The following is a 52,468-nucleotide window of genomic DNA, read 5'->3' as shown; positions in this document are numbered from 1 at the left end:
TATCTCTAGTAGTAAGAATTTTATCATTAAAGAGTGTGATTATTATAGCCAATAACTTTTATTTTAGTTTTTCTTTCCCTGTCTTGCTACTATCAACAATGTCCAGTCACAGAGTGAGGAAATAGCAGCAGCTACTTAAATGTGTTTTTGTGTATAAATGTCATGCAAGGTTTATGCCTACTTCTGATTTCGGGAATGTTCTTGCAACATTGTGGTAGGAGACTACAATATCAAAGGGTTGTCATGTCCTCATAAAAATATAATAAATAATATACATTTTCGAACTGTATAGTTTATAGTTTTGTTTCATAGTTCTTGGCTCCTCCAAAGAAAATCTTCCTGAGGGGCTCCTGTTTAGGGTATGGTTACAAGACCAGATTCAAAGATCTTGATGTTCCTGTGACCGCTGTTGGCAATCTGATTAAGTTTAAGGCCCTTGGGACTGAAGCCAGGTTTTTGGATGTGGTTGCAAGAGGAAAAGTGGCATTGAACAGAAGTATTGCTTGAAGAGTCAGAAAGGAACCAAGAAAAACTGGAAAAGTGACCTTCAAGTTCAAGGTATAATCATTTCAAGTCACACCATTTGTCACCCTCTGAATGAAAATGGGCTCCATGGTAGAAGAGCCAGGAAGACCCCACTTGTAAAAAAGCCAGATGAGACTTTACCAAAATGCATGTCAATAAGCCACAGTCCTTCTGGGAGAATATGGTTTTAATAGATGAAACAAATTTTAGTTTTTTGGTAAATCAACTCTATGTTCACAGAACAAAACATGAAGCTTTCAAAGAAAAGAAAACTATGCTTGCCATGAAAGTGCTTGGAAGCTTGGAATGTTTTGGGGCTGCTTTGCTGCCTCAGGTGCTGGGTGCCTTGAATCTGTGAAGGGCACAGTGAAATTAGAAGACTATCAAGGCATTTTGGAGCAAAACACAGGGCCCAGTGTCAGAAAGCTGTGTCTTAGTCACAGGTTATGGGTTCTGAAGCACAATAATGACCCCAAACATCAAAAACACTGGACTGAAATGGCCTGCTATGAGTCCCAATGAACAATTGTGAAAAGAGCTGAAACCTGCAGTTAGAAACAAGTTCTCTCAATTAAACCTGAGAAAACTTGAGCAATTTGTTAAAGATGATTGGGCCAAACTACCAGCATAGTGTAGAAGCCCTATTCAGAGTTACAGAAAGTGCTGGATTGCAGTTATTGCCTCCAAAGGCTGTGCTTCAAAATGTTTGGACATGTCATTTTCATTATTATTTGAAATAATATGTTGAGTTGTAAATCAAAAGATATTTATTGATTCCACACCAGCAAAAATCAAGCCGTTATAGCCAGCAAGTATTAAAAAAGCAAAACAAACAAACAAACAAAGAAAAAAAAACTGCAAAAACAGTGGCACCGAAGGGTCAAGATAAATAGTATAAAGGATACAGAATAAAAAAACACTATGTATATATATACATTATGTACAGATTGTAAAAATGCTAATTTCCATAAAAAAAATACAACTGTCCATAGAAATACAATTGCCAATGTTCTTATGAGAAAAACTACCAATGCCATATGTTAAAACTGTACTTGAAAAAATACTGTTGCATAAAAAGAACAATATGTACAGTATCTAAAAAAATATTGTTGTCAATATGGGTACCACAGAGTAAAATGTTTTTAACAGTGTCCTACATACTCCAAAGGACCTCAGTCTTCTTAGCAGATGGTGATGACTTTCTCTAAAGCACTTCTGTGTTGTTTGTCTAGTCCAGTTTGCAGTTAAGGTGAACACCCAAGTATTTGTACACGTCCACAATCTCAATGTTCAAACCCTGGATGCTTATAATAATCTGACAGAACAGTCAATACAGAGCCAGTGTGTCTTAGAAAAAGAACATAACCTGTGAAAAGAAACGAATGAAAGTACAAGGAGGTTAATAGATAATTAGAACAGTAAAAATTATAAGCTCTCTTTCAAGTCAATCCTTTTAAGACATGAGTAGAAAGTACTGTTCTCAGCTGCATTTCGAAATTGTTTTTACTCCATCATAGCTTAACTAAGTCATGTGATATGCTACTACTGTATAACAAAATAACAAATATTACTGGGATCACTACAATTGCAGATAAACATTTGATATCCAGGAATTTACATTATACACACTACCGACGACAACACACTAGGTGTCAACCAAGTCTAGTATAAACATTTAAACAGAAAGTCTTGACTCGGTTGTCATATTCTGCTTCTCTGCTCAGTAATTAAAGGCCTACTGTTTCTGTGATCATTACAGCAATGCAAATATGCAACAACGCATATAAAACGTGGAAACAGCATACAGTTTAGCCTGGCAGCCATCTTATCATTGACTGCTCTATTTTTGTCATATTGTCACCATCTGTTGGACTGGACCAGTGGGCCTGACATTGGCTAACATCGTGGTAATGACATAGGCATGTCCTATGAGGCCACCATACTGTGGTTAGATGTAAACAGGAAGAGGTTAAATAAAGTCAGATCTCAAAGTAACGCAGTGCGTCCCCTTTGATAACACACTTCTTGGTAATGGGCAGCCTCTACTGTGTGACTGCCACTGATACATTTCACTGAATACGTACTAGCATTATACTATTTAATAATGTCAGTGTTTTCTAGTTCCCTCTGATAAACAGCAAGAGTGTATTTTAAGACATGAGATTCTGAAGCAGCTTCATGTCAAGACAAACTGAAGATAGGGAGTGTGTTGTTGCTGTTGTTGTTGCCTTTGTTGTGCCCTCTTTGTAGCCCACCCTCAAACTCACTGTTGCCTATTTTATCTGATAGGAAACGGTTGAGGAAAGGAAGAGTTTGCACCATGTGATGTGATTTCATGCTAAATGTTACTGGTAGCTTGAAAACACACACACACATGCATGCACGCACACACACACACACACACGCACACACACACACACACACACACACACAGATCTGATGTTCCGGGTTGAATAAACAAACCAAAGTGCTTTCAGGAATTCCAGCACTTGCAGTCCTCAGATGAACCCTTTAAGTCACATAGTCACATAAACAGAGACAGTAACCTTCCTGGACCTTTATTGGAAGAGGGAATAAAAATAACTGTGATTTATGATTTGTTAAATAATTCTCCTGCAGGTTTCTCATCTCTAAATGCTAAACACTGAATGCATCATTTTGTTCCTCAATATAGTGGAAGAGCAACATTAGCGCTAGCACTATTTTGGCCACATGTTGCAAATTCACCTCATGTAATGGGAGCTAATGCTGCACAGTCCATCATCACAAGCTTAAACTGCTTTCCCACACTACACGCCTACGCTGAAAACGGAGCTTCTGAATCTTTACCCTTGGAGGAGGTTTCAAAAAAGGGAAGACAACCTTGCTTTGAACTGCGTAAATGGGGCAAAATTCTACTGCTGGTTATGAAACTTGACTTGACTTAAAGCCAAGATCTGATGCTCCATTATGAAAAATTGTCTTGTCTTGATCTCAATGAGATTACCCGATTAAAGTAAGGTTACACTGTATTTTGAAATCACTAACATCTCCCATTAATCATCTCAGGACAACTCATGCAGGAGTAAAAAGCTGCTTCCACATTGATGCATCAGTACTGACAATCTAATACTGTCATACATTAAGAAATCAGTTGCAGGGGATATTTTACTTCGTAACCACTACTTTACTCACTACCTTAGTTTGATAATACCTCTGCACTTTTTCGTAAGTAGGATTTTAATGCAGGACATATTTTACATTGTTGTATTTGTAGTTTTAGTAAGTGCTATTAAGTTTTTATTTCACCATGGTCTATGGGGTGTGACATTTTAAGGGAAATGGAATCGAGGTAGGTTTCATATGTGACAATCAACACCAGTCCTGTCTCGGCATGGTCTAATTTGTTCTTCAAGTGCAAGTTTTTGCTGGATTGTTTATAGAAGCTCTGCTCCCATTGTTTCTCACATCATTCCATGGCCTTCCTCCAACAAGTTCAAGTCACAATGGAAAACAAACGCTTCAGCAGAAACGTTTCACTCAACATCTGAGGTAAATAACCACTTGCCATGTTTGACTTCTCCAGAGACACAGAGACACACTGAGACACACACAGACACACACACACACAGGAACAGTGAACTTTACAGGCAATCATATCCTGTTCTCTGAATCTGTTCCCATTAAGTATTTAGAGTGGGTGTAGGAGGTGAGTGGGTAAGAGTTACACTGTGTGTGTGTGTGTGTGTGTGTGTGTGTGTGTGTGTGTTTGTGTGTGTGTCTGGTGTTTTTTTTTTTTTTTTTTTTTTTTTATCAAACCCCTATTTTGTTGGTCAGATTTTAATTTCCTCCTGTGAGGAAGAGTGGGACCTACACATCCATGCATCCATGCATGTATGTGTAATAAGTGAAAATCAACAGTTTGACTATTTTCTTAAAACGTGTGTGTGTGTGTGTGTGTGTGTGTGTGTGTTTGCAAAGACCAAATGTAGCAGATCTGTGGACCCTTTCTTCAACAAATAATTTCTTCTTTTATTTTGAGAGGATACAAAAACCACAACAACAGTAGGTCAAAACCTACAGTATAAGTGCTCCTGAGGACATAATTGATTGGTTCATCAGCAAGAAAGAAAGAGAGCAAAAAAAAAAGAATTGTGTCTTTCCAATTGCAAACATTACTGAAATGATAGATGACAGCCTCTTTGCTTGCAAAATAAAAAGAGTATGTCGTCATATGGTTTTGATAAAAAATAGTGATGGCAACAATGACTGCTGACAAAGTATCAGCTTAGCAAGGACATTCTTGGAAGTAAATGTAAAGTAATTCATTTCCTGTAAAATATAACTCGTGTTGGCACAAACCTTATTCCTGTGAACCTAATTTTACCTACAACTTCACCTTTGTTTAATAATGACAAATTCATATTATTAGTTTTAGAAATGCAATTACTAAATAAAAATGAATAAAATCAAAAATCAAATCTCTATGGATTGCTAGCTTTGTTGATACCACCAAAAAAGGCAAAAAATAAATAAATAAATAATAATAATAATCATAATAATAAAAAAAAAATGCCATACAGCCATGCTAGCACCTCCATGAGGCTGTGCTCATGCAAAGTGGAGCTAGATGCTAACATCAGCATGCTAACATGTGCACAATGCCAATGCTAGCATGATGTTACGCAGGTTTAACCATTTCTGCATTGGCTGTCTTAGTTTAGTATGTTAACATAGTAACATTATGTAATCGGACTGAACACAGCTGAATCTGGTGTTTAGTTTTGCAGATATTTTGTCATAAATGCTCTGGGAACCTTGAATGTTCATGAATCAATCCATTCAATAATTATTCAGATATTTCAGTCTGGACTAAAGAGACAGATTGACTGAGCGACTGACCTCAGTCATGTACTGTGTTAACAGAGAAACATGTTCATTTGTATCATTTCTATTTAAACAGTTGCTGTACTTTATTACTTTAATTCTTTATGGCACGCAGAGGAGGTTCTTGAACATTTTGTTAGTCTGGTGATATTTCTATTTTTCTTATTGGCAACAAATCCCATACATCTTATTCCTTGATCTTGGAACCCATCAACTATCATCTGACAACAGTTTAGCCTTTGGGGGCAATGGCCAATGGTTGAAGCCAGCAGATCAGCACAGTCAAAAATATTAATTTAGGTGGTCCTGTGAGATATAATGTGTGCAAGAACCAATGCAAAAAATGATGTGGAGATCAAAACTTTAGTACTAGCCTACTATCAGATTCATAGATTGTAGTGATAGCTACAAGGTCCTAGTTTTGTTTACTGTTGCTTAGCAACATGTGATAGTTTAGGAAATAAGGTGGCAGAGGCCAGTTGTAACATTATTTCTTCATTTAACACTGCAATGATTTATCCAATACCATCGTAGTACAACTGTTGCAGAAAAGCAATGTCAGACCTGGATTTGTGGCAACCGCAGTGGTAATTTCTGAATAATGACTGAGCAAATCCACAGATTACGTTTTGACCAATGCAATCCACCTCTTTTGCTTTCCATGTAACCAAAGCCGACTCAATTGTGATTGGTACAATTGGTAATACTCATATTACCAAAATCCCATCCCTTGCTTACAGATTCTGCATTCATATGCCAATACTGTATCTGTTTATACAGGTTTTTATTAAAAAAAAATGCACATGGGATTCCACATACACAGTCCTGCTTTCCCAAATACTCACTAGAGCCCAAATGTGGATTACTCTGCTGCAGAAAATAGTGTCCAACAAATTATTTCCTCCCTTTTGAGTAAGCAGTAGGCAGTCAATTTAGGAAGTCACTGGGCTGATTTCCTAAATCGGCTTCAAAAAATGCAACTATATATTTGTGAGACTTTATTTTTGAAGATTTATGTCTTGAGTAGGAATGGATTGTCCTGGGAGTAAGGGTAAGGAGAACATATTGAGAGAATATTTCATGGGATTTGCTGATAATATGAAAACAAAGCATAATAGGAGCCTTATGAATGATGATTTCTCACTGATCCAAGTTGAACAGCAGTAGTAAATTAATTGCAGATAGCAAAGTTGAGGGTTATTTGTAAAGAAAATGAAATGTCATCAGGCAAGGCAGTGTGGCTCTCGTCTCTATGTGCTTAGACTGCTGATAGTAAGGGTTCTTTCACTGTACTTTTCATACAGTGAGAGAACAAAAGGCCAAATTTTACCTTATTAATTATAACTTTGACATTATCAGATGTTTTGTTTTTATGTGGATTTCCAGATTAGAATTATATCACTATAATTATCAAACTTTTTGATTGATTCCCCACAGGTTGCTCTACATATCTAACTGTGAACTTTGCCAAGGCTGGACTAACAACCAACAACAAAAACTAGCCCAGGAGCCCAAAGGGACCCGGGTTTATTTATCATGCTGTGATGATTTTCATAAACTTGTAATATATACCACTAATACAGACTATAACGAAAAGCAATAAAGAAATAAGTCCCATGAGTTGCTTCCTGCATTGTTACTTAGTCTTGCAGTGATATTATATTTACATGGTACATATTCTCAAATAAATTTGCATTTAATGGAATTATAGAGCTGAGCGGGGAGTCTACGGGGGCCCATAGCTTGGTTTTGCCCAGGACCCCATTGCAGGTTAATCCAGCCATGGTTTCCATTCTCTTTAGTACAGTATAAAAGTAATCATGCAGAGGTTTAAAACATGCAGAGATAACTAATTCATGTCAGTAAACAGTTTATTTTTGTTAAAAGTAAGTAACTGTTCTATTGGAATGAAGATGCAGGACTGTTTACTTTCAGACACCAAATATAAAAATATGCTGTCAGTAAACCAAACCCAGAAGATAGACAGGAGGCAAACACAAGCAGCAAGGAAATATTTGGCCTTGCATTGAAATATTTCTATTTGCCAGCACAGTCTCACATTTCAGAGCATAATTTAAAACAAGCACAGTGATAATTCTGAAACCCTTATAACTGCACTGTCAAATGATGACAATGTAACTGACACAACATAAGGCCACATGACATTCTGGGGCCTGAATTATTTATGTCAAACATGTTTCAAGTCTGTGCTAAGTTGATTTTTCAGCTTAGTAGTGAAATTATTGAAAACCAACGGCGACCTGGACAATAGAAAATCACTATAAAAGCGCTTTGAAAAATGGTCAGCAGTTATGCATGATTTGTGGTTAATGAGCTAAACCACGCAAGCCAAAAGAATGGACCTCTAAAGCTGCACATGCCTACCTCAGTGGCAGTGAGAAGATTCCCCACCAGCGTCCATACCAACATGATTAGAATACAGACAGATAAGCTGCTTCCCCACTACTTCCAGTCCTTATCCTAAGCTAGGCTAACCACGTCCTGACTCCAGGACAATCTTTTCATCTCTTGCTCTCTCAAAGAAAGTGAATGAGCATATGTTCCAAAATGGTGGAACAGCCCTTGACTCAATTTATTGCCTGGTGCAACTTTAAAACACGTAATTATGGCACAAAAAATGTTGTCCCACGCTGCCTCCACACACATGCTAAAATTGACAGTTTCTTGATAGATCGGTAAATGACCCCAAGCTTACCTCTGTGTTCACCAGGGCTTTTAAACTAAGTAGCGCTCTATCAATCCTCAAACCTCAAGGCTCCATCCAAGCCTTGGAAAGTGAAGGTTTCCAGCGCGGGGCTGCAGGACTCTTGAGCAAGGCAGGCCATCCTGTTGTTGTCACAGCTGTGCTCATTGCCCACCTTTATGTACACCCCATCAGCAGAGTGGATGGACGGGTCCTCATCAAAGTAATTGTGGGGCCGCAGCAGGACCCCGCCCCCATTGCCCACTGTTACTGTGTTGGGGATGTCCTCAGCGTGAGGGATGTGGAGGAACCCGGTGGTCACCCAGGCAACCAGGTCCTGCAGACACATTTTCATACACATCAGGGAAATTCTTTCAGCCAAGTTATCCACTTTCAGATTCATATGTGATTGCATTATCTTTTTTTTTAAATCTTTTTTACATGCAGATTCTATCTCAACACACCTCATCTTCGATGCTTTCGTTGTCTTCAATGTACTTGCTGAAGTCAACAGCTGGAGTCCAGATGTTGTTTTGACTGTACAGACTGCTGCTGGTCTGCTCTAAGTCCTTATGCTTGGTGATAGCAACCTTATACCTGCAGCCAGACAGAAGAGAGAGAGATGGCATTGGATTGGATGAGACATTAATGCTCGTCTCCTGCATGAAAGTCTGATGTACTCCACAGACTTCTGTTGCATGGACTGCCTTTATATAGCGCTTTCCTAGTCATACCAATCACTAAAAGCACTTAACAACTCAAGTCAGCACTTAACTATTCACACACACGCATACACTGATGGCAGAGGCTACCATGCAAGGTGCAATCTGCTCATCAGGAATTCGTTCACACACTGATGACACAGCATCAGGAGAAATTTAAGATTCAGTATCTTGCCCAAGGACACTTTGACATATACACTGCAGACTGTACTGAACTTCTGATCAGTGGAAGACCACTCTACCTCCTGAGCCACAGCCACCCCTGATGATAAACTAAATGATTAATGAACTGATTGTTGCAGCTCTGATTAGTAGCACATGTAGAAAAGAGTCATAACATCAGAAAACTGACTCAGTGATGCCAGTTACACAGCCATGCCTGTCAAAAATTTGCTAACATTAGCTTTATGTTACCCACCATAAACTACTTTCCTTACCAGACAAAGTAAGGCCATAGCAACAAACCACTGAATGTACTGAAGTAAGGGTGTGCTTTATTGAATATAAAGTCAACTTTGCAACTTCTTTGTAAAAGCAATATTTTGTTATTTTTTCAAACCAAAGGTTACTGCTTATCAGCATGATCTTAAAATCAATTCTGACATTGACAGGGAGTTGGTGAGGAGAGGCAACAATGACTGTGCCACCCTCATCACTTTTCAAATGATAAGTATCATGTAACATGCAAGATATATTTGGTGTCACCTGGTCATAAGGTGACATATAGCAGTGTGTCATCTGCATATTGGTGAAATATGATGTCATTATTTACATCATATGTGGCACAGTGACAGCTATAAATAATAAATAGAGACAGAGATTGGTCAGAAAATTAATCATTAGGAAATTTGGGAAATGCATTCTGGGAACGCATGTGTCTTCCTGCCTGCACAGCACATTAACTGCAGAATAAAACATCTTGTCTGAGTGTTCACAATCATCATCATCATCATCATCATCATCATCAAACTTTTGGGTAACGTTGACTTTTTAACTGCCAGGTCTCACCTTGCCCAGGACATGGCCCTCTCTTCTACCTGGCTCTCTGGGAGGTGATCTCCAGCGAAGGTGAACACCTGCAGCCTGTAGGAGCGCTGGTGACCCCAGCGGTTGGTTTTTTGGCTAGCAATGTGGAGGTAGCGAGGATTCTTGGTGTCATAACGCAGAGCAGCCTCCTGCAGAGGTGTCACAGTAGAAATTAGTGCCACAAGATTCAAGTGATACTCTGTTGACTGTTGTAATGGGAATTCTTATCATTTATCTTCTCTTTCACTCAATCACAAGCATTCACAATCTTAAAGCCAAATAGATAACCATGTCATATGATTAGGTGTGTGCATGTGTCATTATCTGCTGACCATGACACTACGTATGTTATTATCTACTGATTACATGAACATTTTGTCCTGACTATACAACACATTATAACGTGCCTATTGTGCTGACATTGGTCTGATGATAGAACAGTCATCCTGTCTACACGATAATGTATTGTATACAATCTAACAACTTCTCCTGCTTCAAGCTCTTTTTTGCCACCTCACACTTGAGACAGCAAGGAGGGAGTCTGTCTGCAGATGTCAGAATAAACTCTCAGAAAGACAACAAAAGACTTTATGCTTTTTAAACAAAACTGCCAGAACAAACTTGTTGTTGTTGTTAGGGACGCAGCGCTGCAGGTTTAAATTCTTATCAGCTGGAGTCTGGGACTCCAAAACCTCTAACCTCACTATCAAAGTCAGTAAAGAAGTGGGGGACCTGACACGTGGGGACCTATGCCCACTAACTGGTGTGATCCAGAGAACTTTTCTGGCACACAACCGTGTCTTTCTGGTGAGTGAATTCAGAAACAGTAAAAGATCCTCACCACCTGGGGTGTGTTGTAATCGACATATTAACAGGGCAGACTTTGGAAACCACTGTAGGATCAAGGGAGCTTCGGGTCTGTGACTCATAGAGGGCATCCCTTGTGCACATTGATAAAGCTTTGAATGTTACCATCAACAACATCAACAATTGTTTAGTTTTAGGTTTGCAGTTCTAACAACACAGGGGGACAGAATATTTTTACATTACACTCTCACTAGCAAAAAAAAAGTGGGCAGTTTAGTAAAAATAACGAAATTAAGGTTAAAAGAAAAAAAAAACTTTTAACAGTAAATAAAAACTAACAGTAAATATCTACACTTGATTAGTTGAGGTGGTAATAAATAAAAATAAAATCCAAGGTCCTTACAAATCCACCTAAAGAGAAGAAGAAACTAAAAATCTAAAACAATTTTTTCTCTCTCTTCTTCTTCTTCTTCTTCTTCTCCTTTTTCTTTTCAACAATGGGTTCCAACAGCAGTAAAGATAAAGCACCTGAAAATGCACCTCTGATGTGTTCTCCCAATATTCGTGTTATGATCACAAAATATGGCGAACAAAGTACTGACCAAATTAGAATCTGGGTTCAGGAGTGTGGGTTCCCATGTACTGCCAGTTTTAGCCTAAAACAATTAGAAAACTTGAAAATCCAACTAACAGGAAAGGAAAAAATCAGTCAGACAAAGCAAAAGAAAAAAGGAAAACTGTTTCAAGCAAATTGGGAAGCTTATGCTTGTTGGCTTGCTGATGCCAACATCAGGGACACAAAGCAAAAGGCAGGGAAAGCTACACTAACCTCTGCATCTCAGTGCCTCAAACTAGATCCTGATCTGGACTTGCTCCATAAACAACTATAGCCACAGCCCAAGCCACATCATCACGGCCTGAGAAACCAATACCTCACCCGAGAGTGGAAAGAGAGAGACCTCCACCTTATGCTACCAAGTACTGCACACCACGCACCATACACCCCTCCATGACAAGGCACCATTTTCAAGTTAACAGACTCCATTGCGCACTCAGACCCTGTGTTAATTGCACTGATGGTTGAAGTAGCTGGAGGAGACGGAAACTCTCAGCTAACCTTCAGCCCATGGACATACAACGACATGCAAGAAGCCGCTACTCACCTCCCCTCAGTCCAAAATTGGGGAGATGAGTTTGCAACACAACACATCTTCTGCCAACAATTCAGACCCTCTACCAGTGAACTGAAGCGACTGCTCATGATCTAAATGGGGAACAAATAGACAAAATTAGCTGGAATTTTCCCTATAGAAGATCAAAGATTGGCTCACCTGACATGGACAAATGAAGCAAACATTCAATATAGACAAACAGTGACTGAGCTCTGTGATAGAATCAGAATAGCTTTCCCTCTAAGACTGGACATGGGGAAAATATCAGCGATAAAAGCATACATTGAGACCTCCGAGTGGGAAAAAACATCAGATCCTGATGTGGATTTCCACCTGCACCGAAAAAGATTTTCTACTGTAGTCACTGCACTAAGGACTGTTGAGATCATTCCAGAAACAGATTTCCAAATGCAGTAAAAGCCTTTGTGGACTTGAAATTGGCATTGCAATCTCCTCCGTCATTAGGCCTTCCAGATTGCACCAAACCATTTACACAGACTGTTGATGAACGGGGTCGGTATATGACTTCAATACTTCAAACTTCAAACTTCAAACTTTATTTATTTATATGGCACTTTTCATACTTAAAAAGCAACACAAAGTGCCTCACAGAGGCTAAAAATGACAGAGAAGAAGACCCAGCCCTCCCGCCCCCATAACCACATACAGAAACACACACACAGACACACACGCACCCATACGGATAAGATAAGTAGTAAGCCACCTGTGGGGGCCATCCACACTGAGAGGGCCCCCGGCTCATGACCGGGGGGCGCCGCCCGAGACCACCCCGACCCAGGCAGACAGAAGGCCCCACACCAAGGTGCGGAGGTCTCCAGCCATCCAGGCCAGAGCCGTCCCCTCAGCAGCGCCCCCATCAGTGGGCCAGAAGCATTTCCCAGTGAGGGGGGCCCCCATGAGGAAACGCTTGACCTAAAAACCAAGGACCCCCATGAGGAAACACTGGAGCTAAAAACCAAGGGACTAAGACATAAACATAAAATTAAATAAAATGAGTAAATGAAATAAATAGCAAATTAAACATGTTGTTAAAACATGCAACTAAAATAACAAAGATAGACATGCTAAGAAACGTGATTAAAGGAATAAGATAAATCAAACAAATCAATTGAAAGCCTGATTAAAAAGGTGGGTCTTGAGCCTCTTTTTAAAAACATCAACAGTCTCTGCGACACTGAGGCTCTCCGGCAGGCTGTTCCACAATCGGGGTCCATAATAACTAAAGGCCGCCTCCCCGTGTGTTTTAGTTCTTACTTTTGGTATGGTTAAGAGGCCAGTACCGGAGGACCTCAGGGTCCGCGAGGGTTGGTAGGGTAACAGTAGGTCAGATAAATAAGAAGGCGCAAGACCATTAAGACATTTAAAAACTAATAAAAGAACCTTAAAATCTATCCTGAAATGCACGGGGAGCCAATGCAGCGATTTTAAAACTGGCGTAATGTGCTCCCGCCCTCTGGTCCTCGTCAGCACTCGTGCGGCTGAATTCTGTAGCAATTGAAGGTTGGAGATACTCTTTTTAGGAAGACCAGAAAGCAGGGCATTACAGTAATCTAAGCGACAGGAGATAAAAGCATGCATCAGCACCTCCGTGCTGGCCTGAGAGAGAAACGGGCGAACTCTGGCTATATTCTTGAGATGGTAAAAACCTATCTTTGTTATGTTTTTGATGTGTGGAATAAAAGTAAGCTCAGAGTCAAAAATCACGCCCAGATTTTTTACACAATGTGTTGGTTTAAGATCTTGTAGTTTAGGTAAAAGTTTCTCTCTCTGGCCTTCAGGACCAATGACTAAGACCTCTGTTTTGTCCTGGTTTAGCTGAAGGAAATTTTCTGCCATCCATGACTTTATGTCTAAAATGCAGTTAAAAAGGGCATCAATTGGCCCTGTGTCATCAGGAGACACGGCAATGTACAGTTGCGTATCATCAGCATAACTATGGAAGCTGATGCCGTGCCTCCTGATGACGTCCCCCAGGGGTAGCATGTACAGATTAAAAAGAGTTGGACCTAAAATTGACCCCTGGGGAACCCCACACTTGATCTCATGGGTTCTTGAGGAACATGTATCCCAACTTACAAAGAAGTGTCGGTCAGTGAGGTATGAGACGAACCAGTTAAAAGCAGTACCTGAGAGGCCGACCAGGTGCCTCAGCCTGTCTAATAAAATGCGATGGTCTACTGTATCGAAGGCAGCGGTTAGATCCAGTAGTACCAAGACTGTGAGCTTGTGGTTATCCAAGTTGGACCTGATATCGTTTAAAATCTTTAAGAGGGCTGTCTCGGTACTGTGGTTCATCCTAAAACCAGACTGATGCCTTTCTAAAATGTTATTTTTGTTTAAAAAGTCATTTACTTGGTTAAAAACAAGTTTTTCTAAAATTTTACTTAAAAAAGGTAAGTTGGATACAGGTCGGTAGTTATTTAAAATGTTGGGGTCTGAATTGCTCTTCTTCAGAAGGGGCCTCACCACCGCTGTTTTAAAGGAGGTGGGGAAGACACCCGTCTGAAGAGAGCAATTCACCATGTATAACAGCTGTTCCTCAAAGAATCCATAGAGTGTTTTAAAAAACGGTGTGGGAATTGGATCTAAAAGGCAGGTTGTAGGGTTTACCTGGGAGAAAACTCGACCAAGTGTCCTCGCATCAACCAGGGCAAAACTCTCCAGTGTTTCCTCAGGTAGAACCTGTGATCCAGACATGTTGGTAGTTAAAACCTGTTGAGATAAAAGACTGGATCTGATGTTATCAATTTTGTACCTGAAGTGGTCTGCAAAGTCTTCGCACAGGGTATTTGTTATTGTCATATAAGATCTGTTACAATTAGTGTTTGTTAAAAGATCAATGGTGGAGAAGAGAAATTTGGGATTATTTTTGTGGTCGGAGATTAGTTTTGCGAAGTGAGAGATTCTTGCCTGTTTAATAGTGCTATTGTACTGACACGACCATGGGGGAAGACAGAGACCTGTAGCCTATTTCTCATCAAAACTTGACTCAGTTGCTGCAGGACTCCCTACATGCCTTAGAGCTGTGGCAGCTGCTGAAAAAGTTGTGATAGCGTCACGTGACATTGTAGGCTATGCTGATCTCCCTCTACTGGTACCACATGCTGTGGTACCTGATATCCTGCAATATTACCACAATAATAGAACATAACCAGTTGTGCATCTTAAATGACTGATTAATTGCAGTCCAACTGAAATTACAATAAATACCTTTTGCAATAAAAAAACAATGGCAAAATGTTTTTTTTTTTATTAGCATTTTTACGCAAGGTATAAAGGTCTTTGACTAAATATGAGAAAAGTTCCTTTTTCTTTCAGCCTCTGAGGGAGCATGTTGATGTCTGTGCTTGATTAACAGTGGAGCCGACAGGGAACCACAACGGAGCAGAGGGAGGAAGTAAACAAGTTTGTGCTGTAGCAGGCAGACAGTGTGACACCAGCATCAAAACTGGCTGAGAAAACATGCAGCTATGTTTACATGGTTTTTAATGTGCTGCAGTTGACTGCCCAATTACCTATTCACCCTGCAAACTGGTGTCAGCAGTAAACTTTTCCCTGGTAGAAATGTGTTTGGTCACTCACTGTAAATGGCCCCTATAAAAGGTTTGATGACCTGGGGCCCGTTTCACAAAGCAGGTTTAGTGAAAACTCCGAGTTTGTTAAGCCTGAAATGAAGGAAACTCTGAGTTTTCCGTTTCACAAAGGGAGGTAACTCAAACCAGAGAAAGAGGGGTAACTCTAGCCTGTTTCACAGAGAGGGGTAACTTAAGCTCTCGTTCAGTTACCATAGTAACAGACTCTATGAACCTAACCTGGTCGGGACCAGGTTTTTCTCAATGAACCTCGAGTTTCTCTCTGTCTCCGCCCTCTCCGCACACGGTATTTGATTTCCTCATTCATTCGTCAGCAGGCGAGTTTTGGGATAACATAGTTCTGCCGTCTGTTATTTAAAAAAATCAGTCAGTAGGCACTTTTTTTCACTAACATGGCATGTCCTTTTGACAACGATCCCGTGGATGAAGGTGCAGCATTACTGCGCAGGGAATTAAATATTCGTCGGGAGATGGTTATCAGACCGCGCATAGATGTTCTGGCATTTCCAGACAATTATGTTTTTGAACGGTACCGTTTCACATCACAGTCCATCATCTACATACACAACCTAATCCGTCCTTACATTTGCAACATTACCAGCCGGAGTCATGCTCTCACATCCCAGCAGATATTGTGTGTTGCGCTGCGTTTCTTTGCGCAGCATTATGTTGGTGATAAAACAACTGCACAGTCAAACAGCCACTTAATATTTACTTTAAAATGTAACACATGATCAAAATGAGGTACCCCCATTAAATTATGCCGTGTCTTACCTGTTTGAACAATGTTTTTATGTTTCATCTTGAGCTGCTACCAAGTGCACTTCTCCCCCGCGGGATTGCACCTACATGAAATAAATTAATGAGCTACCATTCAAGCAGTTTTCCCCTGTAATATTATTGTGATTGCAAAGGACTACATTTAAACTTACGCATTGACCCGAGCAGCAATGTTCCCCCACGCCGCCTCCCTCTCTTTTGCAGCTGCAGCGGTGTTACACTTTTTTCTAAAAACATGCTCAAATTCGTCGTATGAGCGCATTAAGAGTTCGAGTTCCAGTGGGGTAAAAAACGCAGCCCTCCTCTTCCCCGTCGCCATGGTGACTCGTCGAATCGGGGCTCCATTGATGTTGGCTTTTTATAGTCGTGGTGCACGCGCTTAACCCTGAGTTAACCTACTCTGAGTTGACTGAACTAACTCAAATCACCTGTTCTGAAACCGGAAACTCGGAGTTTCCTATCTCAGGCTAGATCAACTCAAGGTTCAGGATTAGACTCGGAGTTTGTTGAACCTCCTTTGTGAAACGGGCCCCAGTTTGTCAGTTTTTTGTAAGCCTTTGTTTTGTTACTGGTCATATATCCGTTCCCTCCATGCTTTTATTTTGAAGGTGTATTTTTTTTTTTGATGTTTCGTGCCTTTTATTTTGGTGCCTTTCCGGCGGACCTTGCCGTTGCAGTGTATACGTGATTGAGGTCTCTCAGCCAATTATCGTTCCCCTTTTGGGGCCAGAGTGCACGGCGCGGAGGAGCAGCCGACTCAGGAAGTGTACAGATAAGAAGCGTCACTTTTACACGAGGGAGACGTAGCCAAGATAAAAGGTCCGAGAACTCGAAAGGGTCGAGGAGAACGGATTACGCATGTGTTTATAATTAATAAGCGCCTAGCTGGAATGGGAACAAGGTATCTTGTTGTTTTATTGTTTTTATGACGTTTTTCTGAGACGTGAATTTAACTTAGCTAACTGTGACATGTTTATGTATGTTGTTGCCGTAGCAGTCCAACTAATGTTAGCTTATTTTAAATGTTTATATGGTGCTGTTAACTTAATATTTTGGCACGTTTTCGAGACAGGAGTGCTAAATGTGTTAAATGTCAGCATTATTATGGCTAACTTTTTTTATGTATAGTTAAAGTTTAAAGGTGATATTTGTCCACCACTTGTAAGAGCTTATTTATGTTCATTATTTATTTTTTGTGTTATGTTTATCCTTTCTGTAGCTCTTACGGTGTTTCATGAGGAAGGGAGTTAAGGACAGAGAAATAAATTTATGTTCAAAACAAGGCTGACGGCTGAACATAAATAAATACCTTGTGAAACATCAGTAAGCTTCACCATTGTCTGGCTGGGGTTCGCTACAGTAAGAGCTTGAACCACACCGTTCTGATGACTTGTTGCCTCCATGACGGTCCATGACGGAGGGTCTTCACTGTACGCCTGGTGCTGCTGCTTCATCGCCACATGCCGTCAACATGGATTCATCGAGTAGCAGATGTTCTGGCATATCAGTGCATGATCCACTTCGGCAACCTGGGCAGCGGTCTCATGAACTCGGTGCAATGGTCAAGTACGGTCACACTCACTGACATTGATGCAGAACTGTGGGTAAGGTGAGCAACTCTTAAACTGAACCAGTGAACATTTAGCACTCATCTGCTCATCTACATCAAGGAAAGAAACTGTTGATACCTCTACATATAAAGGGACATTCTTGTGGACTCCTTATACTTAAGGACATTTTGCTTTTTTTTGGACTCTGCATTTCAAGCTGAAAATTGTCTTTATTATGGTACTTACCTGGACATTTACACTTATTTGAGTGTTTACACTTGTTAGTTGTTTTGTACTCATACTCTGATATTCTGTGTTTTGCATTTCAAGTACTCCAAATTGCATTTCAAAACTGTGCTTATTGTGCACTTACCTGAACACTTGCGGTTATTTGAATGCCTGCACATTAATGCAACTGTGCTAGTTAATTGTACCGAGCGTCCAAATTTTGTGTTCATGCTGTTCATTGTAAGGTTTGATCATATCTGCTAACATTTTCTTCTGACTTGATAATTCAGAATCTGAGTCAATAATGTCAGAGTCAGGTCACATCAGGGAAACAGAGGAGCAGATAGACAGTTCCCAGTCTGAAGTTCAAGATCTTCAGAGTGAGCACTGTGCAGTGGCAGATGCTCCTGAGAAAACACACCTGAATGATACGAGACAAGAAAGTCAGACTGATATCCGAGGTAAACTTGATGACCCACCTGCATGTCTTCGACGCTCCGAACGTGCACGGAACCCTACAGAGAAGATGCGTGTACTACAAATGGAAGAGGCCAAGAAGAAGATGAAAAGGCTGCTCTCCATGTACGAGCAATGGAAGGTTAGTGTACGCAAAGCAAGAAATCAACTTAAGTCATACATGGCAGAGAGTGAACTCTGGCCTCTCATTGAAGATCTTAAGAAGGCTAAGGATCACATAATGAACATGTATTTTGAAATCAGAGATCTTGCCACACCTTCCACTGATGTAAGAAGACGAGTTGATACTTGTGAATCAGTTACCACAGAAATCATCATCATTGCCCACGGTAGAGCAATAGACGATGAAGATGAGTTTAATGAAGACCAAGAAAAACGTCGCCTTCATGAACTACTCCACCGTGACTATGCACGGTCTGTCTATGGATCTGCTGCTTCCTTGAACAGTCATGGTAAGTCTGACCACCACTACGTAGCTTCATCTATGGCAGCCAAGCGTGCGGATGCAGCAGCCGAACTAGCGGTGAAGGAAACTAATTATGAGATGATGATAGCGGAAGAAAAACAAAGGGAAGTGATTAGAAAGCTAGAGGAGCAACAACGGAAAGCCCTAGAAGCACAAAGGCATGAATTGGAACGACTACAGGCAGAAAAGGAAGTGCGAGCAGCTAAAGCCAAGTTGAAGGTGTATAATAAGGACACAGAACGTGAAGCTGCTGACTGCATTGATGACGAAAAGGACAAGGAGACCAAGAAGCTGCCTGTAACTGCAGGCCCGCTATCACCTGTTGTAACACCCTCTCATACAGACATTTCCTCTTTTGCTCAGGTCTTTCAAGACAGCATAGCCTTGAATAGACTCCCTGTTCCAGAGCCCAGTGTCTTCAATGGTGATCCAATACGATTCACAGAATGGAAGGCAGCATTTACCTCACTCATTGACCAAAGGGCTATCACTCCAGCTGAAAAACTTTACTATCTAAAGAAATACGTCGGTGGCCCTGCACGCCAGGTGCTAGATGGTACCTTCTTCCGAAACGATGATGAAGCCTACCAGGATGCCTGGAACAAACTAAACCATCGCTTTGGCCAGCCATTCACCATTCAGAGAGCATTCAGAGAGAAGCTGACTAATTGGCCAAGGATTCAACCTAAGGATGCTGAAGGGCTCAGAAACTTCTCTGATTTTCTGAATGCCTGTCAAGATGCCATGCCTCATGTTAAAGGTCTCAACATATTAAATGACTGTGAGGAGAACCAGAAGCTCATCCATAAACTACCAGACTGGGCAGCTTCGCGCTGGAACAGACAAGTCACACAAAGCCTGAACGAGAAGCAAGAATTCCCAAGTTTCAAGGACTTTGCATCATTTGTTTCAGCTGAAGCTGAGATTGCCTGCAATCCAATTACGTCCCTCTACGCACTTCGCTCATCAGACTCTAACACAGAGAAGAAAGGTCCTCGAGACACAAAGAGAAACAAGGCCAGTGTTCTCACTACTCACACAGCTACAGACACCGTGAACCAAAGGTCAGACCAGAGAAAGGTTAAGAGTCCATGCATTATTTGTCAGGATAATAGGCACCAGCTTCATGCATGTCCTAAGTTCATTGAGATGTCGTTGGTAGAGCGACGGAACTACATAAGGGAGAAGAAACTCTGCTATGGATGCCTAAAATCTGGCCATAGTGCAAGGGAGTGTCGTCATCGTCTCTTCTGTGAAAACTGCAAAGGAAAGCACCCTACAGTCCTTCATGACTACAACTACAAAAAAGAAAAGTCTTCCTCAGAGATGGGACCAAATCAAGGCGCTGCTGCAACGTCACTCAGTGTAGCAGGTGAAGGCTCATCCTGCACATCGATGGTGATGCCAGTGTGGGTGTCATCTAAAAACAGTCCAACTACAGAGAAACTTGTCTATGCCCTACTGGACACTCAGAGTGATACTACATTTATCGCCCAAGAAGTGAGTGACAGTCTAAATGCTGAAAGGCATCCAGTGAAGTTGAAGTTGACGACCATGAGTGGAACGAACACAGTTCTCCCAAGCAATAGTGTTTTTGGCCTTCGCGTAAGAGGATACAGTTCTGTCATTCAGGTTGATCTTCCAGTTACCTACACAAAGGACTGCATACCTGCGAATCGTGCTCACATTCCCACCTGTGAGACAGCCAAGCAATGGCGTCATCTCAGAGAAATAGCAGACGAGATCCAACCACTGAAGGACTGTGAGGTAGGGCTTCTCATAGGCTACAACTGCTCTAGAGCCATGGCACCAAGGCAAGTCATTCTAGGAGGAGATGAGGAACCGTATGCTGTACGGACGGATTTAGGATGGAGCATTGTGGGTCGCTCATCTCAAACCCATGATTTGCAGAGCACAAGTCGTCTGTGTCACAGAATCACAGTTAAAGAGCTACCTCCAGCAACTCCTGCTGATGCTATTCGCATTCTAGAATCTGATTTCAAGGATGGCAGCGAAGACAGTAAAACAGTGTCACAAGATGACATCATTTTCCTCAACAAGCTGAAAGAGGGCATACGGAAAAACACACACGGCCACTACGAAATGCCTCTGCCCTTCAAAAACAGGCCCAGCTTGCCTGACAACAAAAGCTCAGCTATGATACGCCTCAACCACCTCAAAAGAAAACTGCAGCGGGATGAAAGGTATAAGGAGCAGTACGTCAGATTCATGGAAGAGGTCATTGAAAGGGGAGATGCAGAGCAGATCGAGGACGGTGGAAGTGAAGGTGAGAGATGGTACATCCCTCATCACGGTGTTCAGCATGCAAAGAAGCCAGATAAGCTTCGCGTTGTGTTCGATTGCTCTGCCAGACACAAAGGAACCAGTTTAAATGACCACCTCCTCTCAGGGCCTGACATGCTGAACAACTTGAGCGGAGTTCTCATTCGCTTTCGTCAGCACCCTGTTGCATTGATGTGTGACATTGAAAAAATGTTCCATCAGTTTCATGTGGATGAGGCTGACCGCAACTACCTGTGCTTTCTTTGGTGGAAGAAAGGAGACTTGAACTCATCACCTAGTGAGTTCCGCATGAAGATGCATCTCTTTGGTGCAGCCTCTTCACCTGGATGTGCAAACTTCGGGCTGAAACATCTCGCAAAGGAGAACAGTGACCTTTACCCTAAAGGCTCACAGTTTATCATAAGAGATTTCTATGTCGACGATGGGCTTGCAAGTGTGGAAAGCACTGAAGACGCCATTCAGCTTGCTAGAGAAGCTCGTGAACTCTGTACCACGGGTGGTCTCCGACTGCACAAGTTTGTGTCAAATGACAGAGATGTCTTAGAGAGCATACCACCTTCTGAACGGGCAACCAATGTGAAGAATATGGATCTCTCATTCAATGATCTACCGCTTGAGAGAGCACTTGGGATACAGTGGGATGTGGATTCTGACCATTTCCAGATTTGTGTCAGCCTCAAGGATCAGCCTGCTATACGCCGTGGCATTCTGTCTACAGTTGCCTCCTTGTTTGATCCCCTTGGGCTTGTGGCACCAGTTCTGCTCAAAGCAAAGATCATTCTTCAGGAGATGTGTAGGCGAGGCACGGGTTGGGATGATCCTCTCCCTGATGAGCTTCAACCAAAATGGAAACAGTGGAGAAGTGATCTAACCCAATTAGATAATATCACCATACCACGCACTTACTCACCTGCTGGATTTGGAAGGGTCTTGAAAATAGAGCTACATCATTTCTCGGATGCTAGCTTGAAGGGCTATGGTCAGTGTTCCTACTTGAGGCTACAAAATGAAGATGGAGATGTTCACTGTGCCCTAGTTGTAGGAAAATCACGTGTCTCATCATCAAAAGTCACAACTGTCCCAAGGTTGGAATTGGCAGCTGCAGTTGTTTCTGTCAAGATGAGCAACATGCTCAAGGAGGAACTTGGAGCTGCTGTAACTGAGGAGTTTTTCTGGACCGACTCTAAGGTGGTCTTGGGATACATTAAAAATGAAGCACGGCGATTCCACACCTTTGTGGCTAACCGCGTTCAGAAGATTCACCTCAGCTCAGCCCCTCAACAATGGAGACACGTTCCAACCAATGAAAATCCTGCTGACCACGCTTCCAGGGGCCTGAGTCCAAATGAGCTCCTGTCATCCACCTGGCTTACTGGACCCAAGTTCTTGTGGAACAAGGAAATTAAGCTGCCAGCAGATGAAATCCCAGAGTTGACAATTGGAGATCCAGAGGTCAGAAGTGCTCTAGCACTCAACACAAGAACTACAGAACGAGTAAGCCTGGTTGATCGTTTGTCCAAGTTGCACGCATTTTAAGGCGCATCAGCAACAACAAATCGAACAACCTCACCACTGTAACAGAACGAGAAGATGCAGAACGCTGCATAATCAAAGACCTTCAGAAAAATGTGTATCAAGAAGAGTTGAAATTGCTAAGCAAAGGTGACACCCTACCATCTCACAATCCACTACACTCTCTTGATGCCTTTCTTGATAAAGATTGTGTCCTCAGGGTGGGAGGAAGGCTGTGTAACTCCTCTCTTCCCAACTCCGTCAAGCACCCTGTAATCATTCCCAAAGATCATCACATTACAAAGATGATTATTGCTCATCATCACAAAGGGATAAACCATCAAGGCAAAGGCCTCACCATTAATGAGATCAGGTCCCATGGCTACTGGATTCCAGGAATCAATCGGGCAGTAGCATCATACATCCGTCAATGCATCACCTGTAGACGGCACCGAAAACCAACAGAAGAGCAAAGGATGGCTGATCTACCCCCTGAACGTGTAGAACCATCACCTCCCTTCACATTCTGTGGAATGGACTGCTTCGGCCCATTCTTCACAAGGCAAGGAAGGAAAGAGAACAAGAGGTACGGTCTTCTCTTCACTTGCCTTAGCTCCCGTGCTGTTCATGTTGAGATGCTTGACGACATGTCTACCGACGCCCTCATAAATGGCCTTCGATGTTTCATTGCCATACGAGGTGCTGTTCGTCAGATCAAGTCCGATCAAGGAAGCAACTTCGTTGGAGCCAAAAATGAGCTCAAGGAAGCTCTTAAGGAAGTCGATGCAGACCGGCTGGCTGCATTTCTTTCTGAGAAACAATGCGACTTTTGCATGAATGCACCCTATTCAAGCCATGTTGGAGGGGTTTGGGAAAGACAAATAAGGACTGTGAGAAGCGTCCTAAGGTCCACGCTTGCTCTTTCCTCTGGCAGGCTAAATGATGCTTCGCTGCGGGCCTTCCTCTATGAAGCTATGGCAATTGTCAATAGTCGACCACTGACTGTTAACAACCTCAGCGAACCCCATAGTCTTGAGCCACTCACCCCTAATCATCTCTTGACCATGAAAACTGTCAAGGCCTTACCTCCCCCTGGTGAGTTTGTCAGAGAGGACATTTATGGCAAGAGGAGATGGCGACATGTTCAGTATCTGGCCGAACAGTTTTGGAGTCGATGGCGAAAAGAATACCTTGCCAACATCGCTCTCAGACAGCGTTGGCATACACCAAGGAGGAATTTGCAAGTTGGAGATGTTGTCATTATGAAAGGAGAGGATGCCTACAGGAATGAGTGGAGATTGGGCAGAGTATCAGAAGCCACTACTGATAAAGACGGACTAGTAAGGAGGGTTAAGGTCTGCCTTGGTGACAGGGACCTGGGCAAGAAAGGGGAGCGTCTCCACAAGATGTCTGAAGTCGAGCGCCCAGTCCAGAAGCTAGTCCTGCTATTAGAGACTGATTAGACTTGCACACACTCTCTCTCTGTATTTCATAATACCCTCCTCCCATAACTTGTAAGCTTACAAGACTTATAATGGTTACTTGTTCTTTGCATAAGTTGTTTAAGCTCTTATATGAGGAGTGTCATTTTCAGTTAAAAATAATTCGTGCTTAATGTAAACTGTATACCATTCCATTATTTACTCATGATTTGGTGGGAGTGTAAATGACCCCTATAAAAGGTTTGATGACCAGTTTGTCAGTTTTTTGTAAGCCTTTGTTTTGTTACTGGTCATATATCCGTTCCCTCCATGCTTTTATTTTGAAGGTGTATTTTTTTTTTTGATGTTTCGTGCCTTTTATTTTGGTGCTTTTCCGGCGGACCTTGCCGTTGCAGCGTATGCGTGATTGAGGTCTCACAGCCAATTATCGTTCCCCTTTTGGGGCCAGAGTGCACGGCGCGGAGGAGCAGCCGACTCAGGAAGTGTACAGATAAGAAGCGTCACTTTTACACGAGGGAGACGTAACCAAGATAAAAGGTCCGAGAACTCGAAAGAGTCGAGGAGAACGGATTACGCATGTGTTTATAATTAATAAGCGCCTAGCTGGAATGGGAACAAGGTATCTTGTTGTTTTATTGTTTTTATGACGTTTTTCTGAGACGTGAATTTAACTTAGCTAACTGTGACATGTTTATGTATGTTGTTGCCGTAGCAGTCCAACTAATGTTAGCTTATTTTAAATGTTTATATGGTGCTGTTAACTTAATATTTTGGCACGTTTTCGAGACAGGAGTGCTAAATGTGTTAAATGTCAGCATTATTATGGCTAACTTTTTTTTATGTATAGTTAAAGTTTAAAGGTGATATTTGTCCACCACTTGTAAGAGCTTATTTATGTTCATTATTTATTTTTTGTGTTATGTTTATCCTTTCTGTAGCTCTTACGGTGTTTCATGAGGAAGGGAGTTAAGGACAGAGAAATAAATTCATGTTCAAAACAAGGCTGACGGCTGAACATAAATAAATACCTTGTGAAACATCAGTAAGCTTCACCATTGTCTGGCTGGGGTTCGCTACACTCACCTCCACAAGCTAAGATGTGAGGCAAAATATGCAGTTCAAAGTCAAAGTCAAAGTCACTTTTATTTGTCAATTTCTTCACATGTACTTAACATACAAAGGAATTGAAATTGCGTTTCGCACTGTCCCGGCATAGACAAGACAACAGTAGGTGCAGAAGCACGACAGGACAACAAGACTGCTGTTGTTTGTATGTTACATAGGACAGAGACATTACCAGGAGAGGTAATATAATTTGCTGCTTGCAGCAGCATTTTGGATATTTGAGGGCAGAGGAACAACCTGTAAACACAACACTTGTATATTATCATTGTATAAAGTTGTTGTTTCTATTTACACATCCAGCAGACACGGAGCAACATTAGCATTCATTTGGAATCATGTTTGAAGTTAAGTCCACTCTTGAAAAAACTATCTTGCTTGTGAGCTGCTAAATATTCCACTGTGTTCATCAGTTGGTCTCTGTCTGTCTGTCAGAGCTGCTGCTGGGAAGCTCATGTACAGTGGATTCATGAATATGCAAATGCAAGCAACAGGTGCATCCAAATCTACTAAAATTCAACGTGTGTTGTGAATATGAGTCTGCACGTGTGGACAAAATAACCACAAATGATAATTTATAATCATAGCTTGTTACTTTTACAATATCTGGATAAGACACATACACATACAAATTGGAAAACTGGAACAAATCAGTTAATATCCAATAACACTGTTCACAGACATGCAGTCTTTACAAAAATAAGTAACACTGTGCCTTTGAAGAGAACTGTTCATGCTTTCTCCACACTCACAAAGCCTGAAAGAACTACTCATGACTGTGACTCCTGACTGTCCTTTAAATGTGGTTAAATGAAACCTAAATGTAAATGAACATTTCAAAGAAGTGAAAGAAGATGAGGCCAGACCTGTTCTGTTTTGAGTTGCTTCTCCACGAGCTGAGGGACCATAGCGTAGTGATCAGGCATCCATGGCAGCGACACATTGACAAATTCCATGTCTTTGGTCTGGAAAACATTCTTCACCCCTGTGGAGGAAATTATGCAAAAATGTTTGCAATAATATTTGTTTTCTGTTGTAGTTTCCAAGCAATGAAATAGCTGCATTGGACTTGTATGCTCCGATAGATCCATGTCAAGTGGTTCTTTATTTTTTTATGAATGAATTTAAAACTGCACCCTTCAATATCATTAGTCAACAGTGGACCTAATGGCTATGTGTAATGTGAAAAGGGGTTCTTGTTCTGATGAACCCACAGTGAATTATCACCAAATCTGAAGTTCCCCACAGCTTTACAAAGTGTTTTACATCATTCAGCTCAATGTTTTGGTGTTACAGCTTTAATGTTCAGATTGTGTAGCTTGAAAAGTAGACACTGCTCAACCATTCATATTTTTGCATATTTATTCCCACATTAAATTCAGCTCAATCCACAACAGACACACAGCCAAGTTCTGTGATTAATAATGATTCATTCCTGTTCCTTTGTAAAGCCTGGACATCAAAGGCATCACTTGCCCTTTTTCACATCTATTTGTGGTCCATGAGGTCACAGCAGCTGATAACAGTCAAAGAAACATTTAGTTTTGACTCTATAGCATCCAAAAAGCTTTAGACCTGCATGGGAAATCAAATGAATGGAATCAGCCCTCTGGCAATCAGCAGTACTTTGGGTGCTTATTTTGGACAAGCAGGGACAGAAAATCCAGTTGACCAATTTCTCATCACTGGTCAGAAGCCAATGCCAAAATTTATTCTATGAAGAATCTCCCTTAGTTAAATCAAAGGTGCCTTGTTTCACTATGACATACGCTTTATAGTCCACAATATGCGTGCATTGTTGCAACACTATCATCGCCATGGATAAACCTGCTGCAGGGCCCAAGGTAGAACTTGCTGTTGAGCTGCTACTGCCCCCCCACAAATTCTTACCATAGTGTCGGCTTAAAATTTTTGTGGGTGATGTGGGGACCTTGAATTCATCCTGGCTATGGTTGTAGTCATGAAGTCCCTTGGCCATGGATGCATCAATTGTTTTTTCATAGCTTAACGTTTATTATGAAATCAGATTCTTCTCTTTGTGCTAACAGAACTTTTAACTCTTGACAACGTTTTTCCCCATATTACTCTGCTCTTCAGTGTTCTGTGCCCTGCACAGATAAACAGTTTTAAATGTTGTGCTGCCACTCACCCAACACATCCAGGTCCACTTTAAAGTTGATGAAGTGAGTGTGGATGTTCCCCAGCACCTTATCCGCCACCTGGTGTCCGTATTTCAGGCTACCGTTCACCAAGTAAGACGAGCTGATGTAGCCGGTGGCGTGCACCTTGGCCTCCACTGATCCGGTCTGGTAGAAGATGAAATCCCATACGTAGTCATAGTTTCCTATAGCTGTGATGGTCCTGAGCACCAGGGCGCTGTTCCCCATCCCCCCATAATTATGGTGGTAAAAGTCATCGAAGTGCCTCCGCAGGGGCTGCCCCATGTTGTGCTCAAAGAGACAGATCGAGTTCCTATATCTGGCCGGGGCTGGGGCATCAATGTAGCGGTATGTATCCACGTAGGTGGCTTCGTAGGGACAATCCACGCCACGGGCCAGTTCGTACGCGAAGCGCCCCAACCCGACGCCTGATTCCACAAACTTGGTGAGCATCATCCCTGGAGTGACTGAACCGTACACCGCTATGGCCTCCTGCACGCTCAGTTCGTAGATTATCCTCTCACCCTTGAAACGCACATCAAAAACCCTCATGCCCGTGAGAGAGCTGAGTCCGAAGGCGAAGCTCCAGTCCAGGTACAGGACGTGGTTATTGCTGACGCTGAAGCGCTTCCCCTCGGCGTAAAACAGCTGCGGGCCGATCTGCAGAGGCTTCTTTCTGGGTTTCAGTGAACCATAGTCAGGCGACTCTTTGTAAACTATCTTCTTGACAGATCCCTTGTCATATTTCTGTCTAAGTTCTTCTACGGTGTCGAAGTATTGGCCGTTATAAAACAGCCGCTCCACTCTCCAGTCGGCCTGGTTTACGCTCTCATGGTTAACCAGCACCTCAAAGCCCACAGGGTGGATATAAATGCCATCCATATTCCTCAAGAAAGATAACCAGGTCTTCCTGTCCCCGGATCGGTATCCGCGGGGCATCTGTTCGAACCCGTGCAGCTTCTTGTCCTCGCCCATGTTGAAGCTCTCTTTCATGAGCTTCTTCAGTTTGGAGAAGATTTCAACCTCAAAAAACTGGTGAAGCAAGACGTATTCCCCGATGGTGACAGTGCGCGCATTGATAGGCAGATCCATATTATACCTCTCCTTTGTGACATCTTTGTGGTATGTTGGGTTGGGAAGCGGCCCCACTTTGTATTCCTTAATGTAGCCTTGCGCGCCGTAGAAGACCACCACTGTCGCCTCTCTAGCCGGCTTGGCACCTTTCCCGTCCAAGTAAGCCAGCACGTCCGCTTTCTTGGGCAGAGATAGGTCTATTAAAAACAAGAAGTTTTCCGATGGTTTGGTGATCTGGTTGGTGGATATGTCCAAGCCTTTCTGCTTGAGCATGTACTGCTGGACTCGCAGGTATTCCTCCCGGGTGAGGTCAGCGAACACGAGGCTGCGCTCGTCGTGTTTGCCCCGCAGCGGGTGGACACGCTTAGTGGTACATTTGGGCGTCCTGCTGGAGAAGATACTGATCAGGACGATGTTGAGGATGATGGAGACGAGGACAAAGAGGATCAGTGCCCATTTCACTAGAGGGTTCATTCTCCTCTCTGCCATTGCGCACGGCTTTCGAGAAAAGGCGGAGAGGAATGAGCTCGAGGTTGATCAAAGTTGTATGACCGTTTTGGAAAGTAGAGGCGTGCCCTATATTCTGCTGTTTCCCAAGCATCTCCACGTGGATTCCGCAATCCCCTGCCCCTCCCTCCATCTTGCATGATGAGTTGTGGAACTACGGTTTCATACAGCTTCTATTCAGCTGCACAGACCAACATGATTTTACGCACAGTCATAAACGCTAATCATCGCGATTAGGTGAAACTGAGAAATCACAACGAGGTTATGCGTTACACATACACAGTTCCCTGAACACAAAAATGATTTTCTTTGGTCTGAAACCAAAAGAATGACTTAACTATTAGTTTGCTATGTTGCATTACATGCACAGTGAATACACTTGTGTTTCTAAAGCATAAGGAGAACAGTGGGAAAAGGAAAAATAACAAACAATAACAAACAAAACAAAAAAACAAAACAAAAAAACAACAAACAGGTGATTGGAACACAATTTGCGGAGGGTGGAGGAAAAAACACACACACCCCCTGAAATTAAATATATTTCGTGAACCCTGTTTTCTCGTGTTATGTTAATATTGAGTTTATCAATCTGACTGCCCAAATTCATACATGTCAGAAGCTCCACATATATCATTTTCTACACTAAATACACTTTCTGTGGTCATAGCCAAGGGTCCAAGCTGCCCAAGCAGAGACACTGTCAAACGAAATCTGTTTGATTTTCTGCAACAACTAAGAAATGACAAACTTTCATTTTTTTTTCCACTATCTAATAACTGTTCAACTACATTTTCTGATAATTGCATCTACTTACAAAGAGATGAAATCTCCCAGCCTTTTCCAGTAAGCGTTCCTGATGGAGACTTCCATCCCTTTTAAATTACACAAGTTTATATGTATAATCAGAAAAATCACCCCTCCTCCTGTCAAAAACCTTGATAACTTCCAGCAATATCACCAAGAGCATGAACTGTGTGTCTTCAGAGGTATTCACTGCCTATGTTGTACACTGACAAAAAGATAACTTCTGTACTTTTGTAAAAATCACAATTTCAAGTTGTCCGGTCTTAGAAAACTAAATTATGAGCTTAGTGACCATTGAAAATGTGCTAACAAATCAAGCTAGTCTCTTGCTTCGACAAAAGCAAGTCATTTGAATTCTTCATCTAAGAAACTTCTTTTCTGTTGTTTAGTTGGGAAATGCAGAAAAAAACACTTTTCACTTCATACCAGCACCAGACTCCTTTGCACTGTAAAGTCTCACATACAAGTTTTAAATGAGCATTTATTTAACTATTAACTGAGTGTAATTAGATACATTTGTCTTTTTCAAGTTTAAATTCTTTAAAAATCACTTTTAGAAGTTAGGACAGCAGACATATAATGACGAGACAGGGAAAAGGAGACGCTGAATCTCCTGGAGGACAAACATCCAGACCCAAAACATGTGGAATGAGTCATCAACAGCCAGGGGAGAGAGAGAGTGAGAGAGAGAGAGAGAGAGAGAGAGAGAGAGAGAGGAACAGTAATCAGTCCACCACAGGGAAGCCTGAGTGAAAAAGAGGAAAAGGCGGCGAAACTAGGAAGACAGCTGCACTTGTGTGACACAAACAAACAGTATTCTCATCTGCAGTACAAACATGGAATATAGCACTAAGTTTAATAGATGGACTGAGACTGAGATCAACCCACTACATACACATTAGTGCTCCTCAACACCTCGAAACAAACGCTGTTATGGAGAAATGGTGGAGTTCTACACTTCTCATCTTAATTCTAAGAAAAAAGCACTTTTTATTTTTTTTAAATGTACTTTAGAAACATTTTACTCTGAGCAGCTTTGTACATATTGACTATTCACATGTTGATACACGGTGAGATACACCTGGAGGGAGAGTTGGAGGAACGTGGGCTTTCTTCAGGGACTGATAAAGTCAAAGTGAAATATGAACCCACATTTAACATCCTTATGCAAGATAGGTGTAAAAAATGAGCTTTCCACCTGGCACGCATAAGCCTGATTAGGGCGGAGTGTAAAAGGAAGGCTCTCAGTGATACCTGTTGCCAGATTGTCCTGATTCCTTCATGGCTTCCTGGGTCGTGACCAGTGTGAGAAGTAGTGTTCCGCCATTGTCCTCCTCATGTGCTTTTGTTAGCCTTCTTCAAAAGTTAATGTTGGATTTCATTTTGTTTTAGTGCCTTCTTGCCTTGTCAGTGTTTGTGCTTTGCCTCAACCTGTGCTTTGGCACTCCCTTAGTGTGTTATTTCATTCCACTTCCAATGTGATTCATGTTTTGTAAAAGGGTTGTAAACTCCCTGTTCAGCACGTACACATAAACACACACACACACACACACACACACACACACACACACACACACACACACACATTTGGGAATGTTTATAGACTGCTAGATGGATAAGTGCACTGCACTAGTTGTAAACACACACACACACACATAGAGCACACAGTTGTTGCACACTTGCATGGATCTTGCACATCCAGTTCAAATGAACACACATTCAGGAAGGCTCTCCTCCACACAAAGACACGCACACTGTTCCCACTTAGGCTTTATAAGTGGCTGTTTAGATTGACCCTGTGCTGTCCTTTTTTCTGGACACACACCCCCTCTCAGCCTCAGCTCCAAATAGTCAAGTCATCAGAGATCTCCTTCTATGCTGGAATGCAGTGTGTATTATTTGCTTTCCAATTCTCTGGTGGACTCTTCTTTATGCTTTCATAGTTTGTTTTAGTGTCAACCATCTCAACTGGAGCTGTAGCAGGAGCTGAATTCTCTTACAAATGCTGAAAGTCCCCTGTCTCTTCTTGTTACATTAAAAATGAGGCTCATTCAGTGAACAGGATGCTGAAGCTCCCACCCCCAACTGCTCTGTGCACTTCTGTGAATGTGGTCCTTCCCCTAAAGCTCCTCTGCTTTTTCATGGATTTAAGTTATATAAAATGTTAGGACCAACCTGTGAAAGTTTTAATCCTCAAGATTTCAATCAGACCCAGTTTGTGATACTATTTATGGTGAGCATTTTTTCAGAAATGTATTTACATTGTGCATTTACCTCTAGAACAGAGCAGCCAGATTAGTTCTTCACTGTTCTCTCCATACTAAAGTGTCTGAGATACATAAATGGATATTTGGGATAACTGCGGAGACTAAATTAAAATCTAGTCTTCTGTTATTCATGCAAATGTCATTTGGGATCATACAGCACAAACATTTTGTGAAAAACTGCTATAATCTGTTTTTGTTAGAGGTATAATACACGTCAAGTGAGCACTGGTCATCTGATGATGTCCACACATCAGACACACATGATGCAAACCTTTTGATGCACATGATGCAAACCTTTTTTTATAGAGCCGTCTGCATGGAGTATGCTCCCCACCAACATCAAGAGTAGATTCTCCTTCAAGAAGTTACAATAATAAATAATAATAAAAAAAAAATTGGTGCATATCATGTTCCTTTTAGTTACTGCTGTTTATTTCCTGATTTTTAGATTTGTCCTGTGTTGCCGTTTATTTCTATTGATACTGTGTTACTTTAAATTGTTGGTTTTCATTAGGGGTCCAAGCATTAAGGGTGCTGCTGCTTTGCATGCATGGGCCTCATGCGGGCTTGGGCCTCTATTGTAATCAATGAGATTTTTCTTCCATTGATAAAAGTGTTACTGCAGCATACACTGTAAAAGTTCTGTAAAATTATATTTAAATTTCAGAGAGGCCCAAATGCATAGGAAAATGTTCATTTTGCAAAAATATTCATGTATGTGTGATCAAGCCTTTGTCTTTCACAAGTGAGAATAGGGCAAGGTTCAGCACTTTGTTAACATAAATAATTGTATAAAGCATATATCTACATCTACATGGGCTTGGGAACACTGTAACTGTTGTTGACAAACACAATTCATTTGTCAAAAATGACTGTGAGAGCAAAACGAGTAGGTTCTGACTTGGAATTTCCCATTCCTGACTGAAAAACATCTTCCACTCCAAGTTGACCTTCACGTGATCTGGACATGATCTTGCCTTATGACCGGTTCTAACCAGTTGATGTGTACACACACACATGCGCACAAACATTTGCAATCTAGCCAGATCAAGATAAAAAATTAAACAGCATCTGTTCTCTGACTCTTTCATGCAATAGTACTTTGCTTGCTTACAAGAACTCCATAAACCTTTCCTTGACACAGTAAGCTGTTCATACTTACTGATGAACTGATACAGTATTAACCTTTGAGTTTCTAAACCAATTTATTCCTAACACACAATTTAAATGCTTCTTTTTCCTGTCAAGCAAAGCCACTTACTTAACAGCATGTTTATGTTCACAGATGTGTGAAGGTGCTAAATACGATTTTAAATAGTAATATTTTCTCTGTGAACAGGACCAGTCACCAGTGACTGACCTTTGATCCCTTTCCTGTAACGTCAGGGCAAGTAAATGATTAACAACTAAAAGTAATAAGAAAAACATGTCTCTCACACACACGTAGACACACACACACACACACACACACACACACACACACGTATACACACATTATGCTTTTCCTAGTGTTTTTCCATTCCCCTTTCCCTTAGTGTTATTGTCTGCTTGTTTGTATCCCCTGTCTGTCTGAGACTGGGTGTCTTCCACGCTTGCTGCTGGCACTGTCTAATTACCTGCACACCTGCAGTCTATTAGAGCCATCCTGCTGGCAGTATTTATGGGAGGCTTTCTAGCATCCTGCACTCCTAGTAATGAATTGACAGTAAAATCAACCAATCATATAACTTGGACTGTATCAAGAAATGTATAATTGTGACATTAATTTTATGTCATGATGATTAAACTTGGGGCGGCACGGTGGCGCAACAGGTAGTGCACGCAGCAGGTAGTGTGCGTGCCTCACAGCAAGGAGGTCTCTGGTTCGATCCCCGGGTCTGGGTCCCACAGACCAAAAACATGCTCATTAGGTTAATTGGTGACTCTAAATTGTCCATAGGTGTGAGTGTGAGTGTGAATGGTTGTATGTCTGTCTATGTTGCCCTGCAATCGGCTGGCCGGCGACCGGTTCAGGGTGTACCCCGCCTCTCACCCATTGCCAGCTGGGATAGGCTCCAGCCCCCTGCAACCCCGAAAGGGATACGCGGGTATAGAAGATGAATGAATGAATGATTAAACTCAGCAAAACTAAATGAATTGTGACACAGCTTCAAAATGTTTGAACGTACCTCATTCACATGCCGATTATATTGATTTGCTTATTGTTATGTTTACTGTTCATGCTGGTAATTTTACTACTTAATGTATCTGATATTAATGGTGGACGCAGACTCAGCTGTCAGCAATTCCTGTGATTGCTGGCGTCCTTACAAAAAGCAGGTTGGTTTGGCAGAATGACCAAAACAACGAACGAAATGGATAAAAAGAGAACAAGAAAGCCAAACTGGACTCAAGAGCAGTGCCTGCTGTTGGCACAGCTCGTGGATGAAAATAAAACAGTATTAAGGGGGAAATTGGGTCCCGGGATCATAGCCCAAGCGAAGAGGCAGACTTGGGAGCGCACTACCCGGCAGATCAATGTGTCGTTCCTTCTCCTTTTACGCACGAGCGATGAGTGTGAGAAGCGCTGGTACGTGCTGCAATCCCTGTCTGTTTAAGTCACTCTTAGGCTTCTTAAAAATCCTCCCCCATCCTCCTAACAGTTTTTCACCTTAGGAGCTCTCTTAAGGCCTAAGACGCTTTGTGAATAACTTTTATCTAACCAAGGGAAAATTCTAAGAAAAATCTTACAATTCGAGGAATTGTAAGATTTTTCTTAGAATGACGTCACTAAGAGCTATTTTTATCATTTCTCTCTGTGAAGTTTTTTTTTCCAAGAATTATTCTTGTGCATTTTTGTTGTGCTTATTTTTGGACTCTATGCCAATCGTGTTCTCTGTTACAGTGTCCTCCAGGGTTAGGGTTAAGGAAAGTGTAGGAGCGAAGTCTAATACTTAGCCACTGAGATGACTTGACCCAGAGCGTGGTTGACGTGGTTGACAGTCCGGTTGATGGTTGAACCGCAGATTGAGTAGGAGCAGTGTGGTTTTCGCCCTAGTCGTGGAACCGTGGACCAGCTTTATACCCTTGATAGGGTGCTGGGGCGAGTATGGGAGTTTGCCAAACTGGTCCACTTTCGTTTTGTGGATCTGGAGAAGGCTTATGACCGTGTTCCCAGGGGGGACGGGGGACACTCCAGGAGTATGGAGGGCCATCCAGTCCCTGAACCAATGGAGTGTGAGTCTGGTCTGCGTAGTCGATAGTAAGTCCAACCTGTTGTTGGTGAGGGTTGGGCTCTGCTTTGTCTCTGGTTCTGTTCATAACCTTTATGGACAGAATTTCTAGATGCAGCCAAGTGGTGGAAGGTGACTAGTTTCGTGACCCGAGGATCTCGTCTCTGCTTTTTGGGGATGCTATGGTCCTCTTGGCGTTATCGAACCACAACCTCCAGCTTTTGCTGGGGCAGTTTGCAGCTGAGTGTGAAGAAGCTGGGATGAGAATCAGCACCTCCAAGCCTGAGGCCATGGTCCTGAGCCAAAAAGGGTGGATTGCCCACTCCAGGTTGGGGAGGAGGTCCTCCCCCAAATGGAGGAGTTTAAAGGTCCCATATTATGAAAAACTCACTTTTTCTAGGATTTGGGGTGTTATTTTGGGTCCCTGGTGCTGCCACATTCATACAAGGAGTGAAATATGACTGTCCATGCTTTTTTGAGTGAGATGCGGATTTCCGAAAGCACCCTGCCCGAAGCTTCCAAACGAGCAAGAGAACGAGAAGAGCGGTGTGGATTGAATTAATTTTTGAAGGCAACGTCCCTGCTACAGTTGGCAAAAACCTGTGGTGGTATGTGCTGACCACGAGGCTGACTGTTTCCCCAACCTCGGTCAGTACGGGGCAGGATTAGCTGGGAGACTTTTTCTAAAGGATGGGTTACTTCCAGCTTTGCATGGAATACCTGCAGAAGAGGGACATGTAAGTATACAAATAATTAGCTGTGTGTTTCTTTTCTTTCTTTAGAATAGTGCAAACTCTTGCATGCTGTACCGTGTGTTTTGCCATATAGCACAAGCTAATGCTAAACGCTAGCTTCTAGTTAGCAGTTAGCATGGTCTCCATATGCAAACCCAGCGACCCAGTCGGTCAAGCGATACATACACAGACCCTCCACTGGATCTAAGCTTAGGGAATTTGTGAAAATGATACATTTGGAAATATTTTCTAAACCTGAATATGTTAGCATAGTCCAGGGCAAAGCGAGTGTTTGGTTGAGACTGCTATATCACAGCACAATTTACACTCCAAGCCAACCATTCTCAGTTTCCTCTCTTGGAGTTTATTTACAAGAGATCCTTTTTTTATGCTGAATGTAGCTGTTGGCACAGCTATACATGCAAGATAAAGTTGATTTCACTTCTCTTTTTTTGTATAGGCCAGTGCATTATTACAGTTACCTGCTGTTGATCAAGTGTAGCAGTGAGCTGTTGCAGCCTTTAGTGCTTGATCAAGGATCCACCAAGAACAACAGCCCATTCATTGGCATCAACAGCACTGGCACACCCTGCTTAGACAAGATTAACTCTTGTTAACTGTTGTTTGATAGCTGTAACCTTTGTCCTGCCACAGAAAGGGGTTAAGACAACTTTTGCTGCCACACTTTTTCCCATTTGTTTTAGCATTTATGTTGAATTTAAAGTTTTATTGTAAAAAAAAAAAAAGAGAATGTTGCCTTAATTTTATGTTCAGTAGCCTCTGCTAACAAAACAAAACACTATGTTATACTATATGCAATAGTATGGGTGCCTCCTTGGTAACTTTCAGGGCCACTCCAGTGGTTGACTGTTGCATTTCCATAAAGTATGTGAACTCTGGGCTGACAGATTCTTTTAAAAAACAAATGTTTAAAATTCAGGCAACAAAGGCTGAGAAATACTGACTTTTAGTCTACAGCAGTGACTCTCAACTGGTGGGTCACAACCCAAAAGTGGGTTGCGCACCTGTTTTCGGTGGTTTTATTTTGAAGGGGATTTTTTAATGTAGCTCCACCCAGAACAACTGTCCATTCACTGGCATCAACAGCACTGGCACACCCTGCTTAGACAGGATTAACTCTTGTTAACTGTTGTTTGATAGCTGTAACTTTTGTCCTGCCACAGAAAGGGGTTAAGACAACTTTTGCTGCCACACTTTTTCCTATTTGTTTTAGCATTTATGTTGAATTTAAAGTTTTATTGTAAAAGAAAAAAAGAGAATGTTGCCTTAATTTTACATTCAGTAACAGCATCAGAGAGCCCATCCATATCTCATATATCCCATCTCACCTGTATATGCTCTTTGAACTCTTCAAGGTAATAATTCATACTGCCTCTGCTAATAAAACAAAACACTATGTTATACTATATACAATAGTATGGGTGCCTCCTTGGTAACTTTCAGGGCCACTCCAGTGGTTTACTGTTGCATTTCCATAAAGTATGTGAACTCTGGGCTGACAGATTCTTTAAAAAAAAAAAAAAAAAAAAAAAAGTCAGGCAACAAAGGCAGAGATATACTGACTTATAGTCTCTAGCAGTGACTCTCAGCTGGTGGGTCACGACCCAAAAATGGGTTGCGCACCTGTTTTCAGTGGTTTTATTTTGAAGGGGATTTTTTTATGCAGCGGAGTGCTGTGTATTTGTGTCGTGGCTTGTCATTAACGCGTGGTGGTGGCTCCTGAAGCCAGACCAGTTGAGAACCACTGGTCTATAGCATTGGTCAAACTCAAAAAACAACGGGATCCTTCATTGCAACTTGATAACATCCATGTGTCAATCTGGTAAATAACCACAGGCTGTCAGTTAAAAATTTGTAGTCTCTTAAGTCAAGATCGCCATGATATGATGTCATTATGATGGATTTTACAGCTGTCTTCACAGACTGTGCAGTGCTAACCATAATAAGTAAAATCATTTCCAAGCCTAAAAATGCCCCTCTGACAATACCTAAGTCCCCCCCCTCCCAAATACTACCTATGAACCTCAACAGTTGTTAGTATGGAGAAGAAACTGTGTGTTAAGGATCTAAATATTGCACCAAATTTGTTCAATTTTTAAACGGCTGATAAACCTCCCTGTGTCCTCTCTGTAGAATGCCATGAGAGCAACCATTGAGACCCACGAGGCCAGCAGGACCCTCCCAGCCATTGGAATTTTCCCTTGCAGGACTAATAAAGGAATATTGAATTGAATTAAAGTCATGGTTGCTCTTTGTGGAGAAGACCTGTCAATCAAGGTGAAGTGAAATACAGATATAAGTACTCTTCATATCATATGTCTTCATCATAAGTTAGCAGCCCAATCACATCTTCCGCATTAACTAAAACTGCTTGGAGGACTCCTGCTCATTATGAGTATTATGCATTCATATACACTCACACACCGATGGCACAGAATCGGAAACAACCACCATGTCTGCTTGAATCAATCTGATGTTACTGGGGCAATTTGCACAGGTAAGGTAATGTTTTAAAGTTGTATCACGTTATGCTTCGTCACATTTGCAGAGATCTGGTGTTTACCCAGATGTTATAGTGATAAGCGACCAAATGAAGCACACCGTTACCTTGAATGACATTACAGACTGCTCTGGTTTTGAACATTGTTGAAAATGTTTGGGATGATTTACACTACCGTTCAAAAGTTTGGGGTCACCCAGACAATTTCGTTTTCCATGAAAACTCACACTTTTATTCATCAAATGAGTTGCAAAATGAATAGAAAATATTGTCAAGACATTGACAAGGTTAGAAATAATGATTTTTCTTTGAAATAAAAATTTGGTCCTTCAAACTTTGCTTTCATCAAAGAATTCTCCATTTGCATCAATTACAGCCTTGCAGACCTTTGGCATTCTAGCTGTCAATTTGTTGAGGGGATCTGAAAAATTTCACCCCATGCTTCCTGAAGCACCTCCCACAAGTTGGATTGGCTTGATGAGCACTTCTTATGTACCATATGGTCAAGCTGCTCCCAAAACAGCTCAATAGGGTTGAGATCTGGTGACTGTGCTGGCCACTCCATTACAGACAGAATACCAGCTGACTGCTTCTTCCCTAAATAGTTCTTGCATAGTTTGGAAGTGTGCTTTGGGTTATTGTCCTGTTGTAGGAGGAAACTGGCACCAACAACGCCACCTGGGTCAAACACAGCAACACAGCAATCCTCACAGCAATTATAGTGTAGTCAACAATTGTGCCCCGGTGCTCTTACTCACATACATTAGGTGTAGGAACCTCACCCGGGGTGCCTAGCCTCCCAAACAAAATGGCACTCCATCTCACTAAAAGAAAAGAACTAATAGCACAATTAACAAATACAGCAACGCAGTTAATTTTACATTAAAAAGAATAACTCAAAATTAAACAATACAACAACAAAGAGTAAAAAAAGACAAAACAATACACCAAAGGCAAAACAGAACACATGTTGAATATGAGGTCACTACACTGTGGGCCATCCAACTGCCAACACAAACAATAGCAGCCACCACGTAATTTTGGTGGTGTCTGTCTGTTTAATGTATGCACAGTTAGGGCTACCATAGAGATGACATGAGGCACACGGACTGTGGACTTTCCATCTGTCATCCCACTTAAGTGCTATGATTGGTTGGAAGTTGAAACACTGACTGTATTAAGGATAGAAGAAATGCACATAATGTACACTGAAATGCAATTTCCCAGATATATCAAAACACCTTATGGCAATAAAAAGTGAGTAGAGGGAACGGTTTGATTATCTAGTCTTTGACGTAGTAGATGACTATTTAAGAAAAAAAAAAGTATCATGATAACTAAATAACTATTTGCAGTTTGTGAGGTGTGAGGGTGCAAAGGTGTTCCTTGTTAAGTCAAGAGGGCCACTAGCCTATATGAAGGCCCAAAATGGTGTGTTCCTTTCTGCTCTAACAATGGCGTGCCCATTCTTGCAAGATGTGGTGGATGAGGAAGCACTCGTGCTCAGGAGAGCCTTCAGTCGAGAGAGGGTCTTCAGGGACCGGTTGGACCCACTGGCCTTCCCTGATGACCACCTTTATGAGAGATACAGGTTTTCTGCAGATGGCATCAGGTATCTGTGCAGACTGCTGGGTCCCAGGTTCAAACACCGCACAGCACGGAGCCATGCACTGAGAGTTCAGCAGATGATTTGTGTGGCCTTGCGCTTTTTTGCAAGTGGAGGCTTCCTGTACTCAGTGGGGGATGTAGAACATCTGAACAAGGCCACAATTTGCCGCACATTATGGAGTGTGTGTGTGGCTATTAAAACACTGTCTTGATGTCTTCATCTCCTTCCCTGGCCACAGAAGCCTCCGAGACATCAAGGAAGAGTTTTATAGGATTGCAGGTAAGAGAAACTACAAATTACAGGACAACTGTTAACAGTCATAATAGGATACTCATTGCTTTGTGTTACAGGTTTCCCCGATGTCATTGGTGCATTGGACTGCACCCATATCAAGATAAAATCCCCCTCAGGTGCCCATGAGGCGGATTTTGTGAATAGGAAATCCTTTCACAGCATTAATGTTCAGGTGACCATGACTTTTTGACATTGTCATGTTTTGTGCAACGGGCCCCAGGAGCAGGAGTCAAAAAGGGAGTGATCATGTGCTCACTGGTGCTTTATATAGCCTGGCCCTGATTGGTGGGAGTGGTTTGGGAGGAGTGCAGCCTGGAGGTGCATTCACGAACACTACTCAATAGTATGTAAGCAGCATACTCCACTACAATTTACCCCCTGGTTTTAAATCACCGACCCAACGACTGACACTTACTGTCAAGACCTGAAAACAGCAACACTCGGCACAGGAACCTGGGAGTTTGCAATCCCTATTGCTCTACTCCCTGCTGCTTGGGGTAAGTGATGAAGGTTTGGGTGCCTCCCAGCATTAGTATGGGTGCTTCTTCTCAGGGACACTTCACTGTCTCTTGGGAAGGCCTTAGCTGCACCAGGTAGTTGACTTGCCCGATTTTGGCTGACAGAAGGTGGCACTGTTACCTCTTGCTGGGTTGATTGAAGGGGGACCTGAGCTTGCTGACTAGGTTGGTGTTCCATAGGTGCTGGAGTGGGTTCTGGGACCAGCAAAAGCCATTTATCCTCCAGTGAAGGCTCATCCACTAGAGGGGATCCTTTTCTTGAGGTGGCTCACTAGGGGGGGAATCAACCACAGGGTCCAATGCACTTTGTAACAGTGAGTGATGGACATGCTTTACCCTGCCAGGATCATCCAACACGGCAATGGTATACACCGACCCTCCCACTTCTGGGGCCCTCAGCACTTTGTGCACTACCAAGGCCCAGATGTCCTGGATTTGTGATGGCCTCTAAGTCCAACGTCTTTGAGATAGACCAACTGACCTTCTCTCAGGGGATCATCTCGCACACGTTGATCATGGTGTTTCTTACGCCAAGCTGCTGCAGCCTCCAAATGCCTCGTAGCACCCTCGAAAGCATGGCGTAGCCAGATCTAGTACTCAACAATCCAGTCATGGGTGCTGCTGGCTACAGGTTCTGGCACTCTGCCCAACAGAAAATCAATAGGTAACTGAGGATCTTGCCCAAACATCATGAAAAATGGGCACTCACCGGTGGATTGATGTACTGTGGTATTGTAAGAGAAGGTCACTTTAGGTAGATAGCAGGACCAATCCCTTTTCTTGGTGGCAGGTAGGGTGTGTAGGAGGTTGTGTAGAGTACGGTTGAATCTCTCACATTGGCCATTACCAGCTGGATGGTAGGGAGTGGTTTGACTTTTCTCAATGCCATACATACTGCACAGCTGTTGAATGAGGTTGCTCTCAAAGTTCTGGCCTTGGTCAGAGTGGATACGACCTAGTACCCCAAACTTGCAGAACCACTCATTGACCAACACCTAGGCCACTGTTGAAGCTCATTGGTCATGGGTGGGGAGTGCCTGTGCGTAATTTGAGAAGACATCCGTCATGATCAGAACATTCTCCATGCCATTTTTTGATGGCTCTAGCAAAGTAAAGTCAACAGCCAGTATTTGATTTGGGCGGTAGGCAAGCAGGTGACCCATATAGGCACGAGCAGCAGGTTGAGTGTCTTTAGCTACTTGACAACGTTCACACTTCTGACACCACTGCTTGTTGTCATGGTGCATCCCAGGCCAGTAGCACCGCTGATGGACCAAGTCAGTTGTTTGTCCAACACCTTGATGTCCATGTTCATGATGTAGCTGCTGCAAGACCTGGCTCTTGAGCGACATTGGCAGTACCAACTGAAGGACCTCATCTCCACTGGGATGACAGACTCTGCGATGGAGCACTCTGTCATTTTCTACAATCCGGTCCCACTGTCTGACCAGCACAAGAGCTCCTGGGGGTTTGGCGTTGTTCAGCTGCATCAGGGCCCTTCCTCCTGGTCCAAAACCTCAGGAATTCCCTGATGATGGGGTCAGCTTCCTGTAAAGCATGTGGCCTGAGTAGCCTGGATTGTCGGATTAGCCCCAATAGCCTGCTGCAGTGGTTCTGGAAGTGGAATTCCAGAAGCTACATACTCTGCTGCATTTGCACAAGCTAAATATTGCCGGGAGAGGGAATCTGCATTCTAGTTACTTTGACCTGGCCTATACTTGATGGTAAAGCAAAATGCAGCCAGTTGTGCAGCCCAGCATTGCTCTGTAGCACCCAGCTTGGATGTGGAGAGATGGCCAAGAGGGTTATTGTCCGTGTACACCACACATTTCTGTCCCAGCAGATAGTCTCTGAATTTTCAGTCATTGCCCATTTGAGGGCCAGAAACGCCAATTTCATTGAGCTGTAGTTGCTCATGTTCCACTCTGTAGGCTTAAAGCCATGACTAGCATAAGCTACAGGTCTGACCTTACCGTCCTCTTCTTGCAAGAGCAGGGCACCCAATCCACTGTGGCTGGCATTAACCTCCAGAATGAAGGGCAAGGAAAAGTTGGCATAAGCCAAACCTGGAGCAGACACCAACCTAGTTTTAAGTCCCTCAAAGATGTGCTCACACTCATCTGTCCATGCAGCAGGTAGGCTCTTTCCAGATGGTTTATGGGATTTTGTGCCAGTCAGTGAAACAACCAGGTGATTCAAAGGGGCAGCCAGCCAGGGCAAACCCTTCAATGAAGCGACGGTAGTTGCTTGCAAATCCTAGGAAGGAGTGCAGCTCAGAGACATCGTTAGGTTGCGGCCATTTTGAAACCACTTTGATTTTGCCAGGCCAAAGGGCATGTAAAATGCAGTTTTCATCATGTCATTTTCTGTGACTGGAACTTGGTTGTACCCAGCAGCCAGGTCCAGAGTTGAGAACCAGCGGGCCCCTGAAAGGGCATCAAGGGACTCTTCGATACGGAAGGAAATGCATCTTTTTGTGTTTTGCTGTTCAAAAGTATGTGGTACACACACAACTGAAGGCTGCCACCTTTTTTCTTCACTAACACAATGGGAGAGGCAAAGGGGCTACTACTTTCCCTGATCACCTGTGCCTCTAGGAGCTGATGGACGTGGGCCTTTGCTGTCTCATGCTCTGATGGAGGGATACGCCTATATCTCTGCCATACAAGTACTTCATCCATTAGAGGAATATCATGGGAAATAAGATTAGCGCAACCTATATCTCCCTCATGAGCCAAAAAGACACCACTTTACTTTTGCAGTAAGGACCTAACCTGACACTGCTCCTGCTCTGTGAGTGCTGTTAAATCAACCGCAGCAATCTTGCCCTGCTCTGAACTGCTTGCAGTCTGAGGAGACTGTGGTTGCTACCTACCCCTCTTCAAGACCTGCAGGTGAGCTCATGGGGTGGGCATGACTTAGGGTACCGAGAACAGTTCGAGGGTACAGTACAACATCCTGGGCCCCTACATTAACAATCGGAATGTGAGCAGTACCTCTGTTCACATGGACTAGCCCTGGGGATGCTAGTAGGCCTGCAGGCAAACCATTGCTAAGTGACTCAAACAGTGCATCTGCAAGGTGATGCTGGGAGCATGTGGCTGCTACAATTTTCATGGTACCCCCCGGAACTCTGCAGACCCTTCCTCCCTTCACCTTCACTTGGCCTTAATGATCAGAGGGGGCATTAGCCTGGACCTGGTGACATTTCTGGAGAGCCTGCTGAATTGGGGCGGGGGCCTGCAACACAGAGGGTAAGTTAAGTTAATTACTTTACCACAAAGCTGCACATCCAACTAAAAGTAGCCTACATATGGAATTGCTAGACCATTAGCAGCACTTAGCTTCAACCAGTTTCAAGAATAGAGTTTTTCTTGGCCCCAAGGTTCAAAATGCTGTTTAAAGAAACTCTCGGTTATGGTTGACACCACTGACCCTGTGTCAACTAGACATGGAACCTACACTCCCCCCATCAACATGGCCATGTTTGGGCGAGCTGCCACCAAATTCTCAGGAGCATCTACTGCACAATCTGAGCCTGAGGAGCCCCCACCTGCTCAATAGTTCAGAGGGTGAAAGTTTTCCTGGTTTGAAAAGCAGTGTCTGTCCTGAAAGCTGGAGAGTTCTAGGGGCATGGTTAAGCTGATTTAACTGTTCCTGGTGTTTCCTGAGAATTTCCTTCAGTTCACCTAGCTCAGAGCTAAAAGAGGACCTGGCTGCCTTGCTGTAGCTTGGTTGACCTCCCTGAACAGTGACAGATGTTTGGGCATTTTATCCTCACTGACCAAAACTACATCTCCAACTTTGAGCTCTGAGGCTTTCTTTACAGGAGAGGAGTAGTGTGCAGACCATAGTTTGAGGAGATACTCCCTTTTCAACTTTATCCAGAATGTGTTCATTACACATTCTCTGTATTTCCATCTTTTTGTTAACTGACCTTGGTTTGTGTTAGGGATCGCTGGTGTGAGGTGCCAGGTGAGGGGAGCACAGTCAGACGCTGACCAATCAGAAAGTGTGCTGGGGTTAGCGATACAGGCTCTTCACCATTTGGCATGGGTGAAAGTGGTGGGATGAGAATTAATAATGGCTTCCATTTCTGTCAATACTGTTTCAATTTACTCATACTGTAGAGATGCTTTTCTGATCACTTTGCGCAAACAGGTTTTCACTGACCTCACCATTCTTTCCTACATGCCTCCCCACCAGGCATCCTTTTCTGCAATGAATTTCCAGATGATTCGTTTTTCAGTGAATAATTCTTGTAACTCTTTTGATGACAGAGAATTCCACAGTGCTTTCAACTCTTTTTGTGCCATTTTAAAGGATTTTGCATTGTCTGAATATATTATTTTACAGAGTCCTCTGCGCACCACAAAACGTAAAAGGCCAACAAAAACTTTTCAGTGGTCAAATCTGTCACTAACTCAAGATGAATAGCTCTAGTAACACTGCAGGTGAAAAGGGCAATATAAATCTTTTCTTGAGATTTGGTGTACAGGGGCCAGCAAAATCCACCCTGATGATTTCAAAAGGAGGCGCTTCCTCAATGCGCTGCTCAGGCAAACGAGCAGAAATCTGCTGAGCTGCACTAACCTTAAAATTAAGGTTAGATTCATGCGCATTGGTATCACTTCGACTTCCTCATGAGGTTTTGGCAAATTATTTAGCCACAGAAATCTTAAAGCATCTCTGTCTCTTTGAGTCACTCCCCTCTGGCAGGAACTCTTTGAGTCACTCCCCTCTGGCAGGAGGCTGCGGTCCATCAGGACCAAAACCTCACGCCACAAGAACAGTTTTTTCCCGTCTGCTGTCAGCCTTATCAACAAGGCCCGGAACCCCCCCGACACTCTTCACATTCCACCTCTGCCTCATCTTGTCACATTGACATAGATACAACTCTATGCGTTACATTGACGTTCAGCTTGGACTTCTTTCTGAAAAAACAGACGGTGTTTCCGGAAAATAACAAACAAACAAAAAACAGACTTGTGTATATATATTTATATTGTTTTATTTTGTACTCTTATTTTTTAGTAGATGTGTCATACACCAACTTCACCACAACAAATTCCTCGTATGTGTAAAATCGTACTTGGCAATAAAGCTTTTCTGATTCTGATTCTGGTCTTGCTCTCTGATGGAGATTTGCAAAAAGGCTTTTGTAATATCAGCCACAAATGCTACTCTATGCTGTCTGAACTTTAACAGGATACTCAGTTCTCTGGCAACATCATAGTTACTGGCTAGATCATAGTTTTTCCAAGGTAGATTGACCTCATATCTTGAATTTTTAAAGTAGACTGACTTTTCAAACAGCTGCAGAGTCTCCTCGTCACTTTTCTTTGTTTCTTTTTCTGTTAGAATGCCGATTGATTCTGTTTCCCAGAAGCAGCGCAGTGTTTGAGCCATTTTTTCTTCTACTTCAACACTCATATGAAGAGTTTTGATATCTGTTCTGTATCCGTAGTTACATTGCATGCATGTTACATTGCATGGATACGGTGCCTTAGATGAGGCATCCAAACTTACTGTCCAGTGCTACCAGAGATTCAGAAAGCTGCTCCATTTTTCCAGAAACAATGTCCCAGTAATGATCTCCTCCGATTAGAATCCCCAGGTGATTTTTTTTGTTTGTACTTTTGATAAATAAACCTTGGTTTTCCTACGTCTCTGCCCCTGGGTCCTGGCCTTCCTTTTCCACTAGCCCTAACATGAACGGCATTGTCATAATTGGCGTCAGTTAATGGCAATCCTGCAACAACATTAGCGGCTGCGCCAGTGAGATATGGTCTTAGATAACTAAATTTGTCTGTTTTGGTCAGGTTGGGATTATTTACAGCCGTGTCAAACTGTCCCCAAAAATACTGCCACTGACTTATATCTCCTGCATATTTTTCGATCAGTTTTGGCAGTTCTTGAGCGCTCTTCTTAATTTCGTCTTTCTCAGTGTTATATGTTCTTTGTACTTCAAAACTCTTGAAAACTCCTCTCCCAATGATCAATTTTTGTTACTTCCTCCACTTCTTTGTCTAATTTAAAAACGTCAGCATCAATTCTTGATTCAGAAAGTTCATCATCAATCTTACTCAGTACTTTTGTCACAGAGGAGCGGATTGGAGTTCTCTTCTTTTTAAGACGATCCATTTCAGCCATTGTTCTTCATTTCTATCGTCTTGATTGTTGTGCAAACTACTGAACTTTTCGTTCTTTCATTCTCTCATTCCTAGGTTTCGGCACCAACTTTTGCATTGCATCTTAAGTTTCAATGAAGACAGAATCTTGTCCTTGCTTTTCATGCGTTTATTCACATAACACTGAATTTCTTTTCAGAAACAAACAAATATGTAAGTGTGTGAACCCACCCCCTGGCAATCAGTTCATTCATAACAGCAGTGGGAATCATGGTGAAACTGAAGAGGTGCGCTTGTTTTGTGCATCTGGGTAGCTGCAACATGGCATGGCAAAATGGAGTGATAGCCTGCCTTATTCAAAATCCCTTTTACCTTGTACAAATCTCCCACTTTACCAGCACCAAAGCAGCCCCAGACCATCACATTACCTCCACCATGCTTGACAAATGGCATCTGGCACTCCTCCAGCATCTTTTCACTTGTTCTGCATCTCACAAATGTTCTTCCGTGTGATCCAAGCTTAGATTCGTCTGTCCATAACACTTTTTTCCAATCTTTCTCTGTCCAATGTGTCTTCTTTTGCCCATCTTAATCTTTTCCTTTCATTGGCCAGTCTCAGATATGGCTTTTTCTTTGCCACTCTGCCTAGAAGGCCAGCATCCCAGAGTCGCCTCCTCACCGTGGACGTTGAGACTTTTGCTGGTACCATATGATGAAACTGCCAGTTGAGGACCTGTGAGGCGTCTATTTCTCAAACTAGAGACTCTGATGTACTTGTTCTCTTGCTTAGTTGTGCCTCGGGCCCTCCCACTTCTCTTTCTATTCTGGCAAGAGCCCATTTGTGCTGTTCTCTGAAGGGAGTAGTACACACCGTTGCAGAAATTCGTCAGTTTCTTGGCAATTTCTTGCATGGAATAGCCTTCATTTCTCAGAACAAGAATAGGCTGTCGAGTTTGAGAAGAAATTTATCTTTTTCTGGCCATTTTGAGAGTATAATCGAACCCACAAATGCTAATGCTCCAGATATTCAACTAGCTCAAAGGAAGACCAGTTTTATAGCTTCTCTAATCAGCACAACATAATTGCTAATTATGTAATAATTATAATAATGTATAATGTAATAATATGCTAACATAATTGCACAAGGGTTTTCTAATCATCAGTTAGCCTTTTAACATAATTAGCTAACACAATGTACTATTAGAACACAGGAATGATGGTTGCTGGAAATGGGCCTCTGAACACCTATGTAGATATTCCATTAAAAATCAGCTATTTGAAGCGAGAATAGTCATTTACCACATTAACAATGTCCCGACTGTATTACTGATTAATTTAATGTTATCTTCATTGAAAAAAACAGTGCTTTTCTTTAAAAAATAAGGACATTTCTAAGTGACCCCAAACTTTTGAAAGGTAGTGTAAGTACACAACTCAACAAAATGTCAACCATTTTAATGCAGAAATGTTACATATTATACTGTACATTTAACAAAACAGAAAGGAAAGACAGAGGAAGGGCAGCATGTACTCATGGAAGTTGTCTGTCTTATAGAAAGCTGAGGAAAAGAAGGGAATGGAATCCTGATTCTTTAGTTGTGGTTATGTTGCAAAGGAATGAGCAAATGCCATTCATGATGGCAGGATGCAATAAGGAACACCCACACAACATTAACTGAGCTTTTTAGCATGCCACAAGTTGAAAGAACAAGGTGTTATCAGAATGGCCTAAATTCTCAAACCAAGAATAGAAACAGTTTGCTTAATTAAGACGTCTTTACTCAAAAAAAGAAAAAACAGTAATCCTCCCAGTACTAAAGCTATGCTGAAGTATACTGCACATACATTATGTGTACACTAAGGTGATTATGTGACGATTGATGAAAAAAATATAGCTATGGAAAGAATGAGCAGAAGGAATGCTGGACTTTTACTCCCATTCTGAAATGACATGTTTTCCCCCATTGCCCCATTGTTCTTCTTACCCCGACTCACCTCTTTTCAGCTGCTCAATGAGGTTACATAAATCCTCATTATCGTCCAAGAATAATCATTCACCCAGAACAGCCCATTCGTTGGCATCAACTGCACTGGCACACCCTGCTTAGAGAGGATTAACTCTTGTTAACTGTTGATTTATAGCTGTAACCTTTGACTTGCCACAGAAAGAAGTTACATACACACACAAATACACATATAAAAGGTCATCCGATAACTATACTTATGGTGTTCTCTCAAAACAGACATCTCACACTTTCATTTTGACTAAAGACTGTTAATATTTGTTTTGCCTCCATCATGGCTGCTGAGTCCTCTCTGCTGTCTTAGCCTCTCAATAACATCGATCTCTCTCTAGATGAGTGACAGAGGAGGTGGTGTTCCCTTCAGAAAGACAGAGCGGCTGTACAGCTACATGTACTCTACAGCTCCCAGACCCTCCATGGAAGAGAACCCCATTGGTGAGCTGCTCAGACAAACACACATTCAAACCCAATATGAATACTTGGGAAGAACTAACCTGTGTGTATGTCTGTGTGTGTGTGTGTGTGTGTACGCAGGCAGGGTTTGGCTATGGTCTGCCCATCTCTCGTCTCTACACTCACTACTTCCAGGGAGACTTACAGCTTTACTCTATGGAGGGTCATGGCACTGACGCTGTCATACACCTGAAGGTAATACAGAGGCAGACTTTGTTCCCTTTGGACAGCCAGCCCTGCTGTTTCCCCCTGTTTCCAGTTTTAATGCTAAGCTAAGCTAAATGGCTGCTGGCTCCAGCCACACACATATTTCTTTGGTTCCGATCCTCTCAAGAAATCAAATCAATGTACGTAATGTTTCAGCTTGGTTGTGTACAAGTTGTACCTGTGATACAAGTAAATTTTCTATTTAAATTTTAGGACAGATAAATGGATAACTGTTCCATTGTTCTTTGGTATACAAAAAACAGTCACATATTTTTAGTTGAAATAACCTCTTTACAATCAATTTGAATTATGACAGAGCCTTTTTTAACAACAACAACAGTTCTACATTCATTTAACACTCATCAAGATAGATTGCACATACATGCATGGAGAAAAAAACTGTTGTCTGTCTTCTCTAGGCATTGTCTACAGACTCAGTGGAGAGGCTGCCAGTTTTTAACAAGACTGCTTTGTTTCACTACCAGCTGAGTTTGGAGGCACACGATTGGTGCATTCCCTCCAAAGAGCCACTGGACCTGGCCATCTACCGCACTGCCAAGTGATTTAATCATGACCTGGCATGGCTTCTGACACAAACTCTGACCATGAAATGTCTTTTAAGGCAGAGCATTATGGCACCAGAACTATTCCAGAGGTGGATGTAAGCTAAAGTGACCAATAATGGCTGAAGAGATCAAAGAGATCCGAGCAAAAGGGTCCTGATTGTCTGAGAACTTCGTTGATTGAAGCGAGCATCTTCTTCATGTTTCTCCTCCTGCTCTCTTCACATGTGCTGTAGAGTCAAGATGACGAACAGTCAAAGACACAGTGGTAGAAATTCAGAAAGAGGGAGAGCAAGATGGAGAAAACAGCTGATGGTAGGGCTGAACGATATGAAGAAAATATCTAGTGGACATTTTCTACAGATATTGGGATTTAAAAAACAGAAATTAAAACCTTTTGTAAGATAAACTGCCGGTCAGGTATAACAATCCAGGATTATTGGCAGCTCTTTATTGTCACTGCTTAAGATGATGTTAGCTTTACAGATGAGCTGTTTCATAATAATAACTACTGTGCCAGGGTCTGTGTTTTTTGTGGGTGTTTTTTGGGTTTTGCACTTGTGCTTGTGCTCTTCTCTCTACCTTCCCCCTCCCTCTTGTGGTTTTCTCACTGGAAGTGCGACAGGTGACGGAGCTGGCCAATCTCTGCCTTCGCTGGTCTTCAGATGAGGCACACCTGTGTCTCATCCTCATTAATCATCTCTCCATAAAACACTGGTCATTCCTCCACCTCGCCTACGTCTCATCGCAATTCTCCTGGTTTCTGTCTCCTGTGGGTCGCTGCCTCCTGTTCTTGTTTCTTCACCCCTCACACTGAGGACAGCCCACCCCCGTCTCCTCCGCCTTTGTTTTTTCGTGAGCTGTTTTTTTGTGTTACACCTTAGCTAGTGGTATTTTCTGTTGATCATTAAAGACTGTGAAAACTGTTTGATTGTGTCCGGCTCCGCTACTGTTGGTCCAAATTAACAAACCGTAACATACTGGACATCTAGATTCAGCTTTAACAGTGACAAGTACAAAACAAAGATATAATGTACTTAACAGTTCAACTGGGAGATTTTGACAGCTGTCATGCTTTCTGCCAGTTGTCTGTCATTTACACTCAACATAAGCTAACGGCTAGCTAGTAGCTACTTGTCTGCAAATGATCAGATAGATTGTTTATGTACATTCTGAACAATAAAAAGTCATAGTCCACACTGTTTATCAAGAAGATACAGATAGATAGAGAGCATTTTAACCAGACAACTTGCCAGCTCATGGACGATAGCTTACTTGGCTATACCTGGCCAGATCTGTGTTTATGCTGATTGATTTGATGGTTGTAAAACTTTTCTGTTTGTCAAGACAGTTGTAGTAAGCTATGTTAAAATTGTAGGTATCGTGGTGAAGAACCTGAACTCTTTCAGGTTTGTATTTTGGCTTAAAAGACATCTTTCAGCCTTCAATTTTGGGAAGAGACTGTTTCATTTTGGAAACAGTCAAACCTTTGTGAATGTTCCAGCCCTTGTCAATATTTGGTACGAAGCCTTGGCTTTGGAACGCAAAGAAACGTAAAGTAAGTATTAGCTAATTCGCTAGCATACAAAAATGTTGAGGTGCTTTTTGTGCCATCAATTTACTTTCAGCCAACATCATTGCAGATGACAGACAGAGGTTGCAGAATGTTTTGAAAGATTTTGATAAGTCAAGAGCAAAAAGCAGCAGCTTGATATTATTCCGACCCTAGCATCACACAGAAAAGCAAATTTTATCCAAATGACAGCCATTTTGTTTTTTAGCTTTTACGATGCTTTTCGGGTCTTCATCTTTCAAGATGCCAGCAGAGTTTTTCCTCAGGAACATTAAGTGACTGAGAAGTGCATTGTTTTTCCTTTTTCTACAAGACCCAGAAGATTTGCCCTTCGGGGCGCCTGTGGCTCAGGAGGCAGAGCGGTAGTCAGCCAAACATGAGGTCGGTGGTTCGATCCCTGGCCTTGGCAGTCCATATGCTGAAGTATCCTTGGGCAAGATACTGAACCCCAAAACTGCCCTTGATGCTGTGCCATTGGTGTATGAATTCATATGTACGTCG

The 52,468-nt window shown here is 42.3% G+C and overlaps 1 protein-coding gene and 1 pseudogene across 2 annotated transcripts; one reads left to right on the top strand and one right to left on the bottom strand.

Annotated features, from left to right (window-relative positions):
- Positions 1–353: 353 nt before the first annotated feature.
- On the bottom strand, positions 354–29,071 carry LOC143334430 (primary amine oxidase, liver isozyme-like). 2 transcript variants are annotated; one of them, XM_076753234.1, is made up of 6 exons: positions 27,467–29,071; positions 26,184–26,302; positions 9,826–9,992; positions 8,560–8,692; positions 8,108–8,432; positions 354–877 (listed from the first exon to the last, which is right to left on the bottom strand). In XM_076753234.1, exons 1-5 carry the CDS (start codon positions 29,037–29,039, stop codon positions 8,148–8,150), a joined length of 2,277 nt encoding a protein of 758 aa, XP_076609349.1. In that variant the 5' UTR covers positions 29,040–29,071; the 3' UTR covers positions 354–877; positions 8,108–8,147. The 2 variants fall into 2 exon arrangements, with proteins under 2 accessions (XP_076609349.1, XP_076609347.1); XM_076753232.1 differs by lacking the exon at positions 354–877 and having other exon boundaries at positions 5,092–8,432.
- A 5,411-nt stretch (positions 29,072–34,482) lies between these two features.
- LOC143333910 (pyruvate dehydrogenase (acetyl-transferring) kinase isozyme 2, mitochondrial-like) lies at positions 34,483–50,394 on the top strand (annotated as a pseudogene).
- Positions 50,395–52,468: the final 2,074 nt, after the last annotated feature.

The sequence above is a fragment of the Chaetodon auriga genome, chromosome 16 (assembly GCF_051107435.1).
Source record: "Chaetodon auriga isolate fChaAug3 chromosome 16, fChaAug3.hap1, whole genome shotgun sequence".
NCBI lineage: Eukaryota > Metazoa > Chordata > Actinopteri > Chaetodontiformes > Chaetodontidae > Chaetodon > Chaetodon auriga.
This window is presented reverse-complemented; position numbering and strand designations above follow the sequence as displayed.

Bases quoted from the DNA above. Each gene is read 5' to 3' on its own strand.
- LOC143334430 (XM_076753234.1), bottom strand. From the start codon at position 29,039: ATGGCAGAGAGGAGAATGAACCCTCTAGTGAAATGGGCACTGATCCTC. The intron at 26,303-27,466 runs GTGAGTGGCAGC...TTTCCTCCACAG, and splicing joins AGTGGACCTGGATGTGTTGG to GGGTGAAGAATGTTTTCCAG. The intron at 8,693-9,825 runs GTGAGACCTGGC...GTCTGGCTGCAG, and splicing joins AGGGCCATGTCCTGGGCAAG to GTATAAGGTTGCTATCACCA.